Source organism: Ruditapes philippinarum, unplaced genomic scaffold (genome assembly GCF_026571515.1).
Source record: "Ruditapes philippinarum isolate M1 unplaced genomic scaffold, ASM2657151v2 ctg2798_1_1_1_1, whole genome shotgun sequence".
NCBI classification, from domain to species: Eukaryota; Metazoa; Mollusca; class Bivalvia; order Venerida; family Veneridae; genus Ruditapes; species Ruditapes philippinarum.
The window spans coordinates 288,249-354,734 of NW_026855183.1; the positions used below are offsets into that span (position 1 = coordinate 288,249).

The following is a 66,486-nucleotide window of genomic DNA, read 5'->3' on the forward strand; positions in this document are numbered from 1 at the left end:
ATTTGTAGTTTACCCAGATCGAAAAATAAATGACATTGGTATTGTGAAGAAATTAACGATTTCAATTACTAATAGCAAAGATAAAATAAGTACAGTACTAAGAAAAGTAAATTAAAATATTTTATTTCATTATTTACTAACTTATTCTTAAAACAGACTTATAATTGCCTTTCAACTCCAATTTTAGTTGTAAGTATTTTCAACTTCAGATGATATTTCTAGACGCGTCAGTTTCAATAAGATGGGCTTATCTCACAAAGCATTATTTTAATTATCTCTTGATCAGTAAATTAGTCGCAATCAAGGTGTATGGAAAGACCTGAGGCATAAATTGCAAACTATAGTAATAAGTTAAATCAATTTTGGTTTTGACGATGATTAAGCCGTCTCATCTTTAACTCTGAAAGACATGACAATAGCAATGTCTAACGGTAAAAAAGATAAAAATAAAAATAACATTAAAAATAAACAAAAGATATAAAAAAAAAAAAATAAAAGAAAAGAAAGAAAAGAAAACAAAAAAGAAAGAAATAAAAAAAAAAAAAATGAGAAAACAACAACTTATAAAAAACAAAAAACAACCAAAATAAAAAAAAAAAAAAAAAATAAAACAAATATAAAAAAATTAAAAAAAAAAAACAAAAAAATAAGAATAAAGATAAACAAGAAAGGCACACAAAAAAAAACAATAAAATGAAAAACAAAAACCAAAAAAAAAACAAAAAAGATAACAAAAAAAAAAAAAAAAAAAAAAAAGACACAAAAAGTCAAAAAAAAAGTACATGAAAAAAAAAATAAAAAACCAAAACACAAACCGAAACACAAACAAAAAAAGGGAAAAGAGAAAAATAAGAAAAAAAAACTAATAAAAAAACAAATAAAAAAAAAAAAAAAACCTACAACAAAAAATAAATTGACATGCCAATTTGCATAATGTTTCTGACTGTAACATACAAACGATGCCAGACAAATGCAACAAAGGAAAATGTTTGTGCATCAGAGCTGACTCATGAAAGATTTTAATATCTTAATGAACTAAATCAGGTGTCTATCTGTGCATTATTTCAGGCTTAGATGGGCATCTGAGTAGCACCACTGGCATTCCGTAAGCTAGCTGGATAGATTACTCACATGAACGAATTCAAAGTCCTTAGCGGGATGGCAAATCACAACAAAAATGGGCAAGTGGTTTGAAGTCAACGACCTTAACCACTCGACCATTATTTGGCATTCACAAGTTCATATGAAAAACTGTTAATGGATATTAAATAATTATGTATGGGTATATTTATTTAAATTAACCGTAAGCCTGCTGAACTTGTAAAATTAATTTGCCATGCTTTGAATATGGAACAGTCCATTTAAAGGTTAAAGGGATTTAAATATCATAGTACAATTTTAATTGAGCTAATAGGTATGCAGAAAGAACTGACTCTTTGCTGGTGGCAATGTTTCTAGTTTAAGGATTAACGTTATCATGTGAAGATAGAAGACTACTATAGAAGACACAAACAAGAATCATTCCACTATTCAGCTATGAATCTTACATTTGATATGACAAAAGAGTTATTTCTGTGACATAAAAGCCTTACTCCCACGACAGAATACCCATATCATTTCCACTCGACTTGAACACATTAATTAGTATGTGCTTTGATGCAACTTTGCATTCAATGTTGCAAGAAGATTACTCTTTTGACTTAGAAATCAGACATTGATTGCTGTCGCATAAAAGATGAACTCTTTGACTTATCGATCTGACTTCTGCGACAATTATATAATCCGTTAAGTGTTAAATATAGAAACAATAATCAATATAGAAAGTAAATTAATTTTAATGATTTTGAAGACGAGACGATGTTACCGGCATTGTGATAAAAGAATGTGTCTGGTTTTAGAACAGTACATTATACGAGGGTTAATAACAACACAAATGAAGTTGGTCTGATATGATATGAAGCTTAATAGAATTTGTGTGGTCCAATTCGATTTCGATTTGATGCAATACAAAATATGCCTTCTACAAAGAAAATTATAAACAAGAATAAAACCACCACTAAATAATATGAATTGTAGTTTGACAAGTTTATAAATTGTAACAAAAACAGAATAAAATGTGACGGTTAATGTTACTACGGTATGAAAGTGAAATAACAGCCAGGTTATGAATATTATATTACTTAAATAGAAATAATAAATTGTATCTTTGGAAGATTGATTCATAAGAAGAATTAATCGTCTATATTCATATTTATTTATATAATGTGAAATATCATGTGTTCGTTGTTTTAAAAACAAAAATTATATTTTTCAAGCTATATTTATACATTAATTCGTAAGTGAAAAATAATAGTATATACTAATTATTAATTCTATATTTCAAAGTAATGTGGATTAATAACAAACGATCTGTCTATGGCGTTACGTGTATTCCTGTTTTATAAACATTGTTAAATTGACATCACAAGAAAATGTCTATGTTTTATACTGACAATATGTTTGTTACAATCGCTGATGCCGTATAGTTCTTGTCAGGCATCATATGTTAAAGAGACATAAATAAATACAACTAAGGTAAAATAATGAGCCTCGCCATGACAAAACAAACAGAGTGCGTTTGTGACCAGCATGGATCCAGAACAGCCTGCGCATCAACGCAGTCTGATCAGGATCCATGCTGTTCGCTATCAGTTTCTCTACTTGTAATAGAGTTTGTAAGCGAACAGCATGGATCCTGGTCTAAATATATGCTGTTCGCAAACGCACTATGTTTGTATGTCATTGCGCGGCTCAAATAACTTTGTTGGTAAGCTTATCTATTGCAATTCTTTATAGCAAAGATAGTGAAATAAGATATATCTTTAAGAAACATTTATAAATGCACTCTTGGCTTTACATTGGATCATTGTTTATTGCATAGATTTAATAGTACAATCTTGCAACTCTGATACGTGATAGAATTTTTGTTTTGTATCTCAAGATAACCTGATTTATAATAATGAACCAAATTAAGACTTGTATGGGTTCGTATTTGAGTGATGCCATGATGCCATATACACATGTTTTTTGTGAGTAGGCCAATGTAATACGAGTAAATACTTGAACATGTCAAACAATTTATAACTAAATCTAGACTAATGTATCGCATAAGTTGAAAATACTTCACTGTATGTCAAAGCGTAGTTGAAGTAATCGTTACAATTAGGCAGTTTACCAGACCGTCTGGTGTGCACAATTGTTTATTTACCTTTACATATGATATGAAATACCGCTCTATATTACAGACATTTGCACACTTAAAGATATTTATTATGCAATAGTAAACAATATAAATTCCATGCAAATGCTTAAAGGTATATAGAGATCTAAGTAAAAATAATAACGATGGATGATTGCAGATACAACATCTGACATTTTCTTTTAGACATCTTATCCAAATAATTTGCTTCATTTTGATAACATTAAGATTTATTCGCTTTACTGCTTCTTTGCATTTGTATATATTTGAATCTATATTTGCTATTATCATAACATTCCCTAGCTATGATATCATTACATGTGAATAAGAATATATATCACATTTAGTTTCATATAATTTAGAGGTTTGAAACCGATAATCACGGCAGAGCAAAACAAATCAAATGAATTGTTTTAGTTTCGAAAGATACAGATTGCATTATAAGTAGAATTCTGTATTCAAAAGTAAACATATAATGGTACAAAATAACAATGGATTCGTAAAATTGGTATATATAAGAATTTAAATTTTAACAAGATCAAATTATTTCTTTGTGTGGTTATCAGATTTAGATAAAATGACATTGTTTTGTGAAGACATTTGCGGTATATATAAACAAACAGCAAAGCTTAGTAAGTACCAGGAAAACAAATAAAAACATAATAATAATTGTGCTTCAAATATAATTAAATATATTCTAATCTTTAAAGGGACTTATGCCCCTACGATTGTTAGTTGAAAGTATATTATGTCTTAATTTGTTTATGATATTTCTAGACACGTCAGATTCGATAAAATGCGTTTATCTCTCATTATTCTAAAGGTGCACTATGTTCATCCTTGAGTTAAATATTTTATCACAGAAATCTATTGAAATCTTACTTAATATTTATAATTTGAATAAAAGAAATGAGAAGCTGCGTTCCTTATTACGGGTCAAATAAAGTTGGTTCTTTCTTAAAAGAACTGCCAGTTTTTAATAACACTATATATTCATATTGTGACCATCTATAGTGTATAGAATTTTAAACATAACATATCTACTTTGTGTGAGGTCAAAACATTTTTATTTTATTTTTACAAAGAGACTGCGGCCGTTTTCAATATTTTAATATCAAATTTGAGTAAAGTATATCTTTAACTACAAGTATCTATTGATTAGTAAATAAATCGCAATCAATGTTTTTGTTAAGGTATCAACGCATAAATTGCATTCATACTAATTAGTTAAATTGATTTTTGGTTTTGCCGATGATTAAGCCGACTCATCTCTGACTCAAGCCGACTCGACTCTGACTCTCAAATTGACTTGACAATTGAATGTATGACGGTAACATTAAACGCTGAGAAGAAAGGGATCGTGAATCGTGGCTGATCGTGGTCTAAATTGCACCTTGCACTGTCAAACAATTTTATAGACAGAACAATATAAGAGGCCAACCAAACTATTTTAAAGCGTATATAATGTACTAGTGTGTTATTATAAAGAAATAGATTAACATTTGCAGACGTCTGTAAAAATGTTAAAATCAGATAATATTTCAATCATCTATTGAAATTATTCGACATTATTACTATTCAAGATATGGTTTAAGTCTCAACACGTCTTATGGCGACTGTCTAGCTTTTACTGGTTACGCAAAACCTCAGGTGTCCATCTGTGAATTATTTTAGGCACGACTGGGCACCTGAGTAGAACCATCGGCTAGCTGGATAGAAGTCCATAGCGGAATTATAACCCACAACGGAGATGGACAAGTGGTTTGAAGTCAACGACCTTAACCATTCGGTCACGGATACTTTTTGTTTGGCATCCACAAGTTCAAATGAAGTACTCTTAATATATATAAAATAATCATGTAAGGGTATATTAATTTAAATCAACCGTAAGCCTGCTGAAGTTTTGAAATGAATTTGCCCTGTTTTAATTTGGAAAAGTCCATCTGAAGTAAAGGTATGTAAATATCAAAGAACAAACAATTTAGCTGTCAACAACATAGAATTTTGAGATGAAGACGGACCAGACTCTCAACTGGTGGCAATGTTTATAGTTTTAAGGATTAACGTAATCGTGTGTCCTATATCTATAGAAGACACAAACAAGAATCATTTTACTATTCAGCAATCAAACCGGGGGTTTGTTTTACAGACTTGATGCTAGCAATTTCGTTAAAATTGTTCGAAGCCTAGAATTCATTTCTATTTGTAAATCACTAGGAATGATAGAAGTTTATCAGTTTGATGAACATAATTATTTACTGAAGTCAAGCAAGGAATAAACTTCTTTCAAGTACAACAATACAATTTCAACACATTAAAATAAATCATTTCGGAGTAATAATTACATTGGAACGTTCTGTCATTATTTTATGACGAAAATTTATATTGCACGCAGTAATTTAAATCATTATAGAAGAGGAAGTATTTGATTTTAATTATAAAATAAAACAATAGGCACACACTTCATGAATATTTAAATATGTAAATCGAAATCTTATTTAGTTCCGTACTCCTATTGAGGTTGTTTTTTTAAAGATATAACAGGAATAAATTATAGAGCTATCTTAAAGAATAAGTACACATTGCAAAGTCATAGTGCTATGAATGAAACATCAAAACGCTTGTCATCTATAGTTACCAATGTCAATTATATAAGGTTCACGCATAACGATCTTGACAGATACCGGTATATATGACAAAAGCGCTACTCCTGTGACATAAAAGCCTTGTTGCCACGGCAGAATACCCATATCATTTCCACTCGACTTGAAAACAAATTAATTAGTATGTGCTATGATGCAACTAGGACGATTACTCTTTTGAGTTAAATGTCGAATACTGATTGCTGTCGCATAAAAGATGAACTTTTTGACTTATCAATCTGACTTTTGAGACAATAATATAATCCGTTAAGTGTTAAATAATAAATATAGAAACATTAATCAATATATCAAAGAAAGTAAATTAATTTCATTGATTTTGTAGACGAGGTGATGTTGCCAACATTGTGGTCTGGGTTTTTTAAGTGTACATAATACAGAGGTTAATAACAACCCAAATAAAGTCGTCAGTCTCATATGATATAAAGCTTTTATAGAATTTGTGTGTGGTTCAAAGGGATTTCGACTAAATGCAATATAAAATATGCCTTGTACAAAATTATGAACTAAACATTATAACTAAATTTATACCACCACTTGTTTTATTAATTGTAAGACAAACATAACAAAGGTGGCGGTTACTGGTGTTAGGGTATGAAATTGTATTAACAACCACATTATGAATATTTTATTACAAATACATTTAAACAAAAATGATAAATGGTATCTTTGAAAGATTGAACCGTATTAACAATACATAAGAATATGTAATCGTCTATACTCATGCTATACATGTATAATATTAAATTTCATGAGCTCATTTTTCAAATACATAACAGGCCTTTCATTTCAAACTATATACATATCGATACACAAAACAATTATACACTTGTGACGTGGTTATGGTTACACAAAAATTCAATTACTATAATAGACACAACAAATAGTAAAGAGACAATAATTTTTTCTCCTTTTAATAAGATATCATATTACAGAATTTATAATGTCAAAGCTATCTTTATACATTAATTAGTCAGTGGTAATATTATATATAGTATATAATAGATTATAAGACTATATAATTATTATTAATTCTATATTAATTTTAAAAATGTGCAATGATTACAAAAGTCTCTGTTTTCCAATGGCAATATTGTTGTTAGAAAATGTCAATCGTTGATACCCTATAGTTCTTGTCAGGCATCATATAATAAACAGACAGGAATTAAATATGAAATAATTGATATGCCGAAGTAATTATTGACGTTTAGTAAATGACCTCATGTGTTTGTTTTATAATATAATGTTGTCAAAATCATAATTAATCTTAGAACCTTCAATTATATCAAATCATTGAAAGTACTAAGTACGAAATGGCATGCATCAAATTCCTTACGTGAAACAATTAGAACAGAAAAATATGATATATCAAAATTAAGATGTTTTTTTTTGTTTTGAGAAAAGTACACAATAGACTATTTATTATCCTTGATGTATTTGTCATGGAGACAAGGCCTCTTATTTCTCGGAAATAACAACCAGTAGTAGACAAAAAGCCGCACAATTGTTTGCTTAATGTGCTATATCTACAACCTACAAAACACTTGACTACAGTAAATTAGTTTAACCTAGACTTTTGTATAAAAATGTCTCCGTAAAAATATCTGTTTCTGTAGTAAAAAAACTACTTGATAAAATGGAGAAAAATCTTGATAGGCGTAAATATAATATAACAAGTATTCCTTGTGCATTTTCTGTCAAGGCGCATAGGAAATGTGTACTTTTGTACATTTTTATAATTAACTACGTTTTAATGAAAAACATTTTAGAAATTATGTATGCCTTTAAGTTAAAGAAAAAAGTTAATATGCCAGCAGAACAATTTAGAATATCAGGTTTCTAGAATTATCTCTGAAATACATGTACTGGCAAAATCAAAGCAAACTTTGCCATCATCAAACATATACATGATACTACAGATCATGCTAACTAAGGTCTGTAAATAAAAGCAAACTTAACTTGACAAATTAAAATTACCAAATAAGAGTGTAAAAGGGTTTCGATCTGTATAACTCAAAATTCAAATATATTACTTGAATTTGCGTTATGATTTTCAATTGAAGGGATAAAGTAGGATACTTTTATTTGTAAAATATAAAATATCTTTATGACTGAAAATTGACAAAACACACTTATATTAACTCATAATATCGATAACATGCACGACAGGAAAATTATTTTTACCATCAAACATTCAGTATGAATTTACAACATAATTGAGCTTTGTGTAAATATTTTGCTGTTAGCTGTAGTAATAAGTAACTTTCAAGTTTGTCTAATAGGTCTTATTGGGTTATTTTTCATTGAAGCGAGTACATGGTAAGAATTACACGTATCATCAAATGATGTATACTGAAGACGATACACTAATAAATGAATTAAGATAACAACGCTAATGTCTATCATTGCTTTCTGTTTAATACCTGCAATGTTGAACCTTACCACGCTTAATATCTTAAATTGACTTACTTGTTCATCATTCACTCTGGACAAAACCATTTATTATTTTAGAGAAAAGAAATTAAAATTTGCTGACTATATAGCAAACATTATAGACCATGATCATATAGCATGGATGTATCGGCTGATCTTTGTCTGCAGGGGTCGCACGGGTAGATATAGTTGTCGCAAGCAGGATAAAGGTTAAGTAAGATGTACAATCTTTTTATAAGTCAAAAATATCTTATTTCTAGTTTCACATGTTATGTTTGTCAAACGCCTTCAAATTGCTTTGAGCATTAACAAAAAAAAGGAAAAATTAAATTACAACTGTTGCAAAATATCCTTGTTAGAATTGATTCGGATCATTGTTTACTGCATAGATTTTATAGAACAATTTTGCAACTCTGATATCTAAAAAGATTAATTATTTTTGAGGCACGCGGAATGAATCTTAAGATAACATGATCTTTATTTATGAGCCAAATTATGACTGATATTGGTACATCACAATCATTCGTGTTTGAGTGATGTCATATTTATATATGTATTTTGTGAGACGATGGACATAATAATGACTTAATACTTGAACATGTCAAGCAATACATAACTAAATCTTGACTTATGTATCACGTTAGTTGAAAATACGTCTCTGCATGTCATGGCATAATTGAAGTAATCGTAACAATTAGGCAGTTTACCAAAGCGTCTGGTGTACAAAATAATTTATTTACTTTCCCATTTGATGTGAAATTCTGCTCTATTTCACAGACTTGCAGAACTAAAGATATTCATCATGTAATAGTTAACAATATAAATTCCATGCAAATGCTACAAGGTTAACAGAGATCTAAGTATAAATATTAGCGATAGATGATAACAGATATAATATATGACATTTTCTTCAAATCATTTACTATATTTGATAACATAACATATTTCAATTATTAAGATTTAATCGTTTTACTGTTTCTTTCTTTTTGAATTTTTATTTGCTTTTATCATAGCATTCCCTAGCTATGTATACATTTTGTTTCATGTTATTAAGAAGTTAGACACCGATTATCAATGCCAAGCAAAACAGATCAAATGATTTGCTTTAGTTTCGAAGAATACAGATTGCACTATAAATGGCATTCTGTATTCTCATGTAAACACATATAATGGTACAACACAACAATGGATTCGCAAAATTGTTAAATTGTTAAATAAAAATGAACAAAAATAGAACTATTTCTATATGTGGTTTCCAGATTAAAATAAAAATACATTTTTATTGTGAAGAAAATAACGATTTCATATACTAATACTAAAGATAAACCTCTAAGGAAAGTAAACAAAAACGTTATATTACTGGAAATGCAATAAAACAGATATTTCATTATTTTGTAACTAATCTTTAAAGAGACTTTTAATTTCTTTTCAACCCTATTTTTAATTAAGTAAAACTTTCAACTTATTTCTTGTTTTCAGATGATAATTCCAGACGCGTCAGTTTCAATAAGATGTGCTTATCTCACAAAGCATTATTTTAAGTATCTTTTGATCAGTAAATCAGTCGCAATCAATGTGTATGTAAAGATGTGAGGGCATCAATTACACTCTTTAGTAATTAGTTAAATTAATTTTGGTTTTGCCGATGAAAAAATAAGCCGTCTCATTTCTAACTCTGAAATTGACATGACAATTGCATGTTTGACGGTAACATAACAAACGCTGCAGACAAATGCAACAGAAGAAAGTGATCGTTAATCGTGGGTGTTCTAAATTGTACCTTTCACAGTCAAACGATTTTATAGACAGAACAATATTACAGTCCAACAAAATTCTTTAAAGCGTATACAATATACTAGTATTTTATTATAAAAAATAGATCAATATTTGCAGAAGCCTGTAAAAAATGTTAAAAACAGATATTACTTCATTCACCTGTTGAGATTATTTGGCATCATCACTTTTTAGATATGATTTTACTTCTCACCACGTGTTATGAATACTTTTAAGCATTTAATGTTGAAGGAAAAACCTCAGGTGTTCCTTATTATATCAGGCACGCATGGGCACCTGAGTAGAGCCATCGGCATTCGTAAGGTAGCTGGATAGATTCCGGAAAGAATCCGAAATCTATAGCGACTTTATTTAAAAAAGGAAGAAAGGCAAGTGGCTTGAAGTCAACAATCTTAACCACTCGACCACGGATGCCCCTTCTTTGGCATTTATAAGTTCATATGAAATACTGTTAATGAATATTAAATAACTATGTATAAGTATATCAATTAAAATTAACCGTAAGCCTGCTGAACTTGTAAAATGAATTTGCACTGCTTGGAATATGGAACAGTCCATTTAAAGTTAAAGGGATTTAAATATCAAAAGACAATAAATTTAGCTAATGGATATGCAGACAGAACTGACAATTTGCGGGTGGCAGTGTTATCATGTGACTACTATAGAAGACACAATTAAAACAAGTCACATTTCACTATTCAGCTATGAATCTTACATGTGTACATGTACCTTTGCAGACTTGCTGCCCGCAGTTTCGATAGAATTGTTCGCAGCCTAGAATTCATTTCTATCTATTTGTAAATCACGAGAAATGATAAAAGGTGATCATTATGATGAACAGCTATAACAGATGTCATAACTTACTGATGTCAAGTAAGGAAATAACTTCTTTCAAATACTACAATACAATTTCAAAACATTGAAATAAATCATTTCGGAGTAATACAAAATTACTTTGGATCTATTTGTCATTACATTGTGACGTCAATTTATATTGCATGCTGTACTTAAAATCATGTAGAGGGAGTATTTGCTTATAAATGTATAATCAAACAATAGGCAAGCACTTCATGAATATTCAAATATGCCACTCTAAATCTTATTTAGTTCCGTACTTCAATTGAGATTTTTTTAAGTTATAAAAGGAATAAATTATAGAGCTATCTAAAAGGATAAGTACACATTCTCTCTACAAGCTTGCAAAATCACAGTGCTATGAATAAAGCATTAGCATGATTGTAATCTATAGTTACCAATGTCAATTTCATTAGGTTCACGTACAACGATTTTGACGGATACCGGTATAATTGACAAAAGGGATAATTCTGTGACATAAAATCCAGGTTCCTACGGCGGACTACCCATATCATTTCCACTCGACTTGAAAACAAATTAATAAGTATATGTGCTATGATGCAACAATGCATTCAATATTGTAAGAAGATTACTCTTTTGACTTAAATATCGGATACTGATTGCTGTCGCATAAAAGATGAACTTTTTGACTTATCGATCTGACTTCTGCGACAATTATATAACCCGTTAAGTGCTAAATATAGAAACAATAATCAATTTATCAAAGAAAGTAAATTAATATCATTGATTTTGAAGACGAGGTGATGTTGCCAACATTGTAATGAAATCACGAGTGGTCTGGGTTTTTTTAACTATACATAATACAGAGGTTAATTACAACCCAAATAAGGTCGGTCTCATATGATATGAAGATTTTATAGAATGTGTGTGGTTCAAGTGGATTTCGATTAAATAATGCAATATAAAATATGCCTTGTACAAAGGAAATTATTAATTAAAAAGTTATAACTAAAATAATACCACCACTTGTTTTATTAATTCTAAGAAAAACATAAAAGGTGGCGGTTACCGGTGTTACGGTATGAAAGTGTATTACAAACCAGATTATGAATATTATATTACAAAGACTTTAAGGTTAATGCCTTACCTCGACTTTGAAGAGTATTCAAGTAGGCTAGAACTATTGTCAACTGCATTGCAACTGAAGGGCGCGGGTTCAAACCCCAGAAGAGGCATTTTTTTTTCTTTTTTTTTTTCTTTGAACATTATTTATGTCTCTCAGAACACACTTGAGAAGAAAAGGGTGTTTAATTTAATAATGAAATTATTATTGGTATTTATTGGCTAAATTGTGCCAAATTTATCATCAAATCTGGTACCTGATATATTCAAAGTCTAATTATAAAAAAACCTAGACGGTAAAAATATTTTATATTTTACAAGCGCAACCAATATACTTTTGTGAAAATTTATGCTAACATTGAAAACAGCCCCTGATTTGAGTAAATTTTAGGGATATTTTAAATAGGCCCTCCAAATAGAAAAATGATCAATAACTACTTAAAATGGGTGGGGTAGGGTAACATACATATTTCAAACATTTTGAGTAGAAACAATAATTTTGCTGGGTCATTTGTTAGCTGAATGCTATTATTTGTTTCTTAAAAATGTTTTATAGAAAAACATTTTTTTTTTCATAATGATTATTAAATAAAATATTTAGAGTTTCTCATTTCTGAAAAAGAGCCCTTCTAATGGCCATTTTTTACGTAAGAAAAATCTCCATAACTCGTAAACCATACGTAAACTTTGTTTAAATTTTGCATTCTTGTGTCTTTTAAGGTATATAACTGACCTATGTTGTCAATTATAGTGCCCATTAGGGGGGCCTGATACCTAACATAGAAATGATGAATTGTATCTTTGGAAGATTGAACCGTATTAACAGTACATAAGAATATTTAATCGTCTATATCATGTTATACATGTATAATATTTAATTTCATGAGCTTATTTTTTAAATACATAACAGACATTTTATTTCAAACTTGTACCGAATAATTCTTTATACATATCCATACACAAAACAATTATACACTTGTCACGTGGTTATGGTTACACAAAAATACAATTAGACAATAAATAGTAAAAAGACAATAATTTTGTCTTCTTTCAATAGGATATCATGTTACAGAATTAATAATGTCCCAGCTATCTTGGCTACATTAATTCGTCAGTCGTAATATTACATATAGTATATAAAAGATCATTATTATTATATAATTATTATTAATTCTATATTAATTTTGTCTTCTTTTTAATAAGATATGTCATATTACAGAATTTATAATGTCCAAGCTTTCTTTATACATTAATTAGTCAGTGGTAATATGACATGTTGTATATAATAGATAATCAGACTTTATAATTATTACTAATTCAATATTAATTTCAAAAATGTGGAAATGATTACAAAAGTCTATGTTTTCCAATGACAATATTGTTGTTAGAATATGTCAATCGTTGATGCCCTATCGTTCTTGTTAGGCATCATATGTTAAACAGACAAGAATTAATACAACTAAGGAAAATAAGCACACTTCTTTGAATATTCTAGATTCGTATTTATTTAAGGACAAACCTTAAAGTCCGAGGTAAGTATTTATTATAACTGATACGCCGAAGTTATTTATATACGCTCAATTAATTTTCTCGTATGTGTCTTTTTTATAATATCATGTAGTCATACTCATATTTTTTAGAATATTCAATTATTTAATAAGTACGAAAAGGGATACAACGTATACCTTAAATGAAATAATATAACTGACCAATATGATATATTATCACAATGTAGATATATTTTTGTTTTTTGAAAAGTACAAAATAGACTATTTATCGCTGATGCATTTTTCGTAGAGACAAGGTCTATTATTTCTCGGAAATGACAAACAATTGTTGACAAAAACTCGCACAAATGTTTGCCTAATAGGCTATCTACAGACTATTAAACACTTGGACACAATAATTGAGTTTAACCAGGACATTTTGAGTGAATGTGTCTCAATGAAAAACGTCTATTTCTGAAATGAACTACTTCTTAACAAAATAATAAACAAAACTTGATAGACGTAAATATTAATCAATATTGTTCCCTGCATATTTTCTGTCTGCCCGCGAATTGAAAATATGTGGGTTATTTTAGACAAAACATACAAAAAGTATAGTTTAACGACGTTTTATCTGAAAACTGCCAGGCATTTCAGAAATTATTATGCCTTCAAGAAACAAGTTAATGTATAAAAAAAATATTTGATAACATTGTCATGCAAACGATATATTCTAAATTAGAAAAACAACTTGTTAATTGTGTTAATGTTTCCAAATAGTCACGTGCTTATATCCACCTTAAATGTGATAAAAAGAGGACTTAAAGGACATCCACTGAGGGTTTTTGACGTGACATGACTGAAAATAACTTTCTTTGTACAATTTGATTTACGTTAAGACCAATAACTTGTGCAAATTGTGCAAAAATGCCTAAATCGGGCTGGGAAAAGCACAAAAATACGATTTTCTATTCATTTCTGAATATATTTTAATCATCTTTGCATATCCTTCTGTATTAAGTGTCCCAGATGATTTATAACATAACAATGAAAGTTTTATGTTTTATACTTTTGAATTTCAGTGGAAATAATTTGAAATTGCCAAGATATGTTTTATTTTATGTTCCGAATATCAGACAGTAAAAGCAGACTACTTTGAATAATGTAAAATAGATTTAATTATTTAGCTAATGAATTAAGATTTGAGTTAGATACTAGTAACTGAATCCATTTTTTCTAATTGCAATTAAATTGCAATTCGGTACATACTCGTTCAAAAAAGAATAACTTTGTTAGATAGCTTATCAATTGCAATTCTTTATAGCAAAGATAGTGAAATAAGATATATCTAAAAAAACATTTATGAATGCACTCTTGGCATTACATTGGATCATTGTTTATTCCATATATTCCATAGTACAATCTTGCAACTCTGATATCTGAAAGGATTTTTGTTTTGTACATTAATTAAATCTCAAAATAACCTGATTTATAATAATGAACCAAATTAAGACTGGTATGGGTTCGTATTTGAGTAATGCCATATACACATTATTTTGCGAGTAGGCCAATGTAATAGGAGTAAATACTTGAACATGTCAAGCAATTCATAACTTAATCTTGACTAATGTATCGCATAAGTTGAAAATACTTCACTGTATGTCAAAGCATAGTTGAAGTAATCATTACAATTAGGCAGTTTACCAAACCGTCTGGTGTGCAAAATTGTTTATTTACCTTTACATATGATATGAAATACCGCTCTTTATTACAGACATTTGCACACTTACAGATAGTCATTATGCAATGGTAAACAATATAAATTCCATGCAAATGCTAAAAGGTATATAGAGATCTAAGTATAAATATTAACGAAGGATGATTGCAGATACAGCATCTTCTTTTAGACATCTTATCCAAATAATTTGCTTCATTTTGATAACATTAAGATTTTTTCGCTTTACTTAAGAAATAATATATCCCAAACAGTGATTTTATCGCTCAATAACATCACTGTTTGGAGTTCGAATGCGAGGAATTATATCACGAGGGCGTAGCCCGAGTGATATAATGATGCGCATCCGAACTCCAAACAGTGATGTTATCAAGCGATAAAATCACCGATTTGGATATATTATTTCGATTCTAACACGACATCAACAAGTAAATGCTGCCTTTCAAGATATTCAGCAAAATTAAGCCTGATTAGTTTCCGTACTTATTTTCAGCGCGTCGGATTCTTTTAGTGGTTACGTCTCATGGATAATGATAACGTCACATATCTAAATATAGAACGTCAACTGTGACTCTATTGCATAATAACACACACTTTCGGTTCTTCTATATTCAATAGTGAAAAATGCGGGTCGTGTTAGAATGCTTCTTTGCATTTGTACATTTGAACTATATTTGCTATTATCATAACATTCCCTAGCTATGATTTCATTACATGTGAATTAGAATATATATATCACATTTAGATTCATATCATTTTGACACCGATAATCAAAACAAAACAAAACAGTTCAAATAAATTGTTTTAGTTTCGAAAGATACAGATTGCATTATAAGTAGAATTCTGTATTCTCAAGTAAACATATAATGGTACAAAATAAAAATTGATTTGTAAAATTGGTAAATATATATGAAAATTTAAATATTTTCAAGATCAAACCATTTCTATGTGTGGTTATTAGATTTTAATAACATGACATTGTTTTGAGATGACATTTGCGATATACTTTACAAACAGCAAAACTGTGGTAAGTATCAGGAAATCAAATAAAAACATAAAAAACATAATAGTGCTTCAAATGTAATCAAATATACTTTATTGTTTTGTTTCTAGTCTTTAAAGAGAATTATGCTTTACTCCTACTATTTTTAGTTGAAAGTATTTTCAACATATGTCTTAATTTGTTTATGATATTTCTAGACACGTCAGTTTTTTTGATAAATTTTGCGTTTATCTCATAAAAAAGCATTATTTAAAAGATGCACTATGCTCATCCTTGGGTAAAGTATTTTAATCAATAAATTTATTAAAATCTATGAAATTCTTACTGAATATGTCTAATTTGAATAAAAGAATGAATATACTATGCATGGGGAAGCTGCGCTCCCTATTTCGGGTCCAGTAAAGTTGGTCCTTTCTTAAAAGAACTGCCAGTTTTTTTAAATACGGTACCACTATATATTCCATTCATATTGTGACCGAACATATAGTGTGTAGAATTTTAAACATAACATATCTTACTTTGTGTGAAGTTTATACATTTTTATTTTATTTTTACAAAAGAGACTCTGCGGCCGTTATCAGTATTTTAATATAAAATTTGAGTAAAGTATATCTTTTATCTACAAAGTATTTTATTGATTAGTAAAAAGTCGCAATCAATGTGTATGTTAAGGTTTGAACGCATAAATTGCATTCTATAGACAATAAGTCAAATTGATTTTTGGTTTTGCCGATGATTACGCCGTCTCATCTCTGATTCTCAAATTGACATGATAATTGCATGTCTGGCGGTAACATAACACGCTGCACACAAATGCAACAAAGTGAATTGTGGCTGACACATGGTGGTCTAAATTGCACCTTTCACTGCCAAACTATTTTATAGACAGAATAATATTACAGTCCCACCCAACATATACTAGTATTTTATTATGAAAAATAGATCAATATGCAGACTGTTTAAATATTAAAATCAGATATTATTTCAATCACCTATTGAAATTATTTAGCATTATCAATTTTGGGTATGATTTCACTTCTCGCCTTGTCTTATGGCAACTTGTTTAGCTTTTTACTGGTGAAGGAAAACCTCAGGTACCCCTCTGTGCAGTGCATTATTTTCAGGACGACCGACAACCCTGAGTAGAACTATTCGGCATTCCGTAAGCTAGCTGGATAAGATTTCCTCACATGAAAAGAATCCGAAGTCCATGGCGAATACTCACTAAGGAAGATGGGCAAGTGGTTCGAAGTCAACGTACGAATCTTAACCACCTCGACCACGGATGCCCCTTCTTTGGCATTCATAAGTTCGTACAAAACACCGTTAATGGGTATGCAATAATTATGCACGGGTATATCTATTTTGAATTAACCGTAAGCCTGCTGAACTTATAAAGTGAAGTTGCCCTGCTTTGAATTAGGAACAATCTATTTGAAGGGTAAAGTGATTTGAAAAACAAAGTAGCAATAAATTGAGCTGCCAACAAAACAGACTTTGGATATGCAGACAGACCTGAACTCTTTGCTGGTGGCAATATTTTCTAGTGTAAAGGATTAATGTAATCAATGTGTACTACCATAGAAGGCACAAACAAAAAATCATTTCTCTATTCAGCAATCAACTCGGGGTTTGTCTTACAGATGAAACTTTGCGGACTTGATGCCAGCAATTTCGATACAAATTGTTCGGAACATAGAATTCATTTCTATCTATTTAAAATCACGAGAAATTGATAAAAATTGATCACTTTTGATGAACAGCTAAACCAAGAAATGTCATTATTTACGGAAGTCAAAGCAAGGAATAAACTTTTTACAATAAATAATATTTCGGGAGTAATAGTTACTTTTGGATCTTTCTGACATTATTTTATGACGTCAATTTTATATTGCCTGCTGTACTTTAAAATCATGTAGAGGAAAGTATTTGATTATAAATGTATAATCAAAACAATATGCAATCACTTCATGAATATTCAAATATGCCAATCCAAATCTCATTTAGTTCCGTTTCTTCAATTGAGATTTTTTAAAGTTATAAAAGGAATAAATTTATAGAGCTATAGAGCTATCTAAAAGGATAGGTTACACATTCTATCTACAAGCTTGCAAAATCACAGTGCTATGAATAAAACATCAGCATGATTATAATATATAGTTACCAATGCCAATTTTATAAGGTTCACGCATAACGATCTTGACAGATTACCGGTATATGACAAAAGGTTATTTCTGTGACATAAAGACTTGGCTCCTACGGCTAACTACCCGTATCATTTTCCCACTCGACTTGAAAAAAATAATTAGTATGTGCTATGATGCAACTATGCATTCAATGCTGTGACAAAAATTACTCTTTTGACTTCAATATCGGATCCTGTTTGCTGTCGCATAAAAGATGAACTCTATGACTTATCGATCCGACTTTTGAGACAATTATATAATCCGTCAAGTGTTAAATATAGATACAATAATCAATATATCAAAGAAAGTAAATTAATTTTATTGATTTTGAAGACGAGGTGATGTTACCGGCATTGTGATAAAAGAATGTGTCTGGTTATAGAACAGTACATTATACGAGGGTTAATAACAGCACAAATGAAGTTGGTCTTATATGATATGAAGCTTAAAAGAATTTGTGTGGTCCAATTACATTTCGATTATTTGCAATACAAAATATGCCTTCTACGAAGAAAATTATAAACTAGAATAAAACCACCACTAAATAATATGATTTGTAGTTTGACAAGTTTATTAATAGCAACAAAAACAGAATAAAATGTGACGGTATGAAAGTGAAATAACAGCCAGGTTATGAATATTATTGTTCTTAAATAGAAATAATAAATTGTATCTTTGGAAGATTGATTCATATTAACAATTCATAAGAAGAATTAATCGTCTATATTCATATTAATTTATATAATGTGAAATATCATTTGTTCGTTGTTTTAAAAAAAAAAATATTTTTCAAGCTATTTTTATACATTTTTCGTAAGTGAAAAATATTAGTATATACTAATTATAATTTCTATATTTCAAAGTTTAAAAAATGTGAATTGATTACAAACGATCTTTCTATGGCGTTACCTGTTTTTTACTGTATAAACATTGTTAAATTGACATCACAAGAAAATGTCTATGTTTTATACATGTTATACTGACAATATGTTTGTTACAATCGTTGATGTCGTATAGTTCTTGTCAGGCATCATATGTTAAAGAGACAAAAATAAATACAACAAAGGTAAAATAATGAGCCTCGCAATGACAAAACAAACAGAGTGCGTTTGTGTCAGCATGGATCCAGAATAGCCTGGGCATCAACGCAGTCTGATCAGGATCCATGCTGTTCGCTATCAATTTCTCTACTTGTAATAGAGTTTGTAAGCGAACAGCATGGATCCTGGTCTAAATCTATGCTGGTCGCAAACGCACTATGTTGGTTTTGTTATGGCGCGGCTCAAATAAAGATTTTTGGTGTGTCTGGAAATTCTAGACTTCTATTATTCTTAAACCTTGAAATACTGTTTACACTATATATTTATTTTATTTTATCTAAGCTATGTAATATTATTAGCAAAAAGGGTGCATGTCTATGTTAACGTGACAGAACACTGTTTAAAATTAAGTTTAATCAGAAATTTAAGAATTGTTTTGAAATAAGAATATCTTATTCTGTGATTACTTAATCCTGAAATGACAACTGAAATGAGAAGTTAAAATAGGAGCTATTACAGGTATTCCAGACTAATTGACAGAAACACGAAATAAAACTTCATTACATTATTTTGGGAAATCCAAAAATATTCATGAGTTGTCTTGGAACTTGAGATAAGTTTACTTGAACCACAGACTAATTTCAGAAACAGTTAAAATAGATAAATAGAGACACTTCTTTTATATTTCTTCTTTATTATAAGAAACAATAATTATGTTTCTAGAAATGTTCTTCAGATGTTTTGATTTACCTTAGCATCACGTATAAAGACAAATCAGACTTAATAATTAAGCTCTAAATAGCTTAAAACGTTATGCAATACAATTTGCATTCTTTTCAAATTCATTCAGCTTATTGCAATATTGACATCCATGCCAAAGGTGTTACAAACTTTTCGAAGTAGTTTTATCAGTCATTGAAAGAATTTCGTAATTATAAAAATATGTAATATATAAATATCAAAAATGTCGTTTCACCATAAAGAATTCTCAATTTTTCACATTATATCCCTGATTTTGAAATGATTATATTAAACACGGAGTAAAAGACTGGTGGAAAATGAATGCAAAACATCAAAAGTATTATATTCAGATAAATAATATCTAAACATTTTCTATAAACAAAGGTGAATGTACGTCTTAATCAGTAATCATGACGAAATTTTTAATATTCAATAAAGTGGTGTAGAATGTGAAGAATGTTACGGAATTATTTATGTACAACGCGTTTTAACTTCACATAAAGGAAGTTGAAAGTTGATGTTACAGAAGCATAATTGAAGTAATTATTTATGTTTTATACATGTTCTATTTTTGTTTCATAATATTTGTGACAAATAACCCAATCAGACATATTGGTTTATGTGTTTAACCCAATCAGACATACTGGTTTATGTGTTTTTGCTTTTAGAAAAGCACCCAATATTCTATATGTCGTTGATGTATTTTTCGTAGAGACAAGGTCTTTTATTTCTCGGAAATAACAAACAATATAGTTGATAAAACCCCACACAAATGTTTGCTTAATATGCTACATTTTCAGACTATAACACACTTGGACACAGTAAATGAGTTTAACCTAGACATTTTGTGTGAATATGTCTCAATGAAAAGCGTCTGTATCTGAATTAAACTACTTCTTAACAAAAAATAAACAAAACTTGATAGGCGTAAATATTAAACAATAATTGTTCCCTATATATTTTCTGTCTGACCGCGTATGGAAAATATTTGGGTTTTTTCGACAAAACATACAAAAATTAATTTAACGACGTTTTATCTGAAAACTGCCAGGCATTTCAGAAATTATTATGCCTTCAAGAAACAAGTTTATGTTTATGTATAAAAATAAAATATGTGATAACATTGTCATGCAAACGATATATTCTTAATTAGGAAAACAACTTGTTAATGATGTTAATGATTCCAAATAGTCACGTGCTTATATCCACCCTTAAATGTGATAAAAAGAGGACTTAAAGGGAATCCACTGAGGATTTTTGATGTGACATGACTGAAAATAACATTCTTTGTACCAAATGATTTAGACTAAGACCAATAACTTGTGCAACTTGTGTAAAAATGCCCAAATCGGGCTAGGAAAAGCACAAAAATACGATTTTCAATTCATTTCTGAATATATTTTAATCATCTTTGCATATCCATCTGTATTAAGTGTCCCAGATGATTTATAACATAAAAAATGAAAGTTTTATGTTTTATGCTTTTGAATTTCAGTTGAAATGATTTGAAATTGCCAAGATATGTTTTATTTTATGTTCCGAATATCAGACGGTAAAAGCACACTACTTTGAATAATGTAAAATAGATTCAATTATTTAGCTAATGAAAAAAGATCGAGTGAGATAACTGAATTCATTTTTTCTAATTGCAATCAAATTGTAATTCGGCACATATAATTAATTCACAACAGATAACTTTGTTAGATAGCTTATCTATTGCAATTCTTTATAGAAAGATAGAGAAATAAGATATGTATTTAAAAACATTTATAAATGCACTCTTGGCATTACATTGGATCATTATTCCATATTTCATAGTTATGTACAATCTTGCAACTCTGAAATCTGAAAGGATTTTGTTTTCTTGTACATTAATTGAATCTCAAGATAACCTGATTTAAAATAATGAACAAAATTAAGACTGATATGGGTACATCACAATCATTCGTATTTGAGTGATGCCATATACACATGTATTTTGTGTGTAGGCCAATGTAATAGGAGTAAATACTTGAACATGTCAAGCAATTCATAAGTAAATCTAGACTAATGTACGTATCGCATAAGTTGAAAACACTTCACTGCATGTCAAAGCATAATTGAAGTAATCGTTACAATAAGGCAGTTTACCAGACCGTCTGGTGTGCAAAATTATTTATTTACCTTTACATATGATAAGAAATTCCGCTCTATATTACAGACTTACAGAATTACATATATTCATTATGTAATAGTAAACAATATAAATTCCATGCAAATGCTAAAAGGTATACAGAGATCAGTATAGATATTTATGACGGATGGCTATCAATATAGTATCTGACATTTCTCGACATCTTATGATATATTATCCAAACCATTTGACAGAAGACTTATCCTTTACATCTTTATCTATTTGTATTTATATTTGCTATAGCAAAGCATTCCTTGGCTATATGATTCCATTATCTGTGAATATGAATAAATATATATCCCATTTAGTTTCATCTCATTTAGAAGGTTGACACCGATAATCAAAGCAATAACAAATCAAATCAAATGAATTGCTATAGTTTCGAAGAATACAAATTGCATTATAAGTGCAATTCTGTATTCTCAGGAAGTAAATAACAATGGATTCGTAAAATTGGTAAATATATATTTATTACAAGTAATAATGAACAAAAACAACTATTTCTATTTGTAGTTACCAGATCGAAATAAAATGACATTGGTATTGTGAAGAAATTAACGATTTCAATTACTAATAGCAAAGATAAAATAAGTACAGTACTAAGAAAAGTAAATTAAAATATTTTATTTCATTATTTACTAACTTATTCTTAAAACAGACTTATAATTGCCTTTCAACTCCAATTTTAGTTGTAAGTATTTTCAACATATTTCAACATATTTCTTGTTTTCAGGTGATATTTCTAGACGCATCAGTTTCGTTAAAATGTGTTTATCTCACTAAGCATTATTTTAGTTATCTATTGATCAGTAAATCAGTCGCAATCGATGTGTTTGTAAAGATTTGAGGGCATAAATTGCACTCTATAGTTATTAGTTAAATTAATTTTGGTTTTGCCAATGATTAAGCCGTCACATCTTTAACTCTGAAATTGACATGATAATTGCATGTCTAATGGTAACATAACAAACGCTGTAGACAAATGCAACAGAGGGAAATGATTGTGCATCCGGGCTGACTCATGTAATATTTTAATATCTTAATGAACTAAATCAGGTGCATCTCTGTGCATTATTTCAGGCTTGAACGGGCATCTGAGTAGAACCACTGACATTCCGTAAACAGGCTGGATAGATTACTCACATGAGCGAATCCAAGTCCATAGCGAGATGATAACTCACAATGGAGAGGGGCAAGTGGTTGGAAGACAACGAAATTAACCACTCCACCATTCTTTGGCATTCACAAGTTCATATGAAAAACTGTAAATGAATATTAGATAGTTTTGTACGGGTATATCTATTTAAATTAACCATAAGCCTGCTGAACTTGTACAATGAATTTGCCTTGCTTTCTCTGAAGTTTAAGGGATTTAAATATCAAAGTACAATAAACTGAGCTGTCCAAAATATATAGTTTGGGTTTGCAGACAGACCTGACTCTTTACTGGTGGCAATATTTCTAATTTAAGGATTAACGTAATCATGTGTACTACTATAGAAGACACAAACAAGAATCATTTCACTATTCAGCAATCAAATCGGGGTGTGTCTTACAGATGTACCTTTGCGGACTTGATGCTGGCAATTTCGATAGAATTGTTCGAAGCCTATAATTCATTTTAACTTCTGTGTAAATCACGACAAATGAAAAAGCTTATCATTATGATGAACAGCTTAAACTGGTGTCATTATTTACTGCAGTCAAGCAAGGAACAAACTTATTTCAAATACATTAATACAATTTCAAAACATTAAAATAAATCATTTCGGAGTAATAAAGTATTACTTTGAATCTTTCTGACATTATATTATGACGTAAAATTTATATTGCATGTAGTACTTTAAATCATTACAGTAGAGGAAGTATTTGATTATAAATGTATAATCAAACAATAGGCAAGCACTTCATGAATATTCAAACATGTAAATCGAAATCATATTTAGTTCCATACTTTAATTGAGATATGTTTAATTAAAAAAAGGAAAAGAGCTATCTTAAAGAATAAGTACACATTCTCTCTACAAGCTTGCAAAATCACAGTGCTATAAATAAAACATCAACATGGTTACCAATGTCAATTTTATAAGGTTCACGTATAACGATCTTTACTATACCGGTATATATGACAAAAAGGTTATTTCTGTGACAATAAAAGCCTTGCTCCCACGGCAGAATACCCATATCATTCCACGCGACTTGAACAAATTAATAAGTATGAGCTATGATGCAACTATGCATTCAATGTTGTAAGAAGATTAATCTTTTGACTTAAATATCGGACACTGATTGCTGTCGCATAACAGATGAACGCTTTGACTTATCGATCTGACTTTGGAGACAATTATATAATCCGTCAAGTGTTAAATATAGATACAATAATCAATATATCAAAGAAAGTAAATTAATATCATTGATTTTGAAAGACGTGGTGTTGTTGCCAACATTGTAATTAAACCACGTGTCGTCTGCTTTCATAACTATACATAATACGGAAATGAAGTTGGTTTTAACCGACATGAAGCTTTTTATATAATGTGTGTGGTTCAATTAGAATTATATTTGATGCAATATAGATATACATTCTAAAAAGGAAATAATTAACTGAATGAACATTAGAGATAATTATAATCGATTACTTAAAAAAAAAAACACCACTATCACTAATAACATGATTTGCAGGTAAAAGGAATTAACTTGTTGTCAGACTTCAAGAGTATCAATGTGTGCGTGTATGCTTTTTAAAATTGTCTTTCGACGTCTTTTCTGTGGTATGCAGGATTCATAACCTCAGATCCCCTTTCAAAAATCCATTTTATTTATTCCGCCCATTGTCTTCTCGTTTAGGGCACACGCATTCTTTTACTTGGGTACCATCCGCCGGTTTTCACGGAATAGCACGATTGTGTCACGATAACCGCCGTATGAACACATCTGCGAATGTGGCGTGGCCGGTAACTTGCACTTTCCATTACCGTTCATATACAGGCTCAATCAAACCGAGCCTGCAAAATTACCAATTTTGCCGTGTTGGGCTTTCTAAAAGGATTTTGTTTTTCTCTATTTTCCCTTCATCTGTTCATCTATATCAGAACCAGATTTCATAGGAAACAGACAGACACAAATTATTTGTTGTGTAATACAGGTGTGTTACTAAATTTGCATGATACAGAACAACGTTGTCGAAAGAACAACTTCAGTAGTAACCATGTTTTTAGATTTATTTGATTTGTACTTTTTCCCTTACAATATTGTATTTGATGCAGATATTATATGTATTCTTTTAGTCATTCACAAATGCGGATAAAAAAAGAAAAGACACAAGAGTGTTTAAGTCAACAATATTATCTGGACTGCTAACGGATATATTTCAGAGTGTTCAACAGGTATAATGCGATCTGTACAAATTCATAGAAAACAATAAAAGATTAAAGGTTACATGAATATAAATTAATGGAACTATTAGCACTCCAGTAGTTAAAATCTTGCAAAGCTTTACTTTCCTAGTTAAGTCACGGTTAAATCACCATCCGCAACTACACATTTTCTACCGTGCCTTTTAAGTCAAACTACCTTATACTGTATATCAGGAATTGCCATGGATGCTTTTCTTTTTCTTTCTCCGTCGGTCAAAAAACAAAATATACTGCTTTTAATGCAATTTCAGTGGTTTGTTTTTCAATATACGAGTATATGTACCTGTGAATTATTAATGGTCTTTCTTTATTCTAATTGCTTTTTTACATCGATCCAAACCGATACCACAATAGCTTCTACAAACCATGTTGGACACATTACGGTTGCTTCTTAGAAACAAAGTATCGAACTTCTTAAATACGTTCATGCATCTATAACAACTCCTCTGATTAATGCACGAACAAATGTTGTTGTCAATTGATCTTTGACATTGACTGTTATTGGTATTTGTCTTTCGCCACTGATTCAGAAATCATGTAGTATTAGAAGTAGACCACTTGCAAAGAAAATGGTAATTTCTGTTTAGTTATCAAGGAGAACCGGTTTAGAAGACCGACCTCTAAGATATTATCAAAAGCGTGGTGTCTTCTTTTTTTAAATGCCTTTTCTGGTTTGTTTACAATCAGTCTACAGATCGGATGGATATAAAGCATAAGGGTTAGTTAAACGTCCAAAAAATAGCGGTACATTTAGCCTATGATCCCAAATCATAAAGAAGAATGGATGGTCTGCTTGAAATTGAGGTAATGGATCGTCACTTAAAACCATAACGCCGTCCCATGTTGAAGCAGCCGCCTCTGTCCCTTCTTCATTTACATCTATAAAAGATTTCTGGAAAACACCTGAAACATGCAGGTCTTTTCCCATTCCTGACAGGTCTGCTTTTTCTTTATCAAACAAATCAGTCATGCCTAAGGATGATAAGACTTGTTTCATGTCATATTCCGTCTCAAGTTTGAACTTTGGTATGCTCACTATCACAATGGTCGTTTTTGGGTCCAACTTCTTTACTAACTGCTTCAGCACATCCGTTGTTAGTTTCTTTTCCATTGCTCCGAGACCATCTTTTTTATTTGGTAACAAAATAACAGTCCTATATCTTGACCGGTGTATGTTAGTTCAATCGCTTTACAGTCTAATTCCTCGTCATCTATATATCCAATATCTTCATAATCTAATTCCTTCATCATCATATCGACTTGGACGTTTTCTTTATCGTTGATAAAGAAATCACCTTTAGTTGTATCCTTCGGATCAAATGGACCGTTCCATCCGCCTTTGAAATAAATAGCATTGGCTACAACCATAGCTGTTTGTGGGTTGACTGGATCAGGTGAAACCAAACCCTTTATCTTACCACCTGTTGCTTGTTCTACCCATTCATTTATAATGTTTATTGATTTCTTCGATTGAAAATAATAGTCTAAATGTTGTACCTCGGAGTGAAAATGTTCCTTTAGTTGTTTAATATAATCATCGTATACAACATTTTTGGAATTTGGATAAATTTTGTTAGCCGTTTTCAACTGAACTGAATTGTTACCTTCTCTTAATTTTTTAATGAATTGTTCCATGTCGCAGAACAATGTATCATTTTCAATTTTCTCTAGTTTTAATACTTTGGCCATTTGCTTTTCCGTGTTTCTTCCCGCCCCGACATGCAACATTGCCATTACAAGCATCAAGCCACTTGGAGACATGAAAACTTGTTAGTTGGCTGTGATGTCGCTATCTCATTGTACAAATCTAATGTAAACTCGTTCACATTGTTTGAGATACCACTTCGACTGCACGACATTTCTCTTGCAATGCGTTCTTCTATAAAAAAAAATAATAATAAAAAAGTAATTTATTGTGAATTGAAAATACGTCCTGGAAACAAAAACGTACGTCAATTTTACGTACATTGATGCGGATAAACATAACTTTTTTAAAAGTCTTGTTATTTTTTTATTTACATTAAGCCAATTCATCAGGTGCGTACGGTTTTTTTTTTCTTCATCTTCTTCTTCATTATTTTACGAGGCCGACGACACAACTTAATTGCGTTAATTGTCTTTCATTCATCAAGATCTAATAATGTAACTTAATTAACGGCTATATGCAACGCAATACAATGCAAGGGACGTAATCGCGTTAAGATTATTCAGCATCAGTCGAGAGGAGTTGCAAAACATGATCATAACACATGTTTAAAGAATAAATATTGAGATAAAAAAATCTTAACTGTTGTTTTTTACAGTTTACTGTCACTATTTCATTTACACCGTGCTGAAGCGTGTTCATATCGTATTAAAAAATTTTTACGATATACGTGTTCAGGTGTAAATGCGTGCTATTTTTAGAAATAATTATAAAGGCCACGTTTACATTTTCATTTGTATTTTGTTTATCAACAAGTAAAACTAAAACAAAGACACTTAAAGAAACACAGGCGGATGTTTTAGATGATTGTTGTAATCATCAACATGTACTAGGAAATCCGGTTTGTACTGGAGAAGTCCGGTAGTTTATTGTTCACGCAATTAACGTTCATAATTAACCAATTCATCATAGACTTGAATCTTTTTCCTTCTTCCTAAACTTTATATTAATGAAGCAATTGAAAACTAATGTCTTATGTTTCATAAAATTATGATTTAAATGGGGAGGGGTGAATGGCGGGTTTAACGTCGCACCAACATTGTGAAGGTCATATGGCGACTTTCCCCCAAATATTGGACTTAACAAGAGCTGTCACAGGAGACAGCGAAGTTCGACTAATAAAATACTGGACGCAGTAAGGAGGACAAAACTATGAAAGAAAAATCAATTATGTATAATTATGTATTAAATTATAGTAAAAAAATAACATTTGTTAACATTAATTCCAAGATCAAGGGGAATAATTCTAGAAATAGTCATGCTAGAGTTATGGACCTTGTCACACAACATTTGTGTAATGATAAGAAATATATATTTGAAGTTTGAAGTAGATACCTTAAAAAGTAAAGAAGTTATTATATTTCTTAAAGAAAATTCTAAGTTCAAAGAGAGATAAATCTGTAAATATTGCTTCAAGAGTTATGAACATTGTCACATAAAATGTAATTGATGATAAGGAATAAGTATTTGAAGTTTGAGGTAGATACCTTTAAAAATAAAAAAATTATTATAAAAAATAACATTTTTCTAGTAAAAAAATCTAAGTTTATGGGGAGATAATTCTTGGTGCTAGAGTTATGAACCTTGTCACATAAGATGTGGATGATGATAACGTAAATATATTTGAAGTATGAAGTTGATCCCTTTAGAAATAAATAAGTAACAGTAAAAAATAATATTTTTAATGGAAAATTCTAAGTTCAAAGGGAGATAAATCTGAAAAATATTGGTGCTATAGTTATGAACCTTGTCACATAAGATGGGGATGATGATAAGGTACATATATTTGAAGTATGAGGTTGATCCCTTAAGAAATTAAGAAGAAACAGTAAGAAATAGTATTTTTTGAGGAAAATTCTAAGTTCAAGGGGAGATAAATCTGAAAATATTGGTGCTAGCGTTATGAACCTTGTCACATAAGATGGGGATGATGATAAGGTACATATATTTGAAGTATGAGGTTGATCCCTTAAGAAATAAAGAAGTAACAGTAAAAAATAGTTTTTTTTAAGGAAAATTCTAAGTTCAAGGGGAGATAAATCTGAAAATATTGGTGCTAGAGTTATGAACCTTGTCACATAAGATGTGGTTGATGATAAGGAACATAAATTTGAAGTTTGAAGTTGATACCTTAAGAAATGACAAAGTTATAGTGAAAAATATTTTACTGCACCAAAACTTTAATCTAAAATCTGGACGCGGACGCGGACGCCGGGGCGAGTAGGACAGCTCTCCATATACTTCGTATAGTCGAGCTAAAAAAGCAGAATAACCGACTCAGAGCAAACACATTGTGGTGACCATGTCTACTGTCTTTCCTTCAGAGCTATCCACTACTTGAATAGCCACCCGGGTTATATCCAATTCCAGTCTGTCTTATGAAAAAGTTTGGCATTTAAAATAATACTTTAATATTTGCACTGTTTTTAACCAATGTACCCTTGTTATATATTTTTAAGCTTATAAGGTTTTCCCAGACAGCAGCCTTTCGCTGGTTGTTCCTAGTATCAAGTGGAAGTAAAGATAGAGCAAGTAGCAGTGGTTCATAAATCTGCCTCTAAACACAGATTATGGGTTCTCCTTTCCTCTCAAGATCACGACCGAGTTCTCTCACTGTTGGTAGAGTGAATCAAGATTTTTACAATTCAGGAGTAGGCTCACGTTAAGGCATAATACTACTTAGGTCTCAGCAAAAACAATATTTCAATTTTTTTTTAATTTTTGGTGTCTTGTTAGTATCCCGTCGCCAAAGTACATGTAACTTGTATGCCATATAGATTAATGACGTTTTGCCTCTTGATAAGTTTTAGCAAGTAACAGATAGAGTGAATAGATGATAAACTATCACTTTGTTTACATTTTGCTGTAATCTTTGTGACAAATTCACATTCAGCGCTTTTCTTCTCAGGTGATAAGTATCAAGGATTTTCTAAATCCATTTAACAATATAAAAAAAACGTATGTTTGCACTTTCCTTTCTATAGAAAAGACAAAAAAGGCTCATTTCTGAAGCTAAATGTGCCTTTAATGGAAACGAAACATCGTCATTGGTCTTTTATTTTGTCTATAATCTTTTCTACGTCGCACCAATACATTATAGGTCCCCGAGTCCACTTCCCAGCTTTCCTTCGAGCACCCCTCTACACATTATTTTAGTCACAAACAGGCACCAGAGTAGAACCATCAACGTTCTGTAAACTAGCTAGATAGCTTCAGTCAAACAGGATTCGAACACACATCAAACAAGTGGTTTAAAACCACTCAGCCACGGACATCCCAATATAGGCTGTTAACATTTTCCTTTATCATAAAACTGCTAAAGAGTGTTACAAACTCGAGATATTTGAGCCGCGTCATGACAAAACCAACATAATGGGTTTGCGACCAGCATGGATCCAGACCAGCCTGCGCATCCATGCAGTCTGATCAAAAAACCAACATTATGGGTTGCGACCAGCATGGATCCAGACAAGCCTGCGCTTGTCTGGATCCATGCTGGTCGCAAACCCATTATGTTGGTTTTGTCATGATGCGGCTCATTTTATTTTCAGAACAAACAACTATTTTAAGATTTCAATGATTTATTTAAATGATGACACCACACAAAGATGATTTAACATGATATAAAATGTTCATGATTTTACAGATACGTGAACAAAATTTACTTTTCATTTCTATTTTTCCATTTTTTTTTACATTTTTTTAGTCTTCAGTAATAGATAAGAATATCGACAAATCAGGACATGGCACACAAATCTTTGTTCAAACTTAGGATAGCATTTACATAACGGAAATGTTCACTATTTTTGTAGCATCAAAAAAAATAATGAAGTAATAACTGAAACATATCTTGAAAATTATCAGAGTACTTTTAAATCTTAATGTACAATGTACATTACAATTACATTATGATAATTAAGAGTGATATCATGCAAACGTGAACAGAGTACATGTTCACACAAAGTTTGACATTATTCTAATGCAATGTTTCATTATCTATAACAAATATCCATTACAAATAATAATAGGACCTGATTAAAATAATTGCTGTATGCGAATTGAAAAAATTGTTTTGCATGAATTGAAGGATAAAGTCTCAAAATATAAAAGTCACTTTTCAAGACAAATTATAAACGATTGCAAATTTAAGGTATCACACTTTTGACCAAGCTTAATTTGTAATTTGCCTTATACAGTTAACCTGGTGGCAGCCCCCAATTCTACACATGTGACCAGAGCCAGCCAAGATCAGCCGACACATCCCCACTGTCTTAGCATGGTCTGCACTGTTGGCTAGTCAGTAATTTAAAATTTTGAAAATTTCAGTATGATTAAAGATGAACAAGTTCATAATTATAAGATATCTAATGTGTTAAATGTATCTGAAGGCTGACAATGAATACAGTTAGCACTAAAGAAATTAATTTGACAAAAGTGTGTAGATTGGATTATTTCTTATCTATTTCCTGATCTTCTCTAACTAGCTAATTATCTAACATTCAAAATCATTTTTTGATATTTTTTTTCTAATTCTTACTTAAAATATTAAAAAATATTACAGACATTGATGGATGAATTATAGGGATTTTTTTTTAAACTAACAAATGGACGCAAAGAAATATGAAAGTATTCTAAGTATTAACATACTGTCTCGTACATGGACCTTACAATCTAGAAAAATTACAGGAGAATTTCTAAGAAATTATTAGTTCATACCAAAATTAGTTTATTATGCACAAAAACAATAGAATTACAAGCCTTACAAATAAGATTGGTCCATCTTTTATCTATATTCGTCATAACTAAACACATTATAAAAACATTGTATTTTGTAGAGTTAACATTTAATTTGTCAATCATCTTCCGGCTCGTCGCCAGATCTTCTACGTGAGCGTTCCTGTGGCGGGGAGCTCGACCTTGACCTACTCTTGGATCTTGACCTTGACCTAGATCGACTGTCTGAACGACTCCTGCTCCTGGAGCGACTGAAAAATATAATTTATTCAAATAAAGGAATAAGTACAATATTAAAGACTTCTATCTTGTACAAAGGTTTGCAGGAAGCCGATAGTAAATAACATCTAGGAAGCTCTAAAAAAATATTTTTTGGTTGGGTTTTCAGTCCCACCAACACAGTACAGGTAATATTACCACTTTCCAGCTTTACTGGTGGAGGAAGACCTCAGGCGCCCTTCCATGCATTATTGCAGGCTCATACGGGCACCCGAGTACATCCACAGACGTTCTGTCTTCTTTGATATAATATATTGCCAAAGTAAGAACTTGAACTTCATATAATAATTGGCAAGAAAAAAGCAACAACAAAAACAAATTTTATCATGAAGTAGAACATAGAACCTGTGTATGAATACATATGATTTAGTAACAATCACAACTTTTGTATACAATAAGTAACAGATAATAATAATACATGTAAAGGGAACAATAAGACATGGAAATTTGTAAGACTAGTATAAAGGTTGATATAATGTTATATAATAAACATCTTACCTTCTTCGGCCTCGGTCACGTCCTCCGCCTCCACTGCTGCTACCACCTCTCTCTTCCACCAGTCTGATCTTTTTACCATTAATGTCCATACCGTCGAGTTTCTCCAGGGCTCGGAGCATGTCCGATTCTGTAGCACAATCCACGACACTAAAAGTAAACCATACTATGTCAATTACAAAGTAAAATCTTACACTCATAAGCTTTATAACTTTCTGCCCAATCCCAAAATGTATTTTGTAAATATTGTTCACATGTTAAATGTTATGTTGAATAATATGTTTAAGCCAAATCTTAGAAATCACCAAACTAAAAATGTTTTCAAACCAAAAAGAATTCTGTCAAATTACATATTTCTTGTTTATCAGAACCAATGTTTCAATATTTTACATGAAGAGTTGAAGATTAGATAATGCTTAAGCTCCTGCTAAGGGACATAAAGATTTTGCACTTGCCATTAACTCTTGAGTACAGATTCATTTTAACCCAAGTCTTCAATTTTCATTAATCTGGAGGCACGACGCTTTAATTCATCAACTATATAGGACCTCTCCCATGCATTATTTCAGGCTCAAGTGGCATCCAAGTAGAACTACCAAACTTTCCATTGGCTAGCTTTTTTTTTTGCCATGTTATGATAGTTTTAACTCGATAGCTTCCTCACATGGAAGAACCGAATGTCCTTGATGAGACTCCAACCCACAGCGGTGTGGGGCAAGTGATTAGAAGCCAGCAATTTCAACCCTTCTGCCACAGAGTACCTTATCTAGAGCTTAACATTTTTTAAAACAAATTTAACCTACCCTTCACCGGTTCTTTGCTTGTGAGCGTCGGCAAACGAAACTTCAACACCCGCAGTCCTCATATGATCTTTCAGATCCTATAAATAGCAAAACATCAACATTTCTATACAACTTTTTTACAAGTTACCATAAAGCGATCTCTTTCAAAAATACCTTGTGATTTCTTAATTTCACTGGAACTGCCATCTACCATTCTATAGCTGCAAACATCAAGAAAGCAGGAGCAGAGATTCAGGATAAAACCAAAAATCTGCTGTAATCTTAATATATTTCTCAACACAAGATATATTATTGATATATTAACATTTTAAATTTCTTAAACTTAAATATCAAAGAAAACATCTCACACATGTAAAATATTGAAATTCACATGCTTTTTTATGAAAAAATTTCTAAACACTTACACATATAATAAGTATGATGATAAAAAAGCATAAAAAAATTTGTTTTCTTCGTCCAGCACGAAAAAAAAAAAAGGTGTTAAATGAATTACCTCTCTTACTTTTGAGCATCCCTAGGCTATTGCAGAGATTTGTCTAGCACTCGTTGCTAAGGACTTTTATAGAATTATCAACTGTGAGCAAGAACCCGGCAACAGAGAAAAGCTGCATACCAGAGAGATATATTTAGCATTCAACCTGATCCCGATATTGGCTTCACAATCAGAGATTGGCTTCACAATCAGAGATATTGGCTTGACAATCTGACATTTTCATGGCTTGCTATTTTTGTGTACAGGCTGACTGACCATTCTGACATTTTCATGGCTTGCTATTATTGTGTACAGCAAGTATTTTCGTCTAAGAGAAAGAGAGAAGTCAAAATGGCTGGCCACCAAGTTATCGGCTCCCTCGTGCCCAATATATTGCCCCCTAATCTAGCCTTGTGTGATACAGATATTAGCTTGCCAACTGTGAGACACAGACTCCTTGAGATAATACAAGACCTTGACAGAGATTCTCAAATAACCAAATATATTCCCTGCAAAGTAAAAGAGAACACCACAAAATAATGATCGATCTTTTGTCATTATTTATATGTCACTTTTACATTATAGATTAATGCACAACTTTCTGCTTCTTGGGAAACTCTTTCTTCAAAGTCTTACCCTAATTATGTGAACATTTTTCATATACCCACCTTTTTATATAAGATTAAGACAATACTATTCTTATTTTTTTTTTTACATTCCTTTGATTGGCTTAGGATATAAGATCACATAAAAATAAAGCATTAAAATAAATGATTTAAGTGCTTAAGAATGTACTAATATTTACAAACTATCTTATTTTTTACATGTCAAATGAAAAACATTACTGGTTCTATTATTTTTTAAGAATGTATTAATATTTACAAACTATCTTATTTTTTACATGTCAAATGAAAAATATTACTGGTTTTATTATTTTTGAAGAATGTATTAATATTTACATGTACAAGCATATCATATTTTACATGTCAAATGAAATATATTACTGGTTCTATTATTTTTGTCATGATTTTTTACCCTGTTGATAATGGAGAAAGGATCATATACCATAATTCACATTTTTCTATGAACATTATATGCTATGTTTTATGCTGAATTAACTCCTTGTTGTGCCGATACAGACCGGTAATTAGTAAATTTGAGTCTTTTTGTTTGATTTTTACAAATTTTGTCCCTCAAAATGCAGGGCAAGTACATTTTAAGAAGGGCGAGTAAATTTGAAGGACCACTTCCCCTGCCAGAAGTGACCCTAGAAAAAATTCATCGAGGCCTGCTATTGTTTGGTGTGGGGCGTAACATGCTCTCCTTCCTGACTACTATCATTGGGTATGAATCCTATTCTATTTTTAGATCTGGAAATCTAATTCAGTCAGTGAATATCATTTGGACAAATGTAATTGCTGATATTTTTAGATCATATAATAATGATGTCTGTTATACAATTAGAGTGTGCTTTCAGAAACAACATAATTCTTCGTGTCATTGAAGCATAGCCACAATTTGCAAGGGACTGATCAGACTAACACAAATATCTCTATTGAGCGATAATAAAAAGAAAGTATACTTAACTGGAGACAATATACTTAGAATCCTAATAAAACACATTGTACTAAATCAGTCAACAATACATACTTCGCTATATAACCATCATATTATGGCCAAAAATTCTCTTTGAAAATTTGAAATGTGTTAAATATTCAAGTTACAAAACAAAATTACATAATGCACAAGAGAAATGAACACAAGTCAAGTTTTTTACCTCCCCTTGGGTTTCGAAAAATTTCAAAATGACAAAAAATAAATAAATAGTCAAAACAACAAATAAAGCCATGGAAATATTTAACATGCTGTCGTAAGATTGGGGTTTCTGGTTATATATGTAAGGTAGTTGGAAATATGAACATAAAATAGGAAGGTATGACAATTAAATTCATAGTCTTCCAAATTAGTTGTTTAACCATGAATCTATAACCATTAATAGATTAGAATTCATTTTACCATCAATATTTATCAAGTTTTTTATCTTTTTTTTTCTTGTTAAGATCATTTTGCTACCAATCCAATGGGAACACTGGAGCAAAATATGACCTCTCAAATGATTTTTTATTTCTTTGCCTCCAAAAATCAAAAGCAGATGTATAACCCAACTTTTACAGGAAAAACAAAATCCTTGATTTACACATATTTTCACCAATTCAGCAGAGTGCATTTATTATAATGGTCTCAAGACATAACTAAATTTATACCTTGATGCTATCTGGTATAATACACAAATGTTTCTATTTTTGATTTGTTTGCATCATACCAGCACTAAAAAGGTTGTATGACAATTTTTCCCACTTTTCAGAGTAAGAAGACCTCACGTGCCCCTCCATACATTATTTCAGTCAGATATAAACAGGCACCCAACTCTAACCAATAGCCCTTTGTTTGCTAATTGGATAGCTTCCTCATGACAGTATCAAAACTTTCTGTTGGTATTTAAACCCACAGATATGAGGGGCAAGCGGTTCAAAGAAAGCAACTTTTACTTCTCAGGTTCTGAGGCCCCTTGAAAGTATTCATGGAGTAAATATTTGCATTTTGTTTTTCCTGTAAAGTAATTGGGCATCACCTTTAACGAACATGCTGGAATCCATTTCAAACAGATTACCTACACTGAAACACCTAAAAATTTAACTTCCTTTAACTGAAAGTTTGCCTCACTAAAGATGAAACAAAATGCAAATGAAATTACCAAGCATAAAATATTGGCAAAATCAACATGAAAATTTTGTCCCTACCTGCCAACTGGCACGTGATGACAGATTTTCTACTCTCAATCTATAGTCTGTTCTCTGTGGTGGACCATATCTACAATGGATTACAAGTACAAACATAATGTATATATAACATTACAATTCCCTTCATGAAATTCTTGAAATATCTCTTAGTAAATTGTAGGCCTTTGTAAGCGCAAGTTGTCCATGACAGAGTGGTTATGGTCGTTGACTTCAAACCACTTGTCCTTCACCACTGTTGGTTCGAATCCCGTCAGAGGCTTTGGATTGCTTCATCAACGGTTCTTCTCAGGTGCTCTCCCATGCCTAAAATAATGCACAGAGGGGCACCTGAGGTCTTCCTTCCACAGTAAAGCTGAGAAATCGCCATATGACCTCCCTCTTCTGTGTTAAGAAGGAGCTTAAATCACTCTGTGTATAATGAATTGTATTGCTCTCCATTTGACCCAATGATTTTGATAGCTTCCACACATAAAAGCTTTCTCTAGTTCCTGGTTGGATTTAAACCCTTTCAATGTTTGTGATTAAAAAATGCTGACCATAAATTGTCAGCTGTATACATATAGACATGTAGGTATAACAAAGTGTGATCTAATAAGATTCAAGAACTAGTACTTATCAAAACATTATAAATATAAATAGATTTTAACATATCAAAACTTTTATCAAAGAAATCTAAAAGTATCAGTACGTATTTAACCTTCCTCCTCCTCTATCACTGCGGTATCCGTCGCGTCCACCACCACCACCATACCGGTCTCTGCCACCGCCGCCGCCCCACCATATCTACCACCACCACCCCCATACCCTCCCCCACCGTAACCACCACCGCCCCCGAATCTTCCACCTCCACCACCTCTGAATCCACCACCGCCACCACGTCCTCGAGATGCACGCGCATGCTCAATGATTAACCTGTAATAATATAAACAAATTGAAAACTTTAACCAACACACTAGTGAGTAGGGTAGCCCCACGAGTCAAACTAGAAACATTTTATGTTTAAAAGCTTACAGTGTCTATTATAGGAGGGCGGATGTGGGGGATTCACTAATATGAAATTTATGAGAATTCCCCCCTATTTTTTCAAAGGCAGGGGGAAAATTTTACATAGAAAAAGAAGGAAAAAGATCAACAAATAAATTATCATCTTACGATAAAAATCCCCCACTATTCGATTCCTAGAAGACACTGTACAAATAAGTCAATAACGGTTATCAAAACTTTCCTAAGCGAAATAATTTTTACTTAAGTTAACCTCTACATGTTCTATTTCGCTTAATATATCTCATAAATTGTCAACGCTGAGGTTTATTTCATACTACATTGTTCATTTGAAAACTTTAATTCTCTTCCCCGCGCCCCCGTATTTTTGTTGGGTTTATGTCGCACCAACACAGTAAAGGTCATATGACAGCTTTTCTGGTGGAGAAAAACTTCAAATACCCCTCAATGAATTATTTCAGGCACAGACGGTCACCTGGGTAGAACCATCGACTCCATTACTTGGCTGGATAGCTTCCGCACATGAAAAAATCTAAAGTCCTAGAGGAGATCTGAAGTCAGAGGGCAAGTGGTTTGAAGTCAACAACATTTACCACTTAGGTACAAAACGCCCCCAATTACTTAAATATTCTAAGAACTTGGCATGAAATCATTTTACCTTTCACCAAGAAGTTCCTTTCCATTAAGTTCATAGACAGCATCATCAGCATCCCTAGGGTCATCAAATTCCTAAAACACAAATTATAATTTATAGTTGTTTCATAAATGCACTGAAATATGGACACACTCTCGAATCTGTTCCTGGAATCAACCAGTACAGAACACCAAGTTTAGTTTCTTGCTCAAGGAAACAACAGCTTATCTTAAATGTAGTTTTAAGGAAAGCACTGAAGCTAAAGGTCAACAATTACCAAGCCAGTCTTGGATATGCAACCAATCAAATAAAGTGACTCAGACTTTAAAAATGGCACCACATTTTTATGATTATCTGTTTGTTGCACAGGGGAATGTGACTGAAAACTTTGTTTTTAAAATCAAATTTTCATATATTTTTTTCACCGAGTAGATAAAGCACTTTTCAAATTTATCATTATCACTTATCGTAACTGATAACTAATATAAATAAAGGCCAGCCAATGTTATATATCGTTATCAAATCTTGACATTAAATCAATCTAAGTGTTATGTAAAATCTGTTTTTTACCACAAAACCATATCCGTTTTTCATTGAAACATCCCGAAGTCTTCCATAACCCTTGAAGAATCTCTCGACATCTTTTTCTCTTGTGTCGCTTGCTAATCTTCCAACATAAACTTTAGAGCCAGACATCCTGTAAGTGTAAAATAAGTCTACAGTCACATATCTAAAATTCTCCTTTTCTTGCTTGTAATTTATGAATGATAAAAGAAGTATTAAAATTTAAATATACCACTTGTATATAAATATAAACAACGCAACGGACGAAATAAACATCAAGATTATCGCCTGTTGCGTTGTTTATATTGAAGTTGAAGTTTAAAAGTGAAAATATTAGAAATGGAATAAAATACATGGTGATTTTGACGGTAAGTGTGTGGATTTTTTCTGGCGAACTTTTTTATCTTGTGTATTATTATATAGACGTTGACAAATATGTATTTTTTTCAAAATTGCTTATATTAAGTTTTTCTGATATATATGATCCAGGGCCAAAAAACCCTTCTTTGTAGAGGCCGAATATAGCCTCTTTTTTTCCCCAGTTTGGTCCTCAAAATTCCCCAGTCTTTTGAAATTTCCTATAGAATTTAGAACAAAATTAAATGATGGTGTTGAATTAAGGTCTTCTACTGCCTTATTAGTATTTCCCAGTGCTTTTTGCTTTTCTATTTTGAAGAACTTGCAGGGCCCTCGATCAACCAAATCTGCGGCCGATAATCGGTCGCAGTCCCCCACCAAAATAGTATGTTTTTTCCCCTAACAGAGGGAAAAATTCCCCCTCAAAACATATAAAATGAAAACTCATGTTGTTTTTGAAAAGTAAAATCCATCTTTTGACGCCTATTTTGTAAGGGGAATATTGTATACAGTACATGTCTGCACGTTTCCGTTTGTTTCCCCACCCCACCCCCCTCCAAAATCTACCGTCACATATTGGCCTTTTATCCTGTAAAAATGCTAAAATTTCAACAGAAATATGCAGAAAAAAAATCACAATTCCCATCAACAATTCGATTTTAAATTGTTTATTCATGAAATCATTTTTTTGTCTTCAAAATGTTACATCAACCACAGTAAATTACAAACTTGTAAAATAGGATAAATACAGAATCCCTAAAGAAAGCCCAACACGACAAAATTGAAAATGTTGCAGGCTCGGTTTGATTGAGCCTGTTCATGGACGGTACTGGAAAGTGCAAGTTACCGTCCACGCCCCCTAGCACCGGCTTAAGCAGAATTCAACATTTAAACATGAAATAGTAAAATTTTTGAATTTAGAAACATCCGCAGATGTGTTCATACGGCGGTTATCATGGAACCTTCAATGTGACACTTCCGCGCCATTCCATGAAAAGCGGCGTAAGGTCCCCAAGTTGTAAGTTTTGTTTTCATGATAATTGATGAAATAACTGATGGAAAACGATCTTATAATAAACAATAAATTTAATTTTATATAATTTACATCAGCAACAACTAGAAATGTAGATGTGTAACCAGAAAACAAAAAAATTTTCATTTGTCACATATTTTCGTGATGCCGATTTTTACGATTGTTTTACAAAGTCAAGAAAAGAAAGCTTTGTCTTATTCTTTATCTTAGAAATGTAGTTTATGAATAGAATTTACTTTAGGTCCATGTATTGTTCATATTAGTGGAAATGGAGATAATTGCCTGAATGTGTTTCACGATGCTCATGGGGGGGGGGGGGGGGGTAGAATGAATCATAAAAAAAGAAAGCTAAGCAGCATAAAGGTCTGATGGTGTAAGGTGTTAAAAACTTTTCTTCAAATCTTATCAATCACCTCTGAACGGTTTAGTTTTACCTATTTGGGATTTTTAAAAAAAATAATATGCATGTAAATAAAAAAACAGCTTATATCTAAGTAAATTTATTTGATATTTGATCATAAAAGAAAAGAGGAACACTAAAATTTCCCCAACTGAGGGTAGCGACCCACTTCCCCCAAATTGGATTGAGGGCCCTGACTTGTTAAAAGTTTGTGTTAAATTTGGGACCCCTTTTTCAAAAGTATGACAAAATCACGCATATTTTCCCCAAGAAAAAGGCTGAGGCCCCTTCCCCAAAAATGATGTTTTGGCCCTGTGATCAGTACATGTGCTGGGATACATATTTTTTGGGTTTTAAAGGGGTTTTGAGCTCCACACCCCAACTGTCTGTGCATTCCGTAATAAACTTTAAACTTCTAACACGTTCAACTGATGACATTCTTAGAACAAAAATATTTATTAACAGCAACAGGAGTTGTCTCTCTCTCATTTGTTAAAGATATATTTGAAACAACAAGGCAGTTTTAAACGATACATTTACATTCAGAAAATCAATGTCCCAATCTTCTACAAATATAATAAGAATAATTAAAACAAACAAATAACAAAACAAAAAAAACAACAACAGAAAATAGAACGATGTTGAAATATTTTGAGTACGAATCAAATCTTATTTGGGGTCGATATTCGTACCCAAATAAATTTGACGAATATTAGGAACAAAGACAAATTATAACCAATTATCCGTGATGGAAGGTTAATAAAAAATATACAAACCTTTATTTTGAAATATTTTTTTCGTGTTTGAATCTTTTGAACAACGTAAAATGAGATGTTTTTTGTTTCCTGAAAACGAACAGGCCGTTATCACGTGACTTTTTTAAGAAGAGACTAAATACCGTTCGCGCACGACCAGAAGAAAATCTATTTCACGGTACACGTAATCAGGAATAAATTTTAAATAAGGCTAAATGATAGCTCCAGTGATTCAGTGAATATCTTCAAAAATTCGATATATCTTACAACTTTTGTACTTTCATTCCATCAAATAGGTTTTAAAGATATAACCTAGCTGAATAACTTAATATTTGCCTATATACTTTTTAAGGGAATTCCACAAGAACAAAAAATATATTGTAATTTGATTCAGTTGTTTTATCAGTTATGATAAATTTAAAATGTTTAATTGAAATAAATCGAATAATCATTCTTAAAATAAGCATTTATGTTAATATAAAGATAAGAACGAGGAGACGGTCAGCTTTCGTGTTCAGATATAAAACTTCGATATATATATAGAGCAGACAGGGCTTTTTCCTTCTGTAGCAGGGGCAATTATAAGGCTGCTTCCCCAAAGAAAAAAATCTTTAAAATCATGCAGTTTTCCCAAAAAATTAAATTTACTTCAACTTTTTTCTTCCCCTTTTGCAAATATACCGTGTAATTTTCCCCCAAAATTAAAGACAGGACTGTTTCTCCAACCAGTGAAAAAAAGCCCTGGCATGCATAGGCGAAACATATCAGCGCAGAGGCGAAACATATCGGTAGCAAGACACCTCACCCCCCAGACACTTCACCCCTCAAATTTTGAAGACACTTCACCCCTTAAGACACTTCACCCCCCAAAATCAGTAAGACACTTCACCCCTCATCCAATTTTGTTCTATAAAGTAATTAAAACAAGTTGGTCAACAACAAAATGCCTATATATGTTTATATTTATTATTTTCAGTATATTTGATTAAAATTTTGCATATTACCTTATTTTTACTAAGTTTAAAGCTGATTTAGGTTAATTGGTTGTATTGCCAAATGATATATCACAGCACTTTCATCCATTAAGTGTTAATTGCATGTCACCTTGTTTATTCCACATGTTGATTAGTTGTTTATTCAACGGTTATCTCACAATTGATTAGATAATTGAATTAAAATGGTATAATTGTATGAAAATTAAAGTTATTCTTAATAAATAAATTAAATAAATAAATAGATAAATAAAATGAATATAAATGAATATGAATGAATGAATCAGTTGCGTTTATAAAATATAGTAAACAATTATCCTGCATTTAATACAAAGATCATTCATAATGTCATTTATTAAACAAATAAATAGCACCAGTTATGTAAATTAAGCACAAGGTTAAAGCACAAACCATCACCAAATGACCGTAACAAAATGATTATTTATGGTAAGGATCAAACTGAAATAAAACTTAATTAAGTACCCAAACTTCAAGAATTAAATCAACTCAAAATTTATTAGACAATGGCTTAAAACAATAAACATACTCAATCACTATTGAATGTATTTAACATACTCTACAAAAATAATTGTTAAACACAAAATAAACAAATGAGGGGTGAAGTGTCTCAATCAAATTTCTTAAAATGAGGGGTGAACTGTCTGAGGGGTGAAGTGTCTGCAAAAAAGGGCCTAGGGTGAAGTGTCTGGGGGATGAAGTGTCTGTAAGCCAACATATCAGCTGAGCTCTACATGTTACCATTCCCTACAAAATCCTACACAAGCTTATGTCGGTCATTACCATCTGACACCCGCCCGCTAGAAACCTGAACAACTTTATAACATTCTCAAGGACACAACATCACTCCAATTAATTTTCTCCACCCCCCCCCCGTGTCCTTATACATGTATATACAAGCGGCCCAGTTTAGAGCTTTTTACAGGGCAGCTGCATCCTTTCTACCAGTTTTAAGTCAGTTTTGTTTTTATCTTAGTCTTTTAGTCTTTTTTTAACTTGCTTTTATCTTTATACCTATAAACTTGCACTTAACACACTTGTTTTACAGCTATTCCCAGACAAACGCGCCTGCTTAGTGAAATCGTATCGTAAAGGATTTTGAAGCAGAAGCTTCCATTCAATAGCTGTTCCATTCATACGCTAATCACGGTCTTTCAAATATTTTTATTTTATTTGAAAGACCTGCGCCAACGCACATTTTTTGTTATACATTTTGAGCAACATGTTATTCAATGGTAAAGTATGTTATTGGATAGAAAATACGCCTTCACAAAAATCATCTATTACATGCACCCTGACTGGGTTGGCAAATAGGTCAGTGTATATGGAGACGGCCCACTGAATTTTCGACCCATATATCCTATAGTAAATCCATCACATTTAAGGCTAAATTCTGGACAAAGCAAATCCGGTACCGAAACTTCATGACCATTTCTTTAAACACCAATGCAGTCCAAGTAAATTTAGCACAAAAAAATAATACATTAGCCCTTGGAGTTTTTCCGCAGCTTTTAATTTCTGTAATCACTATAGAATATTACAAATAGTAACTGGTGTGTATTCTTGTGCATAGTGCCTCCTGAAACCTTCCACCCAGAAATGAAATCCTGCAAAAATACATAAAAAACAACCTTTAAAGTACTCAGAAATGAATCTATATGTACACAATTACTAAAGATATACTTAAAATATAACCAGTATCAATTAAGATGACTTGAAATAGGCCATTTCAAAATTTAAAAGAACTACTTTCTAGACTACAACGGGCTGGGTCTAATTCCGTACCGGGGTGACACCATATCTCGTTCCCGGATACGATCGATCAACATACCGCAGTTAACGTAGACTATACATGCCAAAATAGAGGAAAAAGGCCTGCTATATAACTTTCATCAATACACTTTACATAAAATATTCATCATTTCTTTCATTAATTTTTTTTCTCAAAAGACTTATGAAGACGACATGGTTACAAATCATCACTTTGACCATACATTAATTTTGGAAACTAGCTCTAGTAAGATTTTCCTGAAAGTTCAAAATAGGACAGGATCTTTTTAAAAGTTTTTTTTCCCCAGTATATCAAAGTCTAACGGAAAACTGGCAAAGCGCTTCAGCGTACGATACAATATATACTTTTAAAATTATTATAGGTAGATATAAATCATTATTTTACATAACGTACATTACATTCCAACGCCGTCTTGATTTGAATGAGTCCAATACGACCTTATATACCTTACCGTTACATTTTATTAAGCTTTCCCCCCTTTCGACAATGTCGCCCCAACAGTATTGGGTTTTTAAAATACACATTATTTTTGAGTATATTTAAAAAAAAAATCACGCAATAAATGTAATAATGCCTGAATGTTTGAATATATTTTCTATGTTCATTCACTTATTAACAGATTGAGTTTAATATTACATTTTTATGAATGGTTGTTCATGCTACCGTAAACATATAAGAAAGGTCGATTCTTCTTCTTTTTTAAAAAACATACATCGTCATAATATCCTACATTCATATAGAGTGATTGTAAAATACATTATATGTTCTATATATACAAGTTTATTTATAGACATTACCCATTACCTTCAAAACTGAAAAACAGACTCCGCCATTATGAGTTTATATACATGTATTCATGTGTATTAAGTACGAAAGGAATATTAATTGCTGAAAAATAAACAAACAAAAAGAAGAAGAAGAAGAAAAATACAAACAACGACACAAGAGAAACTACTATGATCAACTTTCACGAAGTGTGTTATGCTGTAAATAAATAAATAAATTTTCCTTCAAACAAGGTATTTCGGTATAATATACACTACAAAATTAAATCATAATTATATTCAACGAAATAAATAGTAAAAAAATGATGGGATCTGTTTACACGGTTTATTTCATTCGCGGAAAATTAGGGAATTTCCTTATTTCAAATTTCCTTAGCGCAAAATATGTTTTGAAAAATTTCCCCTTTTGGACAGTTGAATCTTGAATACTAGTATGGGGTACAGGATTCACAGTACGCATGCAAAATAGAAAGTTCCAGTATAAATGCTGACTTTTTAAAATCTAATCTTAAAACAATTATCTTAATTGTTATCGAGCACAAACAAATCAAACTACAATAGATTATGGGATATCCATGCATTTTGGAAATTTATTATCCCAAACACGCAAGTGCTTTATATACATTTGAGACTTGATGGAAGCTATTTTACAAAATTTAACGAAATGGAAATTATTGAATTTCAATTGTAATCTGTATAATCAAAACACAGCTGTCAAGACTCTTTCTTGCTACTGTTTGATTTTCAAATACTCGAAATTAATTAATAGTTCACAATGTAAATGATCTACTCCCAGTAGTGAAGCGGGTATGGTTTGGTGTCATGTCGTATTTTCGCTCCGCGGGATGCCGGGCAAAAACACGAAAATACGACAAAGTCAACATTCTTCCTACTTTCGTTTTGAGGGGTACAAGGCGAAAATACGATAATACGACGAAGTCGCACTTTCCCTGTTTTCGCCTGGCGGCCCGCGGAGCGAAAGTACGACGTGGCACCAATCAGCCACCATAGATATGCCTATTATTTATCAAATTATTTTATTCATAAATACACCATCAAGTAAATTTAATTATTTCATTGTTTATGATTTGTAAATGATTATAAACATTAACATGTAAATTATGTAAATGTCAATGTTGTCGTTCATAATTTATTATCAAGGAATCGCTATTTTCATAGTTTATTGTTTGAGATGCTGCATTCCGTAGAATTCTTTTTTTAACTTTCTGTTCTTACAATCGACAGACTTTTTCTTCAATCATTACATATAACCGCAACATACATGTACTTTTTCGTTACTCAACATTGTTTTAATTGGAAGTCACGTGTTAGAACAACAATTGTACGTAAATCCTTATTTTTTCCGAAATTACGAGTTTATCCGACTGGTCAAGTGGGACAAGAAGTGAAAATGAAACTATACTGTAGTGTTGTACAGCGAATATGAATAAACTTGTTGAAATTTTTTATAGAGGTGATAAAGAATGTCAGCTATATAATAAAAGAGCGACCAGTGATCACGTGTCGCCTCATAATGGCCAATTTCATGTTGGGACAAGTTTTGTGACAGACGGACAGACAGACGGACAGTGCACAACTAGACTTGGTACTGATCATTCCTGTAAAGTTTGGATGAAATTGCACCAGTAGTTTTTAAGGAGAAGTGGGGACAAGCTTTTGTGTATCTGGCAACACACATAAAAAACACCTTTTTATCAAAGGGCCATAACTCGGCCAAAAATCATTCAACCGGAAAATCCGTGCAATATGCGCAAGGACTTGAGCTACAGATCAATCCTGTAAAATTTCATTGAAATTGCATTAGTGGTATAAGAGAAGTAGTCCGGACAGACTTTAAAAATAAAAGTTATTAAAGGGCCTTAACTCTGACAAAAATCATTGAACCGGACAATGCTGACAATATGCACAACTAGACTTGGTACTGATAATTCCTGTAAAGTTTGGATGAAATTGCACCAGTAGTTTATGAGGAGTAGTCCGGACAAGCTTTTGTGTATCTGGCAACACACAGAAAAAAACACCTTTTTTATCAAAGGGCCATAACTCGGTCAAAAATCATTCAACCGGAAAACGCGTGCAATATGCGCAAGGAATTGGGCTACAGATCAATCCTGTAAAGTTTCATTGAAATTTCATTTGTTGTATAAGAGAAGTAGTCCGGACAAACTTTAAAAATAAAAATTATTAAAGGGCATTAACTCTAACAAAAATCATTGAACCGGACAATGCTGACAATATGCACACCTAGACTTGGTACTGATCATTCCTGCAAAGTTTGGATGAAATTGCACCAGTAGTTTATGAGAAGTAGTCTGGACAAGTTTTGTGACGGACAGACTGACAGACAGACGGACAGACAGACGACGGAGAAGTGATCCATATATGTCGCCACTACTCCGTAGAGGCGACACAAAAATGAGAACAATTTTAATTCTGGGCTGTAATCGATCGGTTTGTGATAAAATAAATAAATAGATACGTTAAAATGGAATTCATGTTGAAAAAAAAGACAAAAAAAAAACAACAAAAACAAACAACAAAAACATAAACACACAAAAGCATCAATAACATTTTTTACTGTATTTTGACCCTCTTTCACGTACGTTTATAAAAAGCCTAAAGGGCGTTGCATTCCTATTTTAGAAATACAACGATGCGTATATTATTTATTCTCGGGTATATCGTGCATATCGATTTTATTGCGAACATGTATCCTAATGTATGACCTGTCCAACTGACGCAAAAAGAAATTCTATTTTTAAAAGGAGCATGCTGTATGTTGATATCGGGAATGTAATTGTAGGAGATCTTTCACCCCTCAAATCGTGATTTTTTATCAATAATTCAATTCATTGATTTATCTATACGCCACAAAACACAGTCATTACTTTCTTTTCTTACAAAATATTCAATATCAGTTTTTATTCATCTTTATTGAATATTTACTGCTTTCCATTGCATTTCATGATATCATGTCCTTGAAATGTAATAAGTATGCTTGACGGTTTTGATTGTTTCGGGAAGAGGTTAAGTTAGCTGTTGTTAATATTTTAAGTATGTACACAGTAACATGTTTTGTGTTTTGCGTGAGAATGATTTGTGCGTGCAAGTTAAGTGTTGCTTTAACTATTTAACCAATAGCCGTTTGTCGATCAGTACTAATAAATCACGCTGAACAAATACATTTATTTTCGTTCGTAAGATGTTGACATTGTTAATGTTTAAGAGTTTTTAAATAATAAGAACAAATACGTTTTGTGTAAAAAGTCGTTTAAGATTAAGCTCAACGTTGACTCATGTAAATATTTTTGACATGAAATGAAAAAGTGTTAAAAGCCTCTATATTTGTTAGCATAACGATTACACTTCCGGGCTTAGGATATTTTTTTTGTACGAGAGTTACATGAAGAGCGGTTATTATTATCCACGTTGTTATTACACACATGGTTATATTAGCCAAATACGCCAAACTCTTGAGTCACGAACTATCTCGTTCGATATTTTTTCCTTTTCATCAACAAACATCCATCAGAAAAGGAAATTATAAGAACAACAGTGTTGGGACTTTCCAGCATTTTAAAACGTCTTCTTTTCGCACAATGTATTACTTTTATAATCTTAACAGCAAGTTTTTGTTATATTCTTAACTTAACCAATTCTCTGTTGTTGTTGTTGTTTTGTTGTTGTTGTTTTTGTTTTGAAAAGTAATATTATATCCTTACATATGGCAATTAACTACTTATTTCAACTATGATTATAAGTGAAGAAATAAGTCACGTGGAACATAGGCAAACATTGCTTCTCTTAATAACGCTATATAGTTTTATGAATACGCGACTCATGACGGCAATATGTTTTATTTTATACCCTCTAAACTATGTAATACCGAATTTTTATTATAACAAACGAGTCAGCTAACACATCTTCACCCGGTTGTGTGTTATAATTCACATTTTTTGGCCGACATTAGCATGAAAAGTTCACACATTTTAAAGTCACAACAACATTGATCGGCGTTACTTATATTAATAACAATGCTTCTTTTTTGTAACAAGATTCAGACTATGTCATTTATAGGGAACGGTTTTTAACTTTTTAATATGATTGTAAATAGTTTTGTTTAGTAAACCAGAACATATGTTGAATGTATAAAAATATACTGATATTAACGATATTCTTTGTGTAGCATTTAGTGGCCTTTTTATGCTTCTTTAATATGTAATTTAAGATGTAATTAAATATGGCCATGGGTGTATCACTATTTAATGTCTCATAACCAAGACATAAAATAAAAAAAAATAGAGAGGCTTAAATATACTGTGTTTGAATCCGTCGTTACCGACGAAGTTTACTACATAATATCTTCAATTTATTCGCATAGTTTTTTTTCTTCACATAATTTCAATGATTTCCTCAAATAATGTTATATCCATCCTCTTATACTGAACTATATACAGTATTGAATTAATGACTCGTTTTCCGGCATTCAGAAGATTTTTCCTTATTTTTGAATTGTTGTGTATTTGAAAGCATATTATTCTGATTTAATGCAAATACTTGAAGTAGTTTTTATTTATAAACTAGAAAGAAACAAATTAAAAAAAAATGTTTTCCTTAAGTTAAAGGAACTTCTCTGAGGTCCAAAAGCCTAAAATCGTAAAATTTGGATTTCAGTCGAGACCCTTAAAACAAATAGATATGCCAAAGGTATTAAAGAAATATACTTAAAATTGAAAATTGTATTTTTGTGCTTTTTTAGCCTGATTTCACTTATGGTTATTTTATCACAATTAAAATAATTATTCTGGAAACACGGAGTAAGAAAATGATCAGAAATTTGCACACAAGTTATTGGTCTAGACCTACATCAAATGAAGTATGAATCGCGAAAAATTATTTTTAGAACTGTGATGTCAAAAAAACCCCTCAGTGGAGTGCCTTAAATTATGGTTTCCCTTGGAAGCATAACACACGCATACAATTCTTTATATAAAAAACTATTTTATTATCAAATTCATTCAATTTTGTTGCAGAAAAATCTTTAAACGGATTTTAATTTTATTATTGCTTTTATATGTATTACGTATTAATATATAGTAAAATACATTTCGTTAAAGAATAACAATTTATATCTCTTTTTTATTTCTCTGTGTGTGTGTGTGTGTGTGTGTGCGTGCGTGCGTGCGTGTGTGTGCATTTTATATGTAATAAATAGAAATTGGCATGCCAGCACACTCCCAGCAGATCGGATCACATTGACCTGATATCGACCGGGCGATGTTTGATGTCGACCCGATCGATATTCAGGTACTGTGATGGTGACAAAATTGCAACTATACGATCGAAGCTGCATGCCTCCAGATGAGCCAAAATTATTCAAGAATATCAACCTCGACAAAAATAAAAAAATTTTTTATGAAAAGTAAAAAGAAATCATAGTTGAGGAAATAATTCACATGTTATATGTAATTAATGACTGATTTTGCAGTATTTACAGAGCAGCTGGATCCTTTCTACAAGTGTTAAGTCAGTTTTGTTTTTATCTGTTTTTATCTTAGTCTTTTAGTCTTTTTTTAACTTGCTTTTATCTTTAACTATAAACTTGCACTTAACACAATTGTTTTAACAGCTTTTCACGGACAAACGCGTCTGTTTAGCGAAATCAAAATTTTGAAGCAGTATGATGTAGATGTACATATAGATCTAGTTGTTCCTTACGTTAATCACGGATTTTCAAATATTTTAAATTAGTTGAAAGACCATGCACCACTTTTTTGATGCACATTTTCTGTTATACACTGACTTAATTGTAACACATTTTGATCAACATGTTATTCAATGGTAAAGTATGTTATTGGAAAGAAAATACTCCTCCACAAAAAAGACATCTATTACATGCACCCTGACTGGGTTGGTTAATAGGACAGTGTATATCTCATAACCGAATACGATTAACACATGGGAGTTTGCGTAGACTGTATAACTTTCATCAATACACTTTACATAAAATATTTATAATTACTTTCATTAAATAAGATGCATAAATGACTTATGAAGACGACATGGTTATTGAGCCATGATTAGGCTACAAATCATCACATTGACCATACATTAATTTTGGAAACTAGCTCTTGTAAAAATTTTCCTGAAGGTTCAAAATAGGACAGGATCTTTTTTAAAGTTTTTTTCCCAGTATATTAAAGTCTAACCAAAAAGCTGACAACGCGTATGATTCAATATACTACTTTCAAAGATATATTATCATTTTACATTACGTACATTACATTTGAACGCCGTCTTGATTACAGTTTCACCAGTACGCGGATGTCACCAAATACCAAGGTCATAAATGCACATTTTTTTGTACATTTAAAAAAAGAAATCTGACGTCAATAAATATAACACTGCCTGAATGTTGAATATATTTTCTGTGTTCACTCACTTATTAACAGATGAAGTTTAATATTAAATTTTTATGAATGGCTATTCATGCTACCGTAAACATATAAGAAAGGTCGATTATTATTCTTTTTAAAAACATACCTCGTCATAATACCCTACACTACATATGCCAAGAGTGAGTGTAAAATACATTATGTTCAATATATACATGTTTATTTATAGACATTACCCATTACCTTCTGACTCCGCCCTTATGGCTTATTTTCATTTGTAAGTACGAAAGGAATATTGATAGTTGAAAAAGAAACAAAACATAAACAAATTAAACAAAAAATTAAAATAAATAAAACGGAAACAAGTGAAACTGCCATCAATCAATCAATCAATCAATCAATCAATCACCTAGACAGACAGTCAGTCAGCATAAATCAATTTTCCGTCAAACAAGGTTTTTCGGTATAATATTCACTACAAAATTAAATCATATATTAAACGAAATAAATAGTAAGTAAATGCTCGGATCTATTGACACGGTTTATTTCATTCACGGAAAAGTAGAGAATTTCCCTATTTCACATTCCTTATTTTTTAATAGTTCGCAATGTATAAAATCCCAGAAGTGAAGCAAGTATGGTTGATGGCTGATTTGTGCCATGTCGTATTTTCGCACGGCAAAGTCAACATTTCGTCCGACTTTCGTTTCGCAAAATACGATAATACGACGAATTCACACTTTCCCTGTTTTCGCCTGGCAGCCCGCGGAGCGAAAATACGACATGGCACAAATCAGCCACCATAGATATGCCTATTATTTATCATGATATTTTATTCATAAATACACCATAAAGTACATTTAATTATTTCGTTGTTTATGATTTGTAAATGATTATAAACAATAACATGTAAATTATGTAAATGTCAATGTTGCCGTTCATAATTTATTATCAAGGAAACGCTTTTTTCATAGTTTATTGTTTGAGATGCTGCATTCCGTAGAATTTCTTTTTTAACTTTCTGTTCTTATCCTCTAATGAATTGAATCGTCAGACCCTTTTCTTCAATCATTACATATAACCGCAATGTACATGTACTTTTTCGTTACTCAACATTGTTTACATTGGAAGTCACGTGTTAGAACAACAATTGTACGTAAATCCTTATTTTTTCCGAAATTACGAGTTTATCCGACTGGTCAAGTGGGACAAGAAGTGAAAATGAAACTATACTGTAGTGTTGTACAGCGAATATGAATAAACTTGTTGATATTTTTTTATTGAGGTGATAAATAATGTCAGCTATATAATAAAATGAGAACAATTTTAATTCTGGGCTGTAATCGATCGGTTTGTGATAAAATAAATAAACAGATACGTAAAAAATGGAATTCATGTTGAAAAAAAAAAGACAAAAAAAAGACAAAAAAAAACCAACAAAAAAAACAACACAAAAGCATCCTGTATTTTAACCCTCTTTCACGTATGTTTATAAAAAGCCCAACGGGAGTTGCATTCCAATTTTAGAAATGCAACGATGCGTATATATTTCTCGGGTAAATCGTGCAAATCGATTTTATTGCGAACATGTAATATCACGTATGACTACGGCTTATTTTATAATAGAAACGCAAAAAGAAATTATATTTTTTAGAAAGGAGCGTGCTGTATGTTACACGTCTTCACCTGTCAAATATTTTATATCATTTTCTTTGGTATGAATCGGGAATGTTATTGTACGAGACTTTTCACCCATCAAATCGCGGGTTTTTTATCAATAATTCAATTCAATGATTTATCTATACTCCACAAAACACAGTCATGACTTTCTTTTCTTAAAAACTATTCAATATCAGTTTTTATTCATTTTTTTACAGAATATTTACTGTTTTCCATTGCATTTCATGATATCATGTCCTTGAAATGTAATAAGTATGCTTGAGCGGTTTATATTGTTTCAGGAAGAGGTTAAGTTAGCTGTTGTTAATATTTTAAGTATGTAAACAGTTATTTGTTTTGCGTGAGAATGATTTGTGCGTGTAAGTTAAAAGTGTTGCTTTAACTATTTAACCAATAACCGTTTTCCGATCAGTACTAATAAATCACGATGAACAAATACATTTTTTTTCGTTCGTAAGATGTTGACATTGATAATGTTTTAAGAGTTTTTAAATAATAAGAACAAATACGTTTTGTGTAAAAAGTCCTTTAAGATTAAGCTCAACGTTGACTCATGGAAATATTTTTGACATGAAATGAAAAAGTGTTAAAAGCCTCTATATTTGTTAGCATAACGATTACACTTCCGGGCTTAGGATATTTTTTTTGTACGAGAGTTACATGAAGAGCGGTTATTATTATCCACGTTGTTATTACACACATGGTTATATTAGCCAAATACGCCAAACTCTTGAGTCACGAACTATCTCGTTCGATATTTTTTCCTTTTCATCAACAAACATCCATCAGAAAAGGAAATTATAAGAACAACAGTGTTGGGACTTTCCAGCATTTTAAAACGTCTTCTTTTCGCACAATGATGTATTACTTTTATAATCTTAACAGCAAGTTTTTGTTATATTCTTAACTTAACCAATTCTCTGTTGATGTTGTTGTTGTTGTTTTGTTGTTGTTGTTGTTTTGAAAAGTAATATTATATCCTTACATATGGCAATTAACTACTTATTTCAACTATGATTATAAGTGAAGAAATAAGTCACGTGGAACATAGGCAAACATTGCTTCTCTTGATAACGCTATATAGTTTTATGAACACGCGACTCATGACGGCAATGTTTTATTTTATACCCTCTAAACTATGTAATACCGAATTTTTATTATAACAAACGAGTCAGCTTACACATCTTCACCCGGTTGTGTGTTATAATTCACATTTTTTGGCCGACATTAGCATGAAAAGTTCACACATTTTAAAGTCACAACAACATTGATCGGCGTTACTTATATTAATAACAATGCTTCTTTTTTGTAACAAGATTCAGACTATGTCATTTATAGGGAACGGTTTTTAACTTTTTAATATGATTGTAAATATTTTTGTTTAGTAAACCAGAACATATGTTGAATGTATAAAAATATACTGATATTAACGATATTCTTTGTGTAGCATTTAGTGGCCTTTTTTATGCTTCTTTAATATGTAATTTAAGATGTAATTAAATATGGTCATGGGTGTATCACTATTTAATGTCTCATAACCAAGACATAAAATAAAAAAAATAGAGAGGCTTAAATATACTGTGTTTGAATCCGTCGTTACCGACGAAGTTTACTACATAATATCTTCAATTTATTCGCATAGTTTTTTTTTCTTCACATAATTTCAATTATTTCCTCAAATAATATATATCCATCCTCTTATACTGAACCATATATAGTATTGAATTAATGACTCGTTTTCCGGCATTCATAAGATTTTTCCTTATTTTTGAATTGTTGTGTATTTGGAAACATATTATTCTGATTTTATGCAAATACTTGAAATATGCTTTATTTATATACTAGAAAGAAACAAATCTTTAAAAAAAAATGTTTTCCTTAAGTTAAAGGAACTCCACTGAAGTCCAAAAGTCTACAATCGTAAAATTTGGATTTCAGTCGAGGCCCTTAAAACAAATAGATATGCCAAAGGTATTAAAGAAATATACTTAAAATTGAAAATTGTATTTTTGTGCTTTTTTAGCCTGATTTCACTTATGGTTATTTTATCACAATTAAAATAATTATTCTGGAAACACGGAGTAAGAAAATGATCAGAAATTTGTACACAAGTTATTGGTCTAGACCTACATCAAATGAAGTATGAATCGCAAAAAATTATTTTTAGAACTGTGATGTCAAAAAAAAACCTCAGTGGAGTGCCTTAAATTATGGTTTCCCTTGGAAGCATAACACACGCATACAATTCTTTATATAAAAAACTATTTTATTATCAAATTCATTCAATTTTGTTGCAGAAAAATTCTTTAAACGGATTTTAATTTTATTATTGCTTTTATATGTATTACGTATTAATATATAGTAAAATACATTTCGTTAAAGAATAACAATTTATATCTCTTTTTTATTTCTCTCTGTATGTGTGTGTGTGTGTGTGTGTGTGTGTGTGTGTGCGTGCGTACGTGCGTGTGTGTGCATTTTATATGTAATAAATAGAAATTGGCATGCCAGCACACTCCCAGCAGATCGGATCACATTGACCTGATATCGACCGGGCGATGTTTGATGTCGACCCGATCGATATTCAGGTACTGTGATGGCGACAAAATTGCAACTATACGATCGAAGCTGCATGCCTCCAGATGAGCCAAAATTATTCAAGAATATCAACCTCGACAAAAATAAAAAAAGATTTTATGAAAAGTAAAAAGAAATCATAGTTGAGGAAATAATTCACATGTTATATGTAATTAATGACTGATTTTGCAGTATTTACAGAGCAGCTGGATCCTTTCTACCAGTGTTAAGTCAGTTTTGTTTTTATCTGTTTTTATCTTAGTCTTTTAGTCTTTTTTTTTAACTTGCTTTTATCTTTATAACTATAAACTTGCACTTAACACATTTGTTTTAACAGCTTTTCACAGACAAACGCGTCTGTTTAGCGAAATCGAAATTTTGAAGCAGTATGATGTAGATGTACATATAGATCTAGTTGTTCCTTACGTTAATCACGGATTTTCAAATATTTTAAATTAGTTGAAAGACCCTGCACCACTTGTTTGATGCACATTTTCTGTTATACACTGACTTAATTGTAACACATTTTGATCAACATGTTATTCAATGGTAAAGTATGTTATTGGAAAGAAAATACTCCTTCACAAAAAAGACATCTATTACATGCACCCTGACTGGGTTGGTAAATAGGACAGTGTATATCTCATAACCGAATACGATTAACACATGGGAGTTTGCGTAGACTGTATAACTTTCATCAATACACTTTACATAAAATAATTACTTTCATTAAATTAGATGCATAAAAGACTTATGAAGACGACATGGTTATTGAGCCATGATTAGGCTACAAATCATCACATTGACCATACATTAATTTTGGAAACTAGCTCTTGTAAAAATTTTCCTGAAGGTTCAAAATAGGACAGGATCTTTTTTAAAGTTTTTTTCCCAGTATATTAAAGTCTAACCAAAAAGCTGACAACGCGTATGATTCGATATACTACTTTCAAAGATATATTATCATTTTACATTACGTACATTACATTTGAACGCCGTCTTGATTACAGTTTCACCAGTACGCGGATGTCACCAAATACCAAGGTCATAAATGCACATTTTTTGTACATTTAAAAAAAGAAATCTGACGTCAATAAATATAACACTGCCTGAATGTTGAATATATTTTCTGTGTTCACTCACTTATAAACAGATGAAGTTTAATATTAAAATTTTATGAATGGCTATTCATGCTACCGTAAACACAAAAGAAAGGTCGATTATTATTCCTTTTAAAAACATACCTCGTCATAATACCCTACACTATATATGCCAAGAGTGATTGAAAAATACATTATGTTCAATATATACATGTTTATTTATAGACATTACCCATTACCTTCTGACTCCGCCCTTATGACTTATTTTCATGTGTAAGTACGAAAGGAATATTGATTGTTGAAAAAGAAACAAAACAAAAACAAATTAGACAAAAAATTAAAATAAACTAGAAATGTGTCCATAGGACACGGGTGCCCCCACCGCGCCACTGTTCTGTCAATCTTTTTACTAAGTCAAGGGAAATAACTCTACAAATACTTGATAAATCCACAAGAGAAACCCCAGGTGCAAATCTAAATATGCTGAGCAACCTGCCCATAAGGTTTAATGACTCTATGTCAAATCCTTTTTTAGTAACGTGCGGGTCAAGTTGAAAATTGCAAACATTTTCTAAGTGAAGGACAATAACTCTAAAAATACTAAATAAATCCAGACAAAAATACCTGGGGCTTAACTGCACATGCTGATCAATATTCTTGTGAAGTTTCATGACTCTAGGTCAAATACTTTTTGAGTTACATGCGACACAAGTTGAAAATTGCAAAATTTTACTAAGTCAAGGGCAATAACTCTGAAAATACTGAATAAATCCAGACAAGAATACCCAGTTGCACAACTACACATGCTGATCAACATTCCTGTAAAGTTTTATGACTCTAGGTGAAATACTTTTTGAGTTACATGCGACACAAGTTGAAAATTGCAAAATTTTACTAAGTCAAGGGCAATAACTCTGAAAATACTGAATAAATCCAGACAAAAATACCCAGGTGCACAACTACACATGCTGATCAACATTCCTGTAAAGATTCATGAATCTAGGTCAAATACTTTTTGAGTTACATGCGACACAAGTTGAAAATTGCAAAACTTGACTAAGTCAAGGGCAATAACTCTGAAAATACTAAAAATATCCAGACAAAAATACCCAGGTGCACAACTACACATGCTGATCAACATTCCTGTAAAGTTTCATGACTCTAGGTCAAATACTTTTTGAGTTATGTGTGACACAAAAGTGAACGGACGGACGGACGGAAGGACGGACGGACGGACAAGGGTAAATCTAAATGCCCGCCACTAAAGTGGGGGCACAATAAAACGGAAACAAGTGAAACCGCAATCAATCAATCAATCAATCACCCAGTCAGACAGTCAGTTAGCATAAATCAATTTTCCGTCAAACAAGGTATTTCAGTATAATATTCACTACAAAATTAAATCATATATTAAACGAAATAAATAGTAAGTAAATGCTCGGATCTATTGACACAGTTTATTTCATTCACGGAAAAGTAGCGAATTTCCCTATTTCATATTCCTTATTTTTAAATAGTTCACAATGTATAAAATAAAATGATCTACTCCCAGAAGTGAAGCGAGTATGATTGATGGCTGATTTGTGCCATTTGTTTCGCACGGCAAAGTCAACATGTTTCCTACTTTCGTTTTGCAAGGCGAAAATACGATAATACGACGAATTCACACTTTCCCTGTTTCCGCCTGGCGCCCCGCGGATCGAAAGTATGACATGGCACAAATCAGCCACCATAGATATGCCTATTATTTATTCATAAATACACCATAAAGTAAGTTTAATTATTTCATTGTTTATGATTTGTAAATGATTATAAGCATCAACATGTAAATTATGTAAATGTCAATGTTATCGTTCATAATTTATTATCAAGGAAACGTTATTTTCATAGTTTATTGTTTGAGATGCTGCATTCCGTACAAATTCTTTTTTAACTTTCTGTTCTTATCCTCTAATGAATTGAATCGTCAGACCCTTTTCTTCAATCATTACATATAACCGCAATATACATGTACTTTTTCGTTACTCAAAATTGTTTACATCAGAAGTCACGTGTTAGAACTACAATTGTTTTTTCCAAAATTACGAGTTTATCGGAATGGTCAAGTGGGACAAGAAGTGAAAATGATAGTATAGTGTACAGCGAATATGACGGAACTTGTTGATAATTTTTTATTGAGGTGATAAAGAATGTCTGTTAATATAATAAAATGAGAACAATTTTAATTCTGGGCTGTAATCGATCGGTTTGTGATCAAATAAATAAAAAGATACGTAAAAAATGGAATTCATATTGAAATAATTAGATAAATTAATAAATACCCCCCCCCCCAAAAAAAAAAAAAAAAACAACAAAAAAAAACACAACAACAACAACAAAAAAGCAAAAAAAAAAAAAAAAAAAAAAAACCATAAACAAACAAAAGCAACAAGCTTTTTTACTGTATTTTGACCCTCTTTCACGTACGTTTATAAAAAGCCCAATGGGCGTTGCATTCTAATTTTAGAAATGCAACGATGCTTATGTTTTTCTCGGGTAAATCATACATATCGATTTTATTGTGAACATGTATCATGACACTGACTGCGGCTTATCACAGGAACTTGAAATTCTATCAATATTAATGATAATATCCAAAATATACCCCCTATACAGTATTTATTTATACTGTATAGGGGTATATTTTGGATTATTATCATTAATATTAATAGAATTTCAAGTTCCTGTAGGCTTATGTTATAATAGAAACGCAAAAAAAATCTATTTTTAGAAAGGAGCGTGCTGTACGTTACACTTCTTCACCTGTCAACTATTTTGTATCATTTTCTTTGGTATGAACGCAATTTGATATCGGGAATGTTATTGTACGAGATCTTTCACCCATCAAATCGTGATTTTTTTTATCAATTATTCAATTCAATGATTTATCTATACGCCACAAAACACAGTAATGACTTTCTTTTCTTACAAAATATTCAATGTCAGTTTTTATTCATTTTTATTGAATATTTACTGTTTTCCATTGCATTTCATGATACCATGTCCTTGAAATGTAATAAAAATGCTTGAGCGGTTTTGATTGTTTCAGGAAGAGGTTAAGTTAGCTGTTGTTAATATTTTAAGTATGTACAGAGTAACATGTTTTGTGATTTGCGTGAGAATGATTTGTGCGTGCAAGTTAAAAGTGTTGCTTTAATTTTTTAACCGATAGACGTTTTTCGAATCACGCTGAACAAATACATTTTTTTCTTTCGCAAGATGTTGACATTGTAAATGTTTTAAGGGTTTTTAAATAATAAGAAAAAATACGTTTTGCATAATACATGTATAAAAAGTCGTTTAAGATTAAGCTAAACGTTGACTCATGGAAATATTTTTGACATTAAATGAAATATTGTTTTGTACGAGAGTTACATGAAGAGCGTTTATTATCAGCCACTTGGTTATTACCACATGGCTTTTAGCCACGTGGTAATTTAGAAACATACGCCCAACTCTTGAGTCACGAACTATCGCGTTCGATATTTTTTTCTTATTGATTAACAAACATCCATCAGAAAAGGAACTTAAAAGAACAAAAGTGTTGGGACTTTCCATCATTTTAAAACGTCTTTGCACACAAATACACATATCTTAAAGCGGCAAGTTTGTGAGCTTGTGTTATAATCATAAGTTATTCTCTCTGTTTTTTGTTGTTTTCTTTTAAAATAATATTATATCCTTATATATAGCAATATGGCAATTAACTACTTATTTCAGTGCAGATGTTACAGTCGGCTCTTATTACATAAAATAAGTCACGTGGAACATAGGCAAACATTGTTTCTCATAATAACGTTATATAGCTACATGTACATAGCTTTATGAACACGCGAATTATGATGGCAATGTTTTTTATTCTATAATTTAACCCCTAATCCATGTAACACCGAATTTTTACTATAACAAACGAGTCAGCTAACCGTATCTCCACCCGGGTGTGTGTTATAATTCACATTTTTTGGCCGACATTTGCATAAAAAGTTCACACATTTTAAAGTCACAACAACTTTGATCGGCGTTATATATACGAACGTTATATATATCTCGTATATTTTTTGTAACAAGATTCAAACTATGTCATTTATAAGGAACGGTTTTTAACCTTTAATATGGTTGTAAATATATATTTGTTTTGTAAACCAGAACATATTGTCGAATGTATAAAAAATATACTGATATTAACGATATTCTTTGTATACCAGTTACTTGCCCATTTTATGTTTCTGTAATATGTAATTTAAGATGTAATCCAATATGACCATGAGTGTATCATTATTTAATGTCTCATAAACAAGACATAAGATTAAAATGAGCCGCGTGACGACAAAACCAACATAATGGGTTTCCGCGCAGTCTGATCAGGATCCATCCTGTTCGCTATCAGTTTCTCTACTTGTAAAGGGATTTGTAAGCGAACAGCATGGATCCTGATCAGACTGCTCGGATGCGTAGGCTGGTCTGGATCGATGCTGGTCGCAAACCCATTATGTTGGTTTTGTCGTGACGCGGCTCAAATAAAAAATAGAGAGGCTTAAAAAGCGATTAGAAATATACTGTATTTGAATTCGTCGTTACCGACGAAGTTTACTACATAAAATCTTCAATTTATTTGCAGTTTTATTAGTTTTTTTCTTCACAGAATTTCAATGATTTCCTCAAATAATGTTATAAGCATCCTCTTATCTTGAACTATATATAGTATTGAATTAATGACTCGTTTTCCGGCATTCAGAAGAGTTTTTCCTTATTTTTGAACTGTTGTGTATTTGAAAACATATTATTCTGATTTTATGAAAATACTTGAAGTATTTTTTTATTTAAAAAAAATGTTTTCCTTAAGGAACTCCACTTAGGTCCAAAAGCCTAAAATCGTAAAATTTGGATTTCTTACATAGATCTGTTGAGGCCCTTAAAACAAAAAGATATGCAAAAGATATTAAAGAAATATACTTAAAAAATTGGAAATTGTATTTTTGTGCTATTTTAGCCTGTTTTCAGTTATGGTTCATTTTTTCACAATTAAAATAATTATTCTGGAAAAAACGAAGTGAGCAAATTATCTGAAATTTTACACACAAGTTATTGGTCTAGTCCTACATGATATGAAGTATGAATCGCGAAAAATTATTTTTAGAACTGTCATGTCAAAAAACCCTCAGTGGAGTGCCTTAAATCATCGATTCCCTTGGAAGCATACCACACACATACAATTCTCTAATAAACTATTTTATCATCAAATTCATTCAATTTTGTTGCAGAAATAAACTTTAAACAGATTATAATTGTAATTGTTGCTTTCACATGTATGAATGTATAATAAGATACATTTTAAAAATAACAATTTATATCTCACTATGGAGTTCTCTGAGTAAGTAAATTGTTTATTATAGTGACATTGTGCATATATCAATGTCACATACATGATAAGAATACATACAACGACACCCGGCCCATTGAACCTTTAAGTCACCTTGTTATAAATACAAATGTTCAAAACTGTTCATATCTAATAAAAAGAAATAGTCATGCCAGCACACTCCCAGCCGATCCGATCTGATCACATTGACCTGATATCGGCCGGGTGATATTTGATGTCGGCCCTATCTTCATGTACCGCCATTGCAACTATAAGATCATGTGTTCAAACATACCCCCAGATGAGCTAAAATAATTCAAGAAAACCAACCCCGACAAAAATGAACACAGATTTTAAGAAAAGTAAAAAAAATCATAACTGAGGAAATGATACACATATTATATGCATTAATGATTAATGACTGATTCTGCAGTATTTATCATCATACTTTTACTGAGTGACTAAAGACTTTTTTATTCTCTTAAATATATTTTACTTTTTATATATTTTTTTTTAAATAATAATGAAAATAAGCATAAATCTGAAGGCATGCTGCTTTAAAACTCATGATAAATAAATATTTGAAACAAATGTGTCACTTTAATTTTCATAGCAAATTTAATAGAAAAAAATATTCCAAATATAACCACCTCATAATGCATCATCAAGATAACTTCTAAGGTCACTGCTACATATATAAATTAACATTGTCAATAAAATTATTTATTCTCACTTACATACAAATCAGTAAATTTATAGTTTAGCATATAACTTACAAACTTAATTATACATGTATTCTTACCAATACAATGGTTTACAGACTTTTTCTATTTAACAAAAGTACAATTTCTTGTAGACAATAAGAGATATATATTGTAAACCCATTTAAATCAGTAAATATCTTAACATCGTTATAAATTAATTAACATTATTATATAATACTTTCTAAATCTCAGGTAGAGGAAGATTATTATTATTTTTAGATAATTCATCAAGGTAGTTCTTAATATTTCTTATTTCCTTATGATAATATGATCCATCATCTGCAAGATCCAGTGCTTTACGTGCAAATTTCATCGCCTGTCCTTGATCGAACCTCTCGTGCACCCGTGCACTGCATAAGTAATACAACATTTGCCTCCTCGTGTCAGTAGGTTTTGGCAAAGACGATAGAATGGCTCTACCTTTTTCAATATTACCCGGATCTATTTTTGTAATACTACACACGTTTAAATCCCAATCTATTCCGAGTAATGTATGCACCATTTCTAATAATGCGATGGTGCCATATATTTTAGGATCGTCTTTGACGTAATCAAACATTTGGAAAACTTCTTCAAAGTTTGTCGTTGCGTGCTCGAGGTCATTTGAATTATGCCTTCTAAAGTAGAAAACGTTGTTTTTATATTGGGCACACAGTCCTAGAACAATACTGGCGAGGCCGGGAACACAAGATTGACAGGCGTAACGGGCACATTGTTCGTGCCTCTCCGCTGTCACCGGATCATCCTTTATGGACCATATCACTGTCATGTAAGAATGGTAGATTGTGTCAAACAATGTCCTGTCAACGTCTTGTGGCATAGAGTCTCGCATACGTTTCAGAACATCAAGTCTTTTATCCATGTCCGAATATTGTTGCGCTAATAAAAAATAAACCATTACCCGTTTGTCAATCAAAAGCTGATACCTTCCCGGATATCCGGTACACTGACTTGACTTCTTGTTTAAGAGATTTATAAAACATTCCAATCGATATCTTGGACCATCTTGTAAAGCATTGTTATCCACGCAACGTTTTAAACCAGAAAAATATTCGTTGACAGTATCCGCGTGAGGTAATTCCCGTTTGGAAGGACCTTTTAGTGACACACCGTTCCTTTCAAATTGAATGCACTTTGAGAGATCACGGTAACCAGCGTCAATTAAAATCCATGTAAAATTCTCGAATGAAATAAGATTTCTAATTTGATTAATTATAAAATAGAATAACTTTTTCATATCTCCTTTCGACTTTTCCATTTCACGATATTTCTTAAGCATCTTCATGTAAACCTCCTCGTGAAAGGGTTTAATTCTTTTAAAACTAATGATAATATCCAAAATGTTTATCTGTGCCATGTCGTGTTCATCAACGCGTTCTACAACTTCAAAAATAGCCATAATGTCTTCCAAGCTAATGCACATTGTTCCTGACAAAATAATGTGTAGCAACAATATATCCCGGAATCACTTGTTACTATATATATTCATAATTTATAATGATTATACACTCATGACGTATAAGTACACACTGTAAATTTAAACGTTTTCATGCTGGACAAACTGGCCATCTTTCAGTCATAGAGTAATGATTTATTCAATGTCATGTGACACTTGTATTTTTATATTCCATTTAAAAAAGAAGAAATGTTACTTGTGCGATATAAATAGCACAAAGTAGATCAAATAAATAAGTACTAAAATTATACAGCAAAAATACACTGTAGGGTTTAAATATCGACCGAAGTAAAATACATTGTAATACGTTTTGCGAAAAGGATTTGTATGATCAATGTTTATATATAGAATCCAAGCTGTTACGCACATCAAGGTCGTATACGGTAATGTTTACTGTTTGCGTTTCGAATTCAATACCGTTACGGCATATGGTCTGAAATTTACAATTAAACGTCTTTTATTATAAGAAAAAAAGGACGGTAAGCTTTGACTTGTTTGCGACTCTAGAAGTTTGAATAGTCAGGATTTTATAAACAGCAAAGAGAAAATAAGCTAGATGTCACATGTATTTGCATTTTTTTCTGGTTTTCCATTCACTTATTTAACTGGTAATGTACCAAATCTGATTAAAAATGTCAAATATTTTTTATAACCCTTTGGAAAAATACACCATTTAAAATGAGGAATTTAAGTAACGTTTACACAATTTGTGGAAATCGAAGTTGTTTTGTCTTGTTCAGTGTAATATGTATTCACCTAAAAGGTTAAACAGCTGTACGTGAACTAGCATCTCTGCCCCATTTGCTTAAGGACGAATACGTAAGCATGCACACTTGTTTTCGATACAACACTACACACCTGCATCCATAAAACTCAATATCTTCTTGCCGGCCCTTTTCCGCCACTTTTTGGAAAGAATTATGGCCCTAGAATGCATGACATTGCGCAAATAAGGAAACCCGTAATCCATAAATGACGCTTTGATTTATTAGTGCAGTGGAATGGAAGACATACTAGTAGTCAAAACATTTGGCATTCAATCAAAACCAAACAATACATGGGTTTAAATTGGGAAATAACCTTTCTTGTTTGGAAGCTATTTGTAAAGGGTATTTCATAAGGTCTGAAATAAAATCACTAAAGAAACTGTTTTGTGGCCTCTCGCGTTACATTGTTTACATCCCTTTCGGTTACAATAAAAATGAGAAAAAAGAATAACATAGCAACAAATTACCTCTTAAACTGCCACAACCGACAGTTATAAATAGGGATGTTACGTAAAATGCTAACCGTTTAAACAGTTACCCAAAAACCGAGTTAAACGTTTATCCGACCATACTTAAAGATTTTTTTAAACAATAACTTTGTTTCTTTATGACAAGATATTACATTTAACTCGTAGTTTGTTGTACTCAACACGATTACAAAAATTGACAACCAACTATTTTCCGTGCACAATAAGATAGTATGCATTTTGAAAAAAAACAGAAAAAAAGAAAGAAAAAACAACAACAACAACACAGGTCTCTACAACTTTATTGAAAACAAAAATGTCCTATATTGTAACTTTAAAACAAAGGCAACATTACAAGTCATTCTGTCATTCTTAAACTTCTTTGGCTATTGGTCT

The 66,486-nt window shown here is 31.4% G+C and overlaps 2 protein-coding genes across 2 annotated transcripts; both read right to left on the reverse strand.

Moving 5' to 3' along the window:
- Nucleotides 1–26,316: 26,316 nt before the first annotated feature.
- LOC132742349 (serpin B10-like) lies at nt 26,317–27,719 on the reverse strand. Its single transcript, XM_060730720.1, is given in 3 exon segments — nt 26,317–26,996; nt 26,999–27,616; nt 27,619–27,719. Coding segments are annotated over 3 exon segments (1,167 nt in total). The 5' UTR covers nt 27,704–27,719; the 3' UTR covers nt 26,317–26,532.
- Nucleotides 27,720–31,112: 3,393 nt separating this feature from the next.
- On the reverse strand, nt 31,113–42,056 carry LOC132742357 (serine/arginine-rich splicing factor 6-like). The gene is made up of 9 exons (XM_060730731.1): nt 41,900–42,056; nt 39,340–39,466; nt 38,794–38,864; nt 37,831–38,045; nt 37,451–37,514; nt 37,134–37,203; nt 33,861–33,937; nt 33,061–33,207; nt 31,113–32,534 (listed from the first exon to the last, which is right to left on the reverse strand). The coding sequence occupies exons 2-9, from the start codon at nt 39,463–39,465 to the stop codon at nt 32,402–32,404; spliced, it is 903 nt and encodes a 300-aa protein (XP_060586714.1). The 5' UTR covers nt 39,466; nt 41,900–42,056; the 3' UTR covers nt 31,113–32,401.
- Nucleotides 42,057–66,486: the final 24,430 nt, after the last annotated feature.

What these genes read in the sequence shown, in the direction of transcription:
- LOC132742357 (XM_060730731.1), bottom strand. Translation starts at nt 39,465, where the DNA reads ATGTCTGGCTCTAAAGTTTATGTTGGAAGATTAGCAAGCGACACAAGA. An exon ending in AAGCAAAGAACCGGTGAAGG is followed by an intron (nt 33,208 to 33,860) that starts GTAGGTTAAATT and finishes GTTTACTTTTAG; the next exon opens with TGTCGTGGATTGTGCTACAG. An exon ending in CGTGACCGAGGCCGAAGAAG is followed by an intron (nt 32,535 to 33,060) that starts GTAAGATGTTTA and finishes TATATTTTTCAG; the next exon opens with TCGCTCCAGGAGCAGGAGTC.